This window comes from Schistocerca piceifrons, chromosome X, assembly GCF_021461385.2.
Source record: "Schistocerca piceifrons isolate TAMUIC-IGC-003096 chromosome X, iqSchPice1.1, whole genome shotgun sequence".
Lineage (NCBI taxonomy): Eukaryota > Metazoa > Arthropoda > Insecta > Orthoptera > Acrididae > Schistocerca > Schistocerca piceifrons.
The window spans coordinates 806,262,619-806,334,707 of NC_060149.1; the positions used below are offsets into that span (position 1 = coordinate 806,262,619).

The following is a 72,089-nucleotide window of genomic DNA, read 5'->3' on the forward strand; positions in this document are numbered from 1 at the left end:
CTTTATTGAAATAAAAACTATTAATGTAATTTGCTTGAACTGTCGTATAGCATTCCGAGAACGCAGCGTCATTTAGGCACCCTATACGAGACGAGTGGGCAGGACCACACACGACTTTACTATACCTGTGTACTTGTACTTTTCAGTATGGGTAAAGGGTAGAAATGGCTCCAACTGTGGTTCAAAATTTAACGCAAAACTTTCAGTTTGACTCCACTTCCGATGGCTAACGTGTCTACTTCACCGTTTATTAATTCAAGTAGTTTCTTACTTGGTTTCACGAGATAACGTGGACTCTATTGTAGAACTTCTCATCTTAACGAAATTAGAGTTGGTCTATTGGAATCAAATGCGGGATCTCGGCATCAGCAGCCACGGAGACTGACCACTTCTCCACAGCGGCAGGGAGCATGGTGCGTCAAATTTGAGAACTGATTTCACAGAATTACTACTGTCATTACTATAAAACACTTTTAATATCCTTTGCAGAGAGAGGGGAGTGTGTATGTATGTGAGTTGTGTGTGTGTATGAGAGAGAGAGAGAGAGAGAGAGAGAGAGAGAGAGAGGGGCATGCTCATGAATATTTACAACAACCACATTTACAGTTATTACTTCACAAGTTTGCTGAGTGTTTGGTGTCTGATGACAATTTTAGTACACAGTTTATATTTATTTCGTATCCAGTGATGCAGTCTGCTGTAATAATTTTTCTGTACCATTGCCCCTTACATCCCAGATCTACTTGATAACATCCGAATGCCTCTGGAAGTCCTCGTTTCGTTTTGTAGATCTCTTAGCACGTCGAAAGAACTCAAGGTGATACCTTCAATTTACGCTGATTGAGTCAATTATTTATTTTACCCGTGGTTTCACTGAATTTCCTTCCCATATTTGTCTTCAGTTACATTACGTCTGCTGGCCGGAGTGGCCGTGCGGTTCTAGGCGCTACAGTCTGGAACCGAGCGACCGCTACGGTCGCAGGTTCGAATCCTGCCTCGGGCATGGATGTGTGTGATGTCCTTAGGTTAGTTAGGTTTAATTAGTTCTAAGTTCTAGGCGACTGATGACCTCAGAAGTTACCAGAGCCATTTGAACCATTTTTACATTACGTCTGGAGAGTCATTACGGGGTCGTCTTGATACACAACGACAATTTCTGCAGCCTTGTTATCTTGCTGTAGTTCTACAACTGGTTATGCAGTGTCCTTGCCTAGGACCTCTTACTTTATTTCTTGTTCATTTTATATTATTATGTTTGTTATTATGCATGAGTCGCAGATATTCCTATCTCGAAACTATCATACCAGTAACTCAGGCAAGCACGGAAGGATTACGTGTGCTGTCAGACGCGTCAGCTCTATCAGTTATAACAATTCAACACGTCGCTCACGAAAACAATTACCTGATTATTTACGTCGTGTACTGATTTTCGTTCTGTGAAACCATATTGCTTTTGTTACCATTACTAAAACCTCCCTACGAATCATTAATCAGCAGTAAAAGATAGGCTGTTTTACTTTAACGAAACCATAGGCTGATCCGACTTCAGTCCTACTGAGTCTCACCATCTCCTCTCTCAGCTACTGGGTTGTTATAATTAAAGTGCAGCTACTCAGAGAGCCCCAGTGTGGGCTACAACTGTCGTATGGCAACGAAACTTGGTAGGCGTTCTAAAGCGTTAATGCGAAACTGATTTACGCTGGAAAAAAATTAATTCCAATTTTTGCCACTAGGTGTAAATCTGGCACTATGAATGCAAGAATGGTATATAGGAATAATTCCATGTGTAATGCATTAGGATTGGGACATGGGGAAAAAGGTCAAAGAAGTGAGAAAGGCAAAATTCTATTTTTAACCGCCGTTTACACAATTTGTTCAGTGTGACTGGTCGGAAACGTCGACGAGATGCTGTACAGTACCAGATTTGCAGTTGGTGGGCAAAATCGGAACTAATTTTTTTCCAGTGTATATCGGTTCTGCATTAAGTTTCTTTACCGTACAATAACTACGGCCCACACTCGACCTCAGTGAGTAGCTGTACCTTAAGTTCAACCACCCAGTATAACAGCGTCCGTGTCCTTTTATACGGGCAGAACTGTGCCCTTAATGACGGTTCAGAGCGGTCCTGAACCAACTGTACCGTGAATTTATATCTCAGGCCTCAGCCATTTTTAATGAGTCCCAGAGAGTATGACACGAGATCGAACGACACCGCGTGGTGTGCACTGAAGTAACTTTGACACTGGCTTCAGAATCCTTATACCTGTAACATTTTGCAAGAATACACATCAGTGGTTCTAAGAAGCCACTTCCCTTGTACATTTCTCACACTAAAACAAGTTGGGCAGTAGAAAAGAATCGAGCTTGTACACCGGAGGAACAGATCTGAAGTGACTGTAACACATGGTTTCGCTAAACCGCTCGAGATTGTGACGAGTTGGTTACCTCAATAAAGACATGAGTAATTCTTTCTCGTAGTCTCGTCCTGGCAAACTGGTGCACTATCATAAAGGATCGTTGCTGCTCTGCAATTCACACTGGGGAGCCGCAGAGTTCCTGCCCTCTCAGAAGCTCGCTATTGTCCCTGTTGTTGAAAACTAAAGAACAAAAATTAATGACAGTACCCTGAACAATTTGCATACGAGAAGGCTAAGACTTGTATTTTCGTTTTGTGTTTAACTCGTTACAGTAATCGTTCGATGTTCCAAATACGTTATTAATTTTTCCCATCGGCGCCAAATGTATTTCCTCATGAAATAAACCCTTAAAATTTCCTTCGCAGCCTCAAGATTTCTTTTCACTAAGTTATCTTAATCCAGTTATTAATTTAGTGGCAGATTTAAGTATCATGGCACCAAAGAGACGACTAGACTTTACTAACATATGTAAAAAAAATTCATTTCTCCCTATTGAGTATCATACTACGTCCGTCTTATTCTCCTGTTGGATCTATCTTCGGATAGGTACAACAAAAGGCAAATGGAAAATAAAATGGATGGATAACGTAATGTGAAACAAGATACACTCTAGAGTATAAAACACTTACATTTATTAAAATACAGGCAAACATGAATTTATATATAAAAACAGGTATATCACGACATGCTTAAAAATATTTTGAACATGTTTTCTTGATGGCACACAAATTTCATGCTAATATGAGTAAAATTAACACATCTGTCAGCCTTTTGTTGATATTGAACTAAATGCAGAACATTCATTTTAATGCGTTCGTATCTCAGGATAAGTCGCGAAGATGAGATTTTTAGTAGACCTTTGGATTCATAATGTTCTCTGTTTGAGTAATATATACTTTACACAGCTGTTTAGCTCATAAAAATGATAGTTTTTAACACTTTTGTTGCTGACACTTGCGACAATTATGGCTCAGTTAAACAAGCTTTTGGGTGTTCCACTCCTATTGTCCTGCGTTTATGGGCCTTGCGTTCTTGGGCTTTGGTGGATCAGTGACGTATGTCAGTTCGTTAAGATAGTACCTGAAAAACAAGAAAAACATTCATTCAAATAACTACCTTACTCATTAATTAAATTATAATCTACAGAATAAAGCTGATACAGCGCATGAATTAATTCGGTGAAATGTGACGGAAGTCCAACAACTAAGTTATGAGATGTGAACATAACACTTTCATTATAAGCACGATCAAAGTGTGAACGTCTGTTTAAAAAACTTTGGCTAAAATGCAAGAAAGGCGAATCGAATTAACTGGGAGAAACCTTAAAAAGGAACACAGCATATGAAAAGGAAAGCCTAAAAAACCCTGTGGTATAGTTAGCTAAGCCACTGGACATAGGTACTAGAGGAACGGTGCTCAAATGTTCGTTCGTCCATTCTGATTCGGATACACATTGTTTCCTGAAATAACTTGACGCGAATGTCACGATGGTTATTCCTTCCCCATAAATCTATCACTAAGAGCCTATTTTGATCTCATGATCTCGACGGCATCGTGTTTTCATAGTAACGGAATTACGAATTAAAACGGGTACTCTATCTCACAAAGCAATGTGTTTAATGTACGTGCAATGTCTGGACGTAAAGCAAGTAGTCGTCTTCAGTAAAAAGGAAAATAAAATTCACTGTTTCCGTTGTAACTGCCAAAGTTTGTGTCGTATTAGTGTTTCGCAACATCAGCGGGACGTATTCGTGAATTCTTTATTTAATTTTACTAGTTGTATAGTAAAGTTACTATCTTCTAAAAATTAATTTCATTGAAAGTTATCCACGGCGTATGGGTCTACATTTTAAGACAGTTTTCCTGTTTTAATTAGGCCTTCAAGCACATGTATTAATCATATTAAAGTGTTTTTCTTTTTTGCTTCGGTTTTATCGAGCTCTTATAACGAAGTCGTTAGAGAGAGATTCTGACAGACCATAGGTAATCCATAGTTACGTTATTAGGAAATATACGCAGCAACATGGGCGTACCCAGCGAGGGGCAGCTGCCCCCCCCCCCCCCCCCAGAAGATATTCGCAGTTTTTCACTAGTTTACTGTTTTATTTAATAAGAAATGCTGCATGTTTTCTCAGATTGTACAAGTGCATTCTTGTATGTAAAATGTTTATTAAAAGCAGTTTTTCACTGGTTTACTGTTTTATTGAATAAGAAGTGCTGTATGTTGTCTCGAGTCCTTGTTTTCTGAGACTAGTATGACCTGTCCCCCCACCCCCCACCCTAGTTCAGATCCTCGGTACGCCCTTGCGCAGCAATGTTTTCCCTCGGCGCTGGATGTGGCATGGAACACATAAAAGACAGTATTTGTTTGGAATCATTCCTCCTATATAGTGTGAAACAAAATTACGAATATCCTTCCAAACAACAAAGTCTGCGATCCTTCGCCGTCCTTGCTGGTTGGGCGCTTGTGAGTTAAGGTAATAGACAGCGAGGCAATCAGTCCCTTAGTTGACAGACAGCTCATTAAGAGTTAGTGATATCAGCCAAAAATTAGATCGAATTATGAAAGTACGAATATGTAGGTGTGGTAAAATCGAGGTCTTCAAGGAAATATTGATGCAAGAGCTGTGAAATAACATAACGAGAAGCAAAAGTGTAAGGATCGGGCCGGTACGAAGGTCAGAACAGAGGAGTGGTCTCCCAGGGCTCATCTGTGGCGAACATAAGCCCACCAGAATCTGACTCTTATCCCTCCCTGACAACCCAATTAAAGGTGCAGACAGTTACAGAATAAAGGATTCCTTTGAGTCGGAAGTAATAGTGAAAATGAGAAGGCTATAAACATGATGGACATCAGTTGGACCGACGATAATAAAATAAGATGACAAAAATGATCAGGTCAGTAGGTGGGTGGGGTCGCGAGAGTTCCCCAGGGCTCTGCAAGCAACGGGGCCGTATCTCCCACAGCCGTCCCACACCTGATCCGTTATAGTAAAAGTGTTAAAAAGGGAAGCAGCACCCACTATTCATCGGAGTGCTGTCCCTAAATCGGAAAGCAGGGTGCAGCAGAAAAGTAATTAAAACACAGTTACAGAGATAAGGAACAAGGCAGCTAGCAAAGAAGGTAGGGTCGAAGGTCCTCAGACCCAGCATGTGGCAGTAGAGGCCACAACGCCAGCCACCCTGCCCAAGCTCCGAAAGTATTTTAAAATGTCATATCTGAAAATAAAAAGCACTTTCACGGAGTAAAAGGGGAACCAGTTCAACTGCCCGTGAGACGTCCGGCAATATTAGTCCGCAATCACAACGTGAAATAAAGCTATTGGTTAATCTGGTATGACCGATGCCGAGGCGACATAGGACGGCTGATTCCTTCTGGGAACAACGAGGGGAGGAGCGCCATGCAGTAGTAGTCTCCTTGATAGCGCGGAATTTACTAGGAGGGGTAGTATTCCAACAGATAGGCCGTGCTGTTTGTTAGCTGCCGCCATGCAATAGTGTTACACAGTAGCTGCAGGAGCACTAGTTATTCTTCGTGCTTCGCTGTCCCATTTAACATTTATCGTTGAAGTGAATATCGCACTAGACTAGCGTTGAACCGCTCAACCAATGAGCACATGCGATTACACGTTATAAAATGTTTGTCAAGGTACATAAACTGACACTTTCTACGATGCTGAGCGTCACATGAAACACTTGATGAGAAGTATTGTTTGATTTGAATCCATCTACACACCGTACAAACTAAATTTCAAATATCGACCGAAACACAAGAGGAAATGCGACGACGCTCAGACGAGACATCCGGTATACAAGAATGTATTATATCGCTAGAAAATCACTGGATATTCTTTAAGTTCTAGTTGGCCATTTCAGCTATTTAAAAGTAAAAATAGTGATGCAATGATTAGTTCCTATAGTGTTACAGAACGGACAGAAGGTCTTGATGAACGAACCTTAGAAGTCAATCACGTCGCATGTGTACCCACACGCTTGAGAGGAAGATCATAAAAACTATAAGGAGCAGTCAAATGAAAACGAGACAGATGGAAAAAGTAAGCAAATTGTTTATTATTTCAAAAGTAATCACCATAAATGTAAGCACGTATGACCCAATGTGATACAAGATGGTCGATGCAGAATGAAATTTTCACTCTGCAGCGGAGTGTGGGCTGATATGAAACTTCCTGGCAGATTAAAACTGTGTACCAGATCAAGACTCGAACTCGAGACCTTTGTCTTTCGCTGGCAAGTGCTCTACCATCTGAGCTACCCATCCACGACTCACACACCCTCCTCACAGTTTCACTTCTGCCAGTACCTCGTCTCCTACCTTCCAAACTTTACAGAAGCTCTCCTGCGAACATTGCAGAACTAGCACTCCTGAAAGAAAGGATATTGCGGAGACATGGCTTAGCCACAGCCTGGGGGTTCGCAGAAGAGATTCTGTAAAGTTTTGAAGGTAGGAGACGAGATACTGGCAGAAGTGAAGCTGTGAGGAGGGTGCGTGAGTCGTGCTTGGGTAGCTCAGATGGTAGAACACTTGCCAATTTTAGGCAAAGGTCTAGAGTTCGAGTCTCGGTATGGCATACAGTTTTAATCTGCCAGGAAGTTTCAAGACGGTCAGTGCTTTCTTGGAAAATTTTTTGCACTTGCCTAGAGAACCACGACTGTACCAAGGCGTGCACCCACGAAGTAAATCGAAGGTCACGAATGTCTTTCTTCAATGCTCCAAAAATTTTGAAATCGCATGGAGAGAAATTGAGGATGTGCGAGCGGTTCCCACCAAAAGTTATGCAGTGTTGAAAAGGTTGTTTGGAATACGCTGCAGTAGTTTTGCTGGGAAGCCCTTACACATCCTTCATACAGTCCAGTCTCTCCCCGTGTGATTTCCATATTTTTGGCGTCCCGAAGAAAGCACTCGTGGGTGTCGACTTCTTCGGATGAAGGGGTTCACGTCTGGGTACAATCATTGTTCCATAGGAAAACGCAAAAAAATTCCACGATGGCACTGACCATCTTTTCCTGCAGTGTGATAAGTATATTAACAATTATGGCGAATACTTTTGAAATAATAAACACTGTACGAAATTTTCCCCATCTGTGTCGTTTTCATTGAACCGCCCTTACACAAGACAGATAATTAGGTAAATGATTTCAGATTATGTGCATTAAAACGAGAATAATTACAACCAATAATCAGCTAGAGGAAACATGGGCCACCTGAGTACTGGTGAAGAGAAACGAGGCACTAAACACACATGTGGAGACATGTCAGGACAACAAATGGAAGGTCAATTAAATGAAGTGAACTGTTATATTATTTCGATTATATTTGGTATATCACGTTCATTTACTGAAACAACACATTTTTAAAACTTATGTCCACCTGTAATTAAATGTAATTTTGTTATAGAATTCCTAGGCTATAAAGAGATTATTTTTCTCTATTGAATAAACTCAAAGAACTGAAATATATTTACAATTTTTACTCAGTTTTAGTTGTGTTTCAAAGAGGCAGTAGAGAAAACTTTTCTGATAGTTCTGAAACTGAATCGCAAAGAACAACAAGTACACTGTATATATTCGTCATTGATGGTAGGGAGAGAGAAAGGCAGAAATGCGACGTGTGCTGCTCACCAGTCCTGTGACTTCTGGCAATCGAAGTTGTACTCCCAGTCGCAGACACGGTACTCCTGGTTGAAGGAAGTGTCGTTGGCGCAGAGGTAGGGGATGCGTCTGCCGTCCTCATCACACATGTGGAAGATCTGGCAGTGATGCTCCATGTCGGCATAGAAGCCCACGGCGCGGTCCGAGCAGTCAAACGTGAATGTCACGTTCGGAAACTCTTCCCACCTCTTAGCCTGCAATGAGGAGAAAACGAAGTCAGATAGCACCGTGCGTCACTTTGTCACTTCCCCTGTCTCTACCCGTCCAAGAAGCTCAGTGTGCTCTTTTTTTTTCATGAAACGGTATCAAGATATAGTCTTGATTCAGCCTGAGGTAGAGTGCTCAACCGAATACTGAAACTGAGGTCAGAAAAAAAAGTATAAAGCTTGGGCGGAGAGCAAGTACCGGAAACGTTATCACCAGTCGGAATAGTCTTACGCAAAAAGTTGTCTACAGAGCAGCATGCAAATCAGTAGTTATTTTACATTGCACTGATGATAAGTGTATTTTGAGCGCAACGTACCATATTGTAAGATATTAAAGACGGAGAGGATACTCACAGAAAAGTTTATCGAGCTAGAAATCAGTGCCATCAGTCTCTATGACAGGTAGTTGATGAAGTAAAAGAAGTAAGGATAATTTGTCTCAGAGATAAAAGTTAGCGAATATTTTAGAGACGACCACTGTAGTGGAAAACAAGCGAACTCCTTCAAGTAAAATTAAGGGCCGTGGCATTTAACATCGTATTGGTACTAAAGAATGTTGTTCAAATGGCTCTGAGCACTATGGGACTTAACATCTGAGGTCATCAGTTCCCTAGAAAATGGTTCAAATGGCTCTGAGCACTATGGGACTTAACATCTATGGTCATCAGTCCCCTAGAACTTAGAACTACTTAAACCTAACTAACCTAAGGACAGCACACAACACCCAGCCATCACGAGGCAGAGAAAATCCCTGACCCCGCCGGGAATCGAACCCGGGAACCCGGGCGTGGGAAGCGAGAACGCTACCGCACGACCACGAGATGCGGGCAGTTCCCTAGAACTTAGAACTACTTGAACCGAACTAACTTAAGGACATCACACACATCCATGCCCGAGGCAGGACCGTAGCGGTCGTGCGGTTTCAGACTGAAGCGCCTAGAACCGCTCGGTCACACCGGCCGGCAAAGAAAGTTGTGAGAAGCATGCTTGATGTACCACAAATTATCTTATTTCGAAACACAGTTGTAAAGGATGTAAAACGAGGCTCTGGTTTTATAAAACATGTTTGGAAAACTCGTTGTTTAAATTGCTGCGAATCGTTGGCTCTATATGCAGGATACACCTCGTAAGGGTCGTCAGACGCATTTTTTGTGGTGTTTTTGTAATGTGTAGCTGGAGTCAGCCCGAACAAAAACTGCTCATAACGTCTTTCATGCGTCGACCAGTGTCAAACGAAAGCGACAATTCGTTTCCGGTTTTAAAAAAAGTACAAAAAAATTTTACAGTGGAACTTTTACATGCCCATTCGGTAGAGCGTTCCCACATTTGTCTAGTGTGAAATTAGGTTTATCGACATGTACACACATCAAAAAAAGTTTTGCGTCATCCCGGTTCCCAGAACTCCTGAAGATAGACGTTGACTGTGGATATTGTATCACAGACACTGTCCCTTTGACTGTTCAGAGATGTCACTAAACCCACCCAAGGATGTAAACAACCATGCACCATGCGGCTTTAGACGGAGTCAGACAGCCGATCAGATCGAGTCATTCCACCAAGGAGGAGGTACACGGCTCGTGTTGTCTGTAGTTCAACCATGCCTAGTCGGTCAATACCGCGGTTCGATCGCGTCCGCTTTGTTACTTTGTGCCAGGAAGGGCTCTCAACAAGGGAAGTGTCCAGGCATCTTGGAGTGAACCAAAGCGATGTTGTTCGGACATGGAGGAGATGTAGAGAGACAGGAACTGTCGATGACACGCCTCACTCAGGCCGCCCAATGGCTACCACTGCAGTGGATGACCGCTACCTACGTATATTGGTAAGGAGGAGTCCTGACAGCAACGCACCATGTTGAATAACGCTTTTCGTGCAGCCACAGAACGTCGTGTTACGACTCAAACTGTGCGCAGTAGGCTGCATGATGCGCAACTTCACGCCCGACGTTCATGGCGATGTCCATCTTTGCAACCACGACACCATGCAGCGCGGTACGGACGGGCCCAACAACATGCCGAATGGACCACTCAGAGGAAGAGTAGAATATTGCAAAGTCATCCACAAACAAAGAGCATTTGACAGGGCTCTTGACTGCGTAGAAAATGCCATTGTTAGCGATGGCAAACAATGTGACACTGAGAACACAGACTTGGGGGACCCCATTCTCTTGAACATAGCAGTCAGACAAGGCATCGCCTACGAGACATCGAAAACGCCGGTCCTCGAGAAAGGATTGGACAAGAAGGGGCAGGCGTCCACGTAGTCCCCACTCATGAAGTTGGCGAGGGATGTTGTACCTCCAAGTAGTGTCATACGCTTTTTCGAGATCAAAATACACACAAAACAAATGGTTCCGGCATAAGAAGAATCCATGTATCGCTGTCTACAGTAGAATTAAGTTGTCAAGGATGGAACGGTAGCGCATGAAACCGCACTGGGAGCGGCTCAGATGACCTCGGGATTCGAGTAGCCAGACGAGGCAGCGGTTGACCATACGTCCATGAGTCTTAACCATACAACTGGTAAGGGCTACACTCCGGTAACTGTTAGGGGTGCTACGGTCGTTGCCTGGTTTCCAGAATGGAATTAATATTGCCTCAAGCATGAAGGGATGCAGGTGGTTCGCAGTTGTCAGCATGTCTTCGATTACAAGCACAGCTTTCTGGGCAGTGCAGGAGAATGTCTCTCATAGCATAATACTGCCCCCACAAGCATGCGTCCTCGGCGCGCTGCACGTCTCGAGCCGCCGTTCACCTCGTTGTCGGCTTTTGTAGAGGTGGCGATCGATCTAGTGTAGCAGAAATGAGATTCATTCGAAGAGCCATCAAGTTTCCATTGATCGGCTGTGATATCCGATGGTCTCGTGTCCTCTGCCATCGTAACTCACGATGTCGTCGAGACACTTGTGCATGCACTGGCATTGTGCTCTGTCGGAAGAGATGCCACAGATAGATCACATATCCTATTTTACAGAAACATACGTGTCTCCGAACCCCACGTTCTATGAAGAGTCGTGGACATCCAACAATTTAGCGCCTAATGGAAGTTCCACTGTCCATCGCATTTTCCGAGATACTCGTTCAAAGGCTATGAATACTAATAATCTGTCCTTTGTCAGACTCGCTTATCTCAATGGATTTCCCCATTTGCGTCCCATATCTTCGCTAGGCTGATCCCCCGTCCGTTACTGCTCCGCTTACATACTTTTGTTACCGCGTTACTTGCCCACAACTCCACCAGACGATGAGCAGTGATCGCAGTGTTTTGGCTTATCAGTGTATCTGCTGAACTGTATGTCGCACAGTGATATAATTTTGCTGTTACATCTCCTTCTCCTCCCTATTTCTGCCCATCTCCATTTCTTGCCTACAAAATGTGTCACGAATACATTTAGTAGTAAAGAAGTAATAAATTAAAACGTCATGCTACATGCGGAAGTTTTAGTGCATGAACAGAAAAACGTAGTCAGCGATAAACTCTTTTCCTTTCATCATTTTTTGGGTGTTGTCAGCGAGAAAAATTTTCGTAAAGGTTTGAAGTTACAGGTCAAGTTTTTCTGCAAGCCCGTAAGTGCCTTCATTTTTAAATATTTTCTGTTTAAAGTAAGGGTATCCACGCGTCGTGAGTAACGCTGTGTTTTGACCTGCAACCATTTGATAGGTGGATGGTTCTTACGCCCACAGAGATTCTTTCCAGACAATAAGTCATATGTGTACCAAGTTTAGTTGAAATCGGTGCAGAGGTTTAAGAGACGGTGTGGAATCATATTTAATCAAAAGTATCCGGACACCTGGCTGAAAATGACTTACAAGTTCATGGCGCCCTCCAATGGTAATGCTGGAATTCAGTTTGGTGTTGGCCCAACCTTAGCCTTGATGACAGCTTCCACTCTCGCAGGCATACGGTCAGCAAGGTGCTGGAAGGTTTCTTGGGGAATGGCAGCCCATTCTTCACGGAGTGCTGCACTGAGGAGAAGTACCGATGTCGGTCGGTGAGGCCTGGCACGCAGTCGGCGTTCCAAAACATCCAAAAAGTGCTCTATAGGATTCCCGTCAGGACTCTTTGCAAGCCATTCCGTTACAGGGATGTTATTGTCGTGTAACCACACCGCCACAGGCCGTGCATTATGAACAGGGGGTCGATCGTGTTGAAAGATGCAATCGCCATCCCTGAAGTGCTCTTCAACAGTGGGAAGCAAGAAGGTGCTTAAAGTATCAATGTAGGCCTGTGCTGTGATAGTGCCACACAAAACAACAAGGGTCGCAAGCTCCAAGGCCCTCCACGAAAAACACGACCACACCATAACACCACCGCCTCCTAATTTTACTGTTGGCACTACACGCGCTGGTAGATGACGTTCACCTGGCATTCGCCATTCCCAAACCCTGCCATCGATCGCCACATTGTGCACCGTGCGTGATTCGTCACTCCACACAACGGTTTTCCACTGTTCTATCGTCCAATGTTTACGCTCCTTAAAACAAGCGAGGCGTCGTTTGGTATTTACCGTCGTGATGTGTGACTTATGAGCAGCCGCTCGACCATGAAATCCTAGCTTTCATACCTCCCGCCTAACTGTCATAGTACTTGCAGTGGATCGTGATGCAGTTTGGAATTCCTGTGTGGTGGTCTGGATAGATGTCTGCCTATTACACAGTGCGACCCTCTCCAACCTTTGTCAGTCAACAGACGAGTTCGGCCTGTATGATTTTGTGTTGTACGTGTCTCTTCACATTTTCACTTCACTATCACATCGGAAACAGTGGACCTAGGGATGTTTAAGAGTGTGGACGTATGACGTAAGTGACACCCAATCACCTGACCACGTTCGAAGTTCGTAAGTTCCGCGGAAGAGCCCCATTCTGCTCTCTCACGATGTCTAATAACTACTGAGGTCGCCGATATGGAGTACCTAGCAGCAGGTGGCAGCACAATGCACCTAATAAGAAAAAAATATGTTTTTGGGGGTGTCCGGATACTTTTGATCATATAGTGTACATACATACATACTAGTACGTAAAGACGTTCGTCCACTTTTGTAATATGTATGGATTACGCAGTGTTGAATACATTTACCGCAGCTAGAGTAACATAACTGTAAGAGAACCCCTTGAAACTAACTATTAGTATTACGTTTTTTGAGTGTATGTGTGTCCGAAATGTTGGAAGCAGGAAATTAGGTCGCATACGCAGTAATATTTTTAATTTATCGTAACATTGGAAAATTTATGTGGAACGATGTCAGGGGCAGGGAACTGTGACACTCCGTAACGCCACGATGACCAAAAAAAAAAAAAAAAAGAATATGGCTCTAATGTTTCTGTCCTATTATTTCCGGACACTACAAACACAGGATCTCTCAAACGTTGTATGGGAGTAACAGCAGTTAGGAATCAGATGTTCTGTTATACAGATCGGGGATTGGTAATATTTATAGGAACACTGAAATCAAAGAAATTATTAAAATTACTTCCACAACTCAGTCACACGATACTGAATGATGCTGCTCCAACACATCCCATGAGAGAGCCTTCGATCAAAGTCTTAGTAAATGAAGGAAAGGATCAGCGACGTATGAAGTCTAGGTAGATCCTGAATCTGTACTCGGATGGCGTAATTGTTTAAAGCGAGTGATTGTGACAAACTGCAGATAATTATAGTATGGCACAAATTTTCGAACTTCCATATAAAAGAATTTAATGGACTGGTTTCCCATTGTTATTGTATTTCGTGTAATGTCTCTTCCGATTGGAAAGACGACGTTGAGTACATACTGTTAACCGAATCTACCGCTTCAGATATCATAGATTTTACTCGCATAAGCCTTTGGATTATTAATAGACGGAACAGCATCATTATCGGCATCCTAACTCTGTCAAAGTCATAACCAACCGTATAATTAGATAGCAAGAGTTGACCACAACGCAGGAGTGCCACATTGTACTCTTATAGAAGATCCAAGTGCATGTAGTATGCTGTCTCCTGTCTTCCTATCTATTATGAAACGTAAAGTGTTTATCTGTACTATCTGGCTGACTGATGATTTCTTTTGTAGTGTCGGATCCTATTTATTGACCGAGCGAGGTGGCGCAGTGGTTAGACACTGGACTCGCATTCGGGAGGACGACGGTTCAATCCCGCGTCCGGCCATCCTGATTTAGATTTTCCGTGATTTCCCTAAATCACTCCAGGCAAATGCTGGGATGGTTCCTCTGAAAGAGCACGGCCGACTTCCTTCCCCATCCTTCCCTAACCTGATGAGACCGATGACCACGCTGTCTGGTCTCCTTCCCCAAAACAACCAACCAACCAATCCTATTTATTATGTTGCCGATGAAAGGACGGGAGACACACAGCCTACTTTCGTCGGATAGCACGTAGGGAATTGCATAACTTAGTGTCCCTATAGTACAGACTGATAACCACCAATAGCGTCGCCGGCCGAAGTGGCTGAGCGGTTCTAGGCGCTTCAGTCTGGAACCGAGCGACCGCTACGGTCGCAGGTTCGAATCCTGCCTCGGGCATGGATGTGTGTGATGTCCTTAGGTTCGTTAGGTTTAAGTAGTTCTAAGTTCTAGGGGACTGATGACCTCAGAAGTTAAGTCCCATAGTGCTCAGAGCCAATTTTGAACCAATAGTGTCACATTTCCTACTCAGTGAAGCGCTTGCAATTTAACACAAAACAATGGCGCCGAATCTGATGACAAAGAGCCACCTCTCTTTACCTTCACGGCCAAATAGTGATGAAAATTGTGCGTCTGCTGGGCGAAAGAGCCACAGAGATTCACTGGATCTCTGACAAAAGTTACAAAGATATTGAGCTAAGTAATGTAGTAACAATGCACAGTGCCTCTGGTAAGGTACACAAGAAACGGAAAGCATTACATGCCCATGCCCAGTAACTCTTATTTCTTTCATAACCAGAAGCATACGGAATTATAACCACAATAGTTAGTTGGCAATAATTACAGCAAAGTATCCCTCTTTCACCCAGTAGACGAAGTACACCTATTATTATTTGTTCCACAGAATGGAAATAGCAGGTCTCTAACGATATTTTACTATTCACACGACTGTCTTCTCAGACGCTCGACCTGTCCTGGTAGTTTCTAAGTGGAATTTGAAAGTTCTATGTAAACGCAGACATTCTAGTTCATTCAGATCTAAAGAGGTGGTGCAGTGATTAGCACAATGGAATGGCATTCAGAACGACTTACGGTTCAGATCCCCATTAGGCAATCCAAACTTAAGTTTTCCGTAATTCCCTTAAACCGCTTAAGGCAAATCCCGGGATGATTCTTTTGAAAGAACATGACCGATTTCGTTCCCCATTCTTCACAAATCCGAGCTTGTGCTTCGTATCTAATGACCTCGTTGTCGATGGGACATTAAACACTAACCTTCCAACCTTCCTTTTTCTTCATACTGATTCCTATGAGTTTCACATTTGCGTTTTCTGAAGCCATCTACATTATAAATACGCGTTTATGTGTAAACGCTGAGAATAACTGTTTTAATTTCCAATATTCATTTTTTGTCATTACAAAAACAATGAAATAGCTTTGCTGTAACTTACCCGGTGCAGAGGTCGAAGGGAGGCCGGCTTGCAATGCACGTAAGCCAGCGCTGCAACAAAAATGACGATGTTTAGTTATCGACTTCGTTAACTGACCTGGTATTTGTTCTGAGAGCACAAACATCACAGCACAGGGAATTTATGGCTATCGACTATTCGACGATTTATTTCTCTTTGATACTGATTTCCTCTTTTTATCCCTCAAAGCAGAGAATTTTATTTTGTGTAGAAATTAACGCGTTCTTTTAAACTCGAGTCAGTATCACACGTAAGTGTTACGAACAACTTGCCACGTTGTTTCCTTCCAAATGTACGTTCCGCAAAGAAATAATAACGACTGCAACCTTCATTCATTCTCTATGTCAGTGAGGCTACAATTTCACGAAGATGCCATCAGAAGAGGACATAAAACATGAGGATAAACATAGCGCTGAAATAGATACCTATGTCTACAACAGAATTCGAATGCATAATATTATCGCTACTGTGAAATCCCTTAGAGAGCTCTGTTAACATTCTTCAGGCCTCATCTGATAGGTAGTGCTACATACATCGGAAGCTATAGTTGTCATGTTTTATTTTTTCTCTCCATACCCGTCATCGGTGTCGAATTCGCTAACTCACGCTTGTGCGATGATGTTCGCCTCGGAGGTAAGTTGGTTCGAATCCCGGTGGTGAAAGTTTTCAGTATCAGTACTTGAATAGGAAGTAGATGAGAGCTGGTGGCGTAACGTTCCCGATCATCAACCTTGGAGTCAATGTCCTGGATTAAATTCCAAACCCCTCCGCAGTGTCTCATTCAGTGAGGACACTGTTGATGTTGGTTCATCCGTCGAATGGGGACGTTAAACTCTGCTGCCCACTTGGTCTTATTCGAGAGGACTAGGCTACGTGTAGGCGCCGAGGATTAACCCACTCCCTTCTCTCATCATCATCATCATCATCATCATCATCATCATACATGCACAAATAACACTACACTATACACGCATACATTACACTCACCTATGCTCCACAAGTGCACATACGACATAGCTTTCACATATGGCAAGAAAAGGGGCTGATGTGCGTGAACATTACGCAGCGTTGTACCGAAAGAGGGGAAAAGAATACAATAGAAGATAAACAGGTACGTTTGAGAGATGGAATAGGGAAGCAACAAAGTATCACACTGGTAAAAATACAGAGCCTCATAGAAATCCCTGGATAACACCGAAGATATTAAATCTAACTGAGGAAAGGAGAAAATATAAATATACAGAAAGTGAAGTAGGCGAAAGGGAATACAAAACTTTAAAAACGAGATTGACAGAAAGTGAAAAATGGTTAAGCAAGCATGGCTCGAGAGCAAATGCAAGGCTGTAGAGGCGTGCATACTTGGTAAAGATAGATGCTACCTGCAGGAAAATTAAAGACCCATTTGGGGAAAAGAGAAGCAGCTAGATGAATATCGAGAGCTCATATGACAAAGTCAATACTAAGCAAATAAGGGCAGGTTGAAACGTGTAAGGAATATACAGAGGCTCTACCAGGTGCTTTTGCGAAAGGAGCCTAAACAGTAAGAAAAGATCCCTGAGAGGATAATGAGAAAGAAAGGTCATACGGACATATGGCCGAAAATGCGTTCCAGGGGAGGTACACCCATTTGAAGGTGCAGATAAGAGATCTTTGATAGTGTATATTTTAATGATTGAAAGCACACATGAGAACACACCAGACTAGTAGGAATGTTCTCTTTCTACAACTGTTTTGGCACCACGCTCAAGAGGACAGTGAGCTGAAGCACCATCATGAAATAACCACTTTACCCTTCGTACCACCAAAGGCACATCTTCCAGCAAGGGAGGCATGTTCACCCGCAGGAAGCGCAGATAACTGCTGTGAGGCATTGTGGAAGCGTAACTGGTCCCACGAGGCGGTCGCCAATAATCCCCGCCCAGACACTGAGGTAAACCGATGCTGATGGTCCGCTGCCGCCATACCATAGGGATACGCCGTAGCCCAGACGTGAGTACTGTGAAAGTTGACGATGCTGTCCCTCGTAAAGGTAGCCTCATCTGTGAAAAGGATGGATGACAGAAATCCCAGCACCCTGGTAGACTGTGCGACGAACCAGCGAAAGAGAACGTCACCGCAGATGCAAATCCGGAGGTACCGCAGATGCAAATCCGGAGGTAATAAGTGCTGCAGGTATTGTAAGTGATCCGGATCGCGGCAGTCCTCGTGGAGAATGGACCACGGCGGTCGTCTGGCTTATATCATACTGGCTGGCTTCTTGCCTGTTGCTGATATCGGAATCACTGTCAAAGATATTTTATTTCCGCCTTCAAGCGGGTGTACCTCTCTTGAAACGCCTTTCCGGATAGATGTTCGTATGAACTTTTTTGCTCTGCATCCTCTCAGGCTTCGTTTCCTGCACCTTGACTCCGTTCATGAAAATCACCCTGAATATAAGGAAAACGAAGTTGAGGAAAATTTTATGAAAAGAGAATTCGAAGTAGATGAAGATGAGATGGAAGATATGATACTGCGAGAAGAAGTTTACAGAGCTTTACAGAGTCTGAAAGACTCAGTGGAAACAAGCCCCCTAGAGTAGACAACATTCCCTCAGAAATATTGAGATCTTTGGGAGACACAGCCATGACTAAATTATTCCATATATTGTGCACGATATACAAGACAGGCGAAATACCCTCACATATGAAGAAGAATGAGATAATTCCAATTTCAAAACAGGCGGTTGCTGATAAGTGTGAATAATACTGGGCTACCAGTTTAATAAATCTTGGCTGCACAGTAGTGACAGGAATTATTTACGATGAATGGAAAAACTGGTAGAAGCCGGCCTCAGGGAGGATCAGTTTCGGCTCCAGAGAAATGGAAGAACACGAGATGCAACTCTGACTCTACGGCTTACTTTACTTTCTTTTTAATTTTTCACGTCTAGTTACGTAGGACCAAATTGAGGAGCAAATCTCCATGGTCATGGAACGTGTCAGTACATGGAATAGTAATAACAGATAAAATAAACTGTTTAGGAAACCTAAAAAGACGTCAAGCTGTAAGTTTATGTAAACGCGACCAACAATGTAACACAGGAACCAGCTTAATTTTTCAAGGAACTCCTCGACAGAACAGAAGCAGTAACTCATGAGGAAACTCTTCAGTTTAGATTGGAAAGTGCGTGGATTACTGCTAAGATTTTTGAATTCTTGTGGTAGCTAATTGAAAATGGATGCAGTAGAATACAGCACGCATTTCTGTACAAGAGTCAAGGAAGTGTGATTCAAATGCAAATTGGATTACTGCCTAGTATTAACTGAGTGAAAGCTGCTAATTCTTCGGAATAAGCTTATACTGTTAACAAGAAACGACAGTAAAAATGTATATGTATCGAGAGGCCAATGTCAGAATACCCAGACTAATGAACATGAATCGACGAGAGGTTCACGACCTTACACCACTTATTGTCCGAACCGCCCGTTTCTGAGCCAAAAATACCCTTTGAGAATGGGAAGAGTTACACCAAAATATAATACCATAGGTCAAAAGCGAATAGAAATAAGCAAAGTAGACTACTTTCGTGTCGAACAATGACTTACCTTAGACACTTTTCTAATAGCAAAAATGGCATCATTAAGTCTTTGAAAGAGATCCTGAACATGGGTTATCCACTACAATTTACGATCTACCTGAACGCCTAGAAATTGGTACTGTTCAGTCTCATAATCATATGCCAATTGTGTGTAATTAAACCGTCAGGTTTTGCTGAATTATGAGTTAGAAACTGTGTCTTACTGCGATTTAGTGTTAATTCATTTTCTACAATTTTTGAACACCTACAACGTGCTGACATGAGGAAACATTCCAACCGATTTCTCATACACAAACAGCAGTTGACCGGCGTTGCCTGGTGAGACGTTGTTGTGATGCCTCGTATAATGAGGAGAAATGCGTACCATCACGTTTCCGACTTTGATAAACGTCGGATTGTAGCCTATCGCGATTGCGGTTTATCGTATCTCGACATTGCTGCTCGCGTTGGTGAGATACAATGACTGTTACCAGAATATGGAATCGGTGGGTTCAGGAGGGTCATACGGAACGCCGTGCTGGATCCCAACGGCCTCGTATCACAAGCAGTCGAGATGACAGGCGTCTTATCCGCATGGCTGTAACGGATCATGTAGCCACGTCTCGATCCCTGAGTCAACAGATGGGGACGTTTGCAAGACAACAACCATCTGCACGAACAGTTCGACGACGTTTGCAGCAGCATGGACTATCAGCTCGGAGACCATGGCTGCAGTTACCCTTGACGGTGCATCACAGACAGGAGCGCCTGCGATGGTATACTGAACGACGAACCTGGGTGCACGAATGGCAAAACGTCATTTTTTCGAATGAATCCAGGTTCTGTTTACCACATCTTGATGATCGCATCCGTGTTTGGCGGCATCACGGTGAACGCACATTGGAAGCGTGTATTCGTCATCGCCATACTGGCGTATCACCCGGCGTGATGGGATGTGATGCCATTGGTTACATGTCTCGGTCGCCTGTTGTTCGCATTGACGTCACTTTGAACAGTGGACGTTACATTTTAGATGTGTTACGACCAGTGGCTCTACCCTTCATTCGATCCCTGCGAAACCCTACATTTCAGCAGGATAATGCACGACTGCATGTTTCAAGTCCTGTACGGGCCTTTCTGAATACAGAAAATGTTCGACTGCTGCCCTGGCCAGAACATTCTCCAGATATCTCACCAATTGAAAACGTCTGCTCAATGGTGGCCAAGCAACTGGCTCGTCACAATACGCCAGCCACTACTCTTGATGCCGGCCGGGATGGCCGAGCGGTTCTAGGCGCTACAGTCTGGAACCGCGCGACCGCTATGGTCGCAGGTTCGAATCCTGCCTCGGGCATGGATGTGTGTGATGTCCTTAGGTTAGTTAGATTTAAGTAGTTCTAAGTTGTAGGGGACTGATGACCTCAGATGTTAAGCCCCATAGTGCTCAGATCCATTTGAACCAATTTTGATAGAAACCGAGTACGCCCTTGTCCATTGTCCGAGAGTGTGTAAATCAATACACCAACACTTTCTGTCCATCGCCAAGTGTGATACGTTCGAGTCACCAAAAATCAATATACGACGACACACCGGCTCCATGCTATTGGATTATCGGACTTCCCCTTTACCCTGACTGTCGCCTCCTGGACACCGAAGAACATCGCTTAACGTGTGTGTCGTCGTCGGGTGTTTGGCGACTGAGACAGAAGATCTTAGCTTGTCAACTCCGCGTCACACCTGACGTGATTGAACCTTGGGCCCTCGTCTTTCCAGATGTCCGGATGACTTTTACTTTCCCTCTGCAAAATACTGTGCGTTCTAGGGAATTGCCATCGAATATGTCTTCGGCGAAGGAAGGAAAGTGGACTTTGATTACTGGTGGTACCTGCAAAACGCTCACAACGCCTTCGAACGCACATCGAGGTACCGTACGCTCTCCGTAAGTTATTTACGTAGAGTTTTCGTTATCTCCCTCTTTAGCTGGAGAGTGCCAGGCTCAGTCTGACGTTCAGAGCAACGTCACAGAAAGTCCTGAATAGTAAGCAGTGAGAAGGAAAAGAGATTGCCTGGTTCATGGAAGGCTGCATTACCGAGCGAGGTGGCGCAGTGGTTGTCACACTGGACTTGCGTTCCGGAGAACGACAGTTCGAACCCACATCCGGTCATCGCTTCAGGAAAAAGTTGGTATGATTCCCTGGAAAGGGCACTGCCGGTTTCCTTCCCCATCCTTCCCTAATACGATGGGACTGATGACATCGCTGTTTGGTCCCTTCGTCCCAGCCAACCAATCACAGCTGCATTCATAGAGGCATTAGCAAAGCTGAATGAGTCTCTTGTAAATATTTTTACACGGCATTGTTGGAGATAGAAAACGCCGATGGTAGTGGACAAGAAATATCCAGCTGCACCATTTCTTGAAGAAAGATTCTTTTAGCTGAAGTTGCACAAGCAATCTACAACTTTTTTCCTATTGAATAACATTTTTATAGCATTGTGTTCTATAGGATTTTCGTTTGTACATGTTCACTGATTATAATCATGTAAAAATATCATGGTGGTGGATGAAATTTTCACTGTCAGTATTTGGCCGACAAGGGGAAGAGAGGTGGTGGCATGAACTTCCAGTCTTTTCGCCAATGTCTTGGATCAGATTCCAAAACCTCTCTGCAGCGTCTCATGAAATGAGGGCATATGACATCGTTGATGGAGATCTGTCCGTCGGGTGGGGACAAACTCGGTGGTCCCCTGGTGCTATTCTAGAGGAGTAGGCTATGCGATGGCACTGCTTTTCATCTGCTCACTTCCCTTCACATATAACAACACATACTGACACTGCACTGTGCAAGCACTAACCACGTCATCCAGACGACACAAATACGCACTTGACACTTCATAACGCGTCGGAGGAAGGCAATGGCAATGGCAACCTCCTATACATCGTTGCCAATAGTGGCATTGCAGGATTCCTGCATTTGCTTCCCTATGCTCATTCCCTGAGTACAGGACCACTCTCATACGTTATCACACACGCCGTACGCCAGCATGCGTCACTTGTACAATGCCACCACGAAGTGGCCCAACAGAGTCTACTTTGCGCGTCATTGTTCTCTCTTTCTTTCAGCGTTTGTGCCATCTTTGGCAGGATTATTTATATATTTTACTCAATTTTATTACCCTATACCGTTCCAGTCGCTAAAAACGTCAGTCACCCCATGAGAAGAAATTCGTGAGTGCCATCTGTTCACGACTAGTGTAAACTTTATTTTTGTTTGTTGATACTTACTTAGTTCGTGTTTTGTGTACCTGAGTCCAAGACGGACCTGTGTAAAGCATTACCCTGTGCGTAAACGAAATGCAGATGTATTTCAAGCAAACGAATCAATAAAATGGCGAACATTTGTCACATCAATAGGTGTTTATTATATATACATAGATTCTTACTTTTTTTTCCAAATGTAGGTTCCAGAAAGAAATAATAATGAATCCACTGGAGAGCTATTTTCTACATCAAAACTTAATTTGCAAGATCTGGAACAAAGGTGAGTGGAATCACCAGCATATAGTCTCAGGAATTTTTAAAGATATTTCAGTAACGTCTTGAGGCATATGACTTCGCCCTAACTTTACAAATTCGGTTTAAACATTAGCGAAACATAGGAAATCAAATGATAAAAATAACGTGATTCTTGAGTTTCTCCCGGCGTATTTGATAATCAAAATATCCACGGGTGTACTACCGGTCTACAGTGTCCAACGGGCACAATATTACGGCGATCATACATGTCGCCATCATCAGGTGAACTGACGGACTGAGCTCCTGTGAACGTGCCGGTACGGAGATCCGCACGCTATGGCTGCTCCGCCTGTATGATCGCCGAAATATTGTGCCCGTTGGACACTGTAGATCGGCAGCAGACCCGTGGATATTTTGATGATAAAAATAACATTCTAGAAGACATTCGACAGTAAAAATTGCTTCCAGTAATCAATTGGGAAACTGGTTGGCCACGATCCAGGTTGCTGTTAATACTTTTATGTGACACTAACTTAAGTTTAAAAGAGCGCATACCTTTCATTTTCTCAAATGTCTGGCAGCTTCATAAATACACTACTGGCCATTAAAATTGCTACACCACGAAGATGACATGCTACAGAAGCGAAATTTAATCGACGGAAAGAAGATGCTGTGATATGCAAATGATTAGCTTTTCAGAGCATTCACACAAGGTGGTCGCCGGTGGCCACACCTACAACGTGCTGACACGAGAAAACTTTCCAACCGATTTCTCATACACAAACACCAGTTGACCGGCGTTGCCTGGTGAAACGTTGTTGTGATGCCTCGTGTAAGGAGGAGAAATGCGTACCATCAAGTTTCCAACTTCGATAAAGGCTGAATTGTAGCGTATCGCGATTGCGGTTTATCGTATCGCGACAGTTCTGCTCGCGTTGGTCGAGACCCAATGACCGTTAGCAGAATACGGAATCGGTGGGTTCAGGATGGTAATACGAATCCCGTGCTGGATCCCAACGGCCTCGTATCACTAGCAGTCGAAATGACAGGCATCTTATCCGCATGGCTGTAACGGATCGTGCAGCCACGTCTCGATCCATGAGTCAACAGATGGGGATGTTTGCAAGACAGCAACCATCTGCACGAACAGTTCGACGACGTTTGCAGCAGCATGGACAATCAGGTCGGAGACCATGGCTTCGGCTTCATTTTTTCGGATGAATCCAGGTTCTGTTTACAGCATCATGATGGTCGCATCCGTGTTTGGCGACATCGCGGTGAACGCACATTGGAAGCGTGTATTCGTCATCGCCATACTGGCGTATCACCCGGCGTGATGGTATGGGGTGCCATTGGTTACTCGTCTCGGTCACCTCTTGTTCGCATTGACGGCACTTTGAACAGTGGACGTTACATTTTAGATGTGTTACGACCTGTGGCTCTACCCTTCATTCGATCCCTGCGAAACCGTACATTTCAGCAGGATAATGCGACTGGCTCGTCACAATACGCCAGTCACTACTCTTGATGAACTGTGGTACCGTGTTGAAGCTGCACGGGCAGCTGTACCTGTACACGCCATCCCAGCTCTGTTTGACTCATTGCCCAGACGTATCAAAGCCGTTATTACGGCCAGAGGTGGTTGGCTCTGAGCACTATGGGACTTAACATCTATGGTCATCAGTCCCGTAGAACTTAGAACTACTAAAACCTAACTAACCTAAGGACAGCACACAACAGGATCTATGTACCCAAATTGCTTGAAAATGTAATCACATGTCAGTTCTAGTATAATATATTTGCCCAATGAATACTCGTTTATCATCTGCATTTCTTCTTGGTGTAGCAATTTTAATGGCCAGTAGTGTATATTTCATGCTCTACGTAATGAGAGTAACATAGGAAAATTAAGTAGTTGAAATGTGATTTTTGTAACTTACCGACAAACAGCACGGCGAGAAACACGTGTCTAAGCATGGTAACCTGAAACACATTCCAAATGTTAGTTACGTTTTAAGTAAGACAAATACTTAGTTGGTGCATAAGTTCCTAGCCAGACATACATAACAGAGAATTTAGTCATCAATATTATATTATCCTTCACTGTATTCCTCAACATGGAGAGTCACTAATGTCAAAACGATCCTCCTTACAAGGGGAAAAACGTTTTCCTGCCGTGCTCTGTCCAATGACATTATACCCATACACGGTGCAAGTATTTATGGCCGCCTCGGCTGCTGTCACGCCTCTATTGAACTCGAACAGAAGATTATGCCGGAAATGTTCCAGTTTCTTCACTTGGCACTCCATTTATAGCGTCCAAAGCTCCACTTACTATCTCAACATGAGAAAATGACAATATGTCAACTCAAATGGCAACAGTGATCTAGAAATAAAAAATGACCATTGATAAATTAACCCATACCAACCGAAATACAAACACGAAAAGTAAAAGCGCTAGGAACTTATGCACCAACATAATAGATACTTGTGGATCAGACTAACCAGTAAACTGTACTAATGAGCAATTATCATGTTAAGAAACAAAGTGGATAAAGTTAGAAATAAGATGAGCAACACCGTTGAAATGTTCATCTCACTTCCTGCATTGGCAGAATGATGTTGAAAATGCCACACCCTGCTGTACCACGAGTGAGCCGAAAAGCTCAGTTTCAACAAATGAATGTGACTTCATCCAGAAGCATGCAAGATAATTAGTGGATAGGAAGCTATCTTTTTTATGTTTGCAGGTTTAACTACATCTTTTTTTATATTTTCGGCAAAATTATGGGCTGTTCTTAATGTAAGCGTTTAAAATTTTCTTGCACAGCACTGCACATAGTTATCCCTTCGCTTATTGTCATTTCTTCTTAAGTAATACATACAGCGCGTCCGAGGTGGTATGGTCAGTATTTAGGGACATGAAAAAAATGATGATTCGAAGAGTCTACTGAGCATGGGCTTCTAAATACATAGCTTAACAGCTATGAATACTTCTTCATCTTCGATACTGTGAAAAAAATCTCTCCTGCTTTCCATACTTTGAGAGGTGATAGTACGGACCAAAGCAAGAAAAAATATCCAGTAAACACGTACCCTAAAGGGCATACCTTAAGGGCTGCGAGCACTTGCTCATTTCCCTACTGTGAAAAACATCTCTTCTATAGAACAATTGCTCACAGCTCTTAAGGTGTGGGGTTTAGAGCATATGTTTAGCAGACTTTTTTTTCATCGAATGTTCGTTTCTGTCATACCCCTGGATACTGACCACTGCTCCTGGAATATCCTGCATAGCGTAATAATTCCGTGTGACAGTGCGTCTGGTATATCTGTAGGTGTCTAAAATCTTCAGCGTCTTTAAGAGTGGAAAACAGAAACCGTCTATAGCTTCTGCTGAGACTGAGAGAAAGGTTTGCAGGATAGAAACGGTTAATCTGCTTTTATTTTTTCTCTACTCCGAGAGCATGTCCCCAGAGAGTCACTGCTTCGCTAACAATGAAAAGTCTGCCTATATGCAGATCTTTAACAGCAGTTCGTGACTTTCAGTTCTCTCGTTATCCGTCAGCAAAGGATTGACACACTTGCTCTCTTGCTGAGTTTGGGAAACGAAACTAAACAACTGTAGTTCAGTGTTCAACGCGGTTTGTCAGAGCTTTGTTGAGTTGTCCGCTCTGTTCTCATTTTGGGGCTAGTAAGAAGACGCTCATGTATTTGTTCTACGCCATATTATAGGCTGACTACAAAAAAAATACTTAAATAAAAATTTTCTTCCAGGAGAACACGTTGATCGTAAACTGTAAAGGCACGCTATTATCTGGACGAAAGAGCCGAAATTTTCGAAATGATAATGGAAATACAATACCCTGTAACTAATGCACTACTAACTATCCGTCTGATTTGATACCATAATCGACTTAGACGTCATATCAACCTTTTTTCATTTCAGAAGTTTTTTTCCGTAAATTGCTGATTACCTTATAAGCTGCCGCTTCGATCCACTGGTTTTAAAGGTCCCGGGTAACCCCTCTTGACATCTGAGATGCCTGTCTCTGCGTTTGAAATATTATACCACGTACAAAGCCCTCTTATCCCTTCCCTTTGAGGGATATAGTTGTATTATCATCTGAGCTGATAACTTCTGATTTTATTCGACAAGCAGCTTTCAAAATTTTTGTTTTCTTGCTGTAGTCTTTGCAATAATTCACTGTTACATGAATATGGAGATTTATGAGTTTTATATATTAATTATTATATTAATGTGCTGAAAACTTATGCTTTCTTTTTCGTCCACGATGGTGTACAAGGAACCATGACATGCAGACAACGCTGAAGCACCTTACTGAAGGGTGGTCAGAAACGGTCTGAAAAGCATGTAAGGGCGTTGCAGCGTAGGTTGTGCTGAGAAATAATTGTTACGAAAAAAACTGATACATGAGCCTATTCCGAGTCAGTTGGCATTGTAGCCAATCAAGCCGTTTCGCACGGATTAATGTGGCCCATAAGATACAATTAATGTCAGTTGTTCTCATAGTGTAGATGACAGCACGCGAGACTATGCAACTGTCCCATGTCCAATTTTTGTATCACTCTCGTGTTCCGTTTTATGAAACTAAACAAAGAACACGTTTGGCAACACTGTCCCTGACGAGCAGCTTGAATTTGCGTGCACAACTGCCTGATTGGCTAATTTAAGTTCTAATTAACTTGGAAACGACGCAACGATCGAATTTTTCTCTTAACAGTTATTTCTTAGAACAATCTACCCTGAAACGCCCTTACAAGCTTTTCTGATTGTTTCTGACCATCCTTTATAGTCTACAGTAGAAATTATTTAACCAAGCACTACTATAGTTGTCTGCTACGTTATGTTAGTTCAAGTATTGCTTGGGAATAAAAAATGTCATGGTATTCGACAAACCAAATTCTAAAGTGGGTTGAAAAATAAAATAATCTGAGATGGACTGGATGGTATCATCCATTACTAAACTTAATTATCGTGTCCCCATTGCCCTGTAAATGTACTAGTTATTTTCAAAGAGGAAAATTATGGATCAGAATCTGGGTTTTGTTAGGGGTAAGAACAAATCGTTAGGTGAAGAATGATCTCATTTCTATAGATGCGTTTTCTGATAAAATGGATACGTGCAATCTAGAAACAAATGCACTGGGAACCATACACTACATCTACACACAGCTGAATTCTGTTTGAAGCTATTTTTTGCTCGACAAATGAACAAGTGGGCAACACATCTGCAAGTTGGGCACATATACCACAATGTATGTGATATACTGTATACGATGGTCGCACGTACTTAAATGCAAATGGCTCTGAGCAGTATGGAACTTAACATCTGAGGTCATCAGTCCCCTAGAATTTAGGCAGGACTCGAACCTGAAACCGTAGCAGTCGCGCGGTTCTGGACTGAAGCGCCTAGAACCGCTCGGCCAACTTAAATGCATCTATGTATGTATATTATTACAAATAATCTGTAGTATTACGCGCCCGTCTCAAGCAGAATGCCTCTACATTTTTCTATTTTTTTGTGAATTAACGTAGTTAAGCGAAAAATAAGAACTAAAGTAGACGAGTAGGCAAGATGTCTACGGATTATACCGCATTAGGATTGAACCTTCCTCCGTCGATCATACCCTAATGATTGCAGTAAAACAATTAACTCACGGGAGCTTCAGTTCAACCCTCTCTAGCAGCGGTGGCGTCTTCTTCGTGAAGAAATCCCCACACCTGCGGTGCACTCTTTTAGTTTACGCCTTTACGTGGCCTAGTACGGAAGGGGGCAACTTCCTATCTCATAAAAAACTTGCAGTAACAAAGGAAAGCCAATTGCAATATCACCTTTTGAAGAATATGACGGGTAACTATCACAATATAACTGAAACGAGAAGCATTTATTAAAAAGCTAACCGTCTGGACGAAGAACATAGATCTTCAAGGGGATGAAGAAATTGAAGTAATGTGTAGCTCCATGCTTCACGTTGGCCTACCGTCAATTCTACGCCTTGCTTGTGAGTTTCGCTATTGAGGTTTTACTCGTATTTTTTTTTTCATTCACTGGCGAATTTCTACACCACCGAGGCCACAGATTTGTAAAAAATAATGGTATCGCCATTTGCACAGAATCTCGAACCTATCTTCCATCCCCTTCCTCACTACCCATTAATCACCTTAAATGTCCGCCTGCTTAGCTGCGTGGTAACGCGCTTGCCTCCCATGCAGCGCGCCCGGGTTCGATTCGCAGCAGGTTTGGAGATTTTCCCCGCTCGTGGACTAGGTGTTGTGTTGTCCTTATTATCATCATTTCAACCTCATCACCAGCACGCAAGTCGCCCAATGTGGCGTCGACTGAAATAAGACTTGCACTCGGCGGCCGAACTTCCACGGTTGGGGCCTCCTGGCCAACAATGCCACACGCTCGTTTCATTTTTTCACCTTAAAATATCTTACGAAATATTGGTGAAAAAGGGACATATGTCTTGAAACTTTTAAATCAAAGTCAGGGCTAACTCTGCGGGCATTCCTCAGACTTACTAATCAACAGAACAAACTACAGGCACGTAGCAACGCTCCAGTAGTGTGGGTTCTTAGCTGAAGTGCAAAAAGGAATCTGATTCGGAACATGAAATCACGGACAGGTGCGACGGATTGCTATTAACGTCGTGAATTTACTGATGATAAGAAGAGGGGGAAGAGTGACAGCACTTGCTAAATGTTGACATTCAGGGCTGGACTTCGAGGTTATCAAAGAAACTATGAAGAATTATTCTTTCTAAAAGGGAAGGGAAGATTGGAGAACAACGTCCCGTCGATGTTGACAGTAGAGACGCCATTTGCATTGAGCTAGGGACGCACAGAGAAGAAATTCATCGGTTTTGTTTGTGAATGAAATCGACCCGCAATTTCCTTAAAGTGATTTAGGGAAACCATTGATGGCAGCACGGTTAACGCAACCCAGGTCCTGCGCATGCGAATTCAGTGTCTTGAACTCAGTACCACCTACTTCGGTTTATCCTTTAAAGGAGATTCAGATTTTAAAATGTACGAGCGGTAAGACACAGTTGCAAAGTGAGTGAACCGCATTAAATTTTTATGAAAAGTGATATTTTGGAATCCAAATGCCTGTTGGTATATTTATAGGAAACATGAATTTACACACAAATTACACACCGAATAAATGTCATTAAGCTGATAGTGTGCAAGGATTATTTTTGAACAAAATAGCCGATCAATCCTTTATTGCTGCTAGACGTTTAGTGCATGACGTATGTATGTCTCACGAATTCTCGGGCGTGGAAACGACAGTTTAGGTTGTCAAGTAATACCTTTGTAAGGCTTGACGGTCTAAAGAAGTGAACAGTGAAGAATTTCCACTCTGGAGTCAGTCAACGATTTGCTAACCCGAAGACTGCAATGTTTCTGACAAAACATTGGAAGAAAACAATGACCCGGCCCCATACGGGAAAACTGATGTAACACACCTTTGTATGAAATTACGGAACAGAAACATAAAATGAAGCAACAGACGCTTCACTTATTTAAAACTAGCTGAAAAGCGAGTCAGTTTTACAATATGTCGGGTTAAGAGATCACTCGAGGGTCCAGGTCAGAACAAACGTGGAAACCACACCCAGAGATCTGAGACCGAACGTCAGAGCTACAACGGCACGCTAAAAAGTTCTTGGACCTGAATTGAAAGACTGTGCTTTTCAGGCCCGTAATGCACTTCTTTTCTGATGGAGACCCTTTCAGGTCAACGCATCTTGTCCAGAAATTTTCCACTGAGTGTACTGCATCCCTCAAGTGCTATCCCGAGAAGTCTACAAAATACCAACCTACGGATGTCACTATTTTCACTGCACTAGAAACGTTTTCCAGCCACAAAAATCTTCTGTGTGTATGGGTGGAAATCTGACGTAAGCAGTCTGATGACTACGGTGCATGCTACAACGATTCTGATTCCACATCACTCGTCCGTTACCAAATTTTTTTTGTTTCTTTTCGAGTACTACTCCTTCCTCGTGTGTTTCTCTTCACAGCTGATCGACCGAGTTTACGTATTCGTAAGATACTGGACTCGCATTCGGGAGAACGGCGGTTCAAAACCCGTCCGGCCATCCAGATTTAAGTTTTTCGTGGTTTTCCTAAATCGGTTAAGGTGAATGCTGGGATGATTCCTTTGGAATGGCACGACCGATGTCATTGCCGATCTGAGATGGTGTTTCGTCTCTAAGGCACTCGTTGTCGACGGGCCTTTAAACCCTAATGTTCCGTCCTTCTTTGCTCTCCTCTCATTTGGTGCACACGAACTGCTACTTATTATTTGCCCGTTACAAGGAAATACACAAGTAAAGTCACAATTTTGTCTTACAGAACACTGTCCATAATCTTTTCGATAGACAAAATAGATATCTCGTATTTTAGTGCTGTCGCACCAGAGTATACCCACTGCTTTGAATGCTGGTTTGTTCCCTGCGTGAAATTTCTCATCCACAGTAATAAAATGACGAAAAAACAATTAGGTACCTATTAATATGTACTGCTAAGAAATTTATTTTCGCAATCATTTTCAGGAACATTCAAAAAATGGGGCACAGATCTTTAACTTTGGGTTTAATTTCTCCCGTAAAATAAACCTCAGTCAATTTTCCGACTCGCTCAAAGAGTTCCGTATTTCATAAATTAATCACCAGTTGTCTTATTCCATATGTTAGAAAAAAATAGGGTAAATATCTCTTCTGAGATGAAGGCATCACAGACTAAGCTCAAACTCGGATTGAGAAAGTATGCGGCAGCAAATTGTTTACGTCCTCTTGAAAGGAACTACTGTGGAGTTTTCTTTTCAGCGGTTTAGTGAAACCACGAAAAACTTAAATCTGGATGATTTGGTGGCGAACTGAGTTCCAGCCCTCTCGAAAGGGGCTGCAGTGTCTCAACCATTGCACCCCTTCGCCCGGTAATGGCAATGCCATAGTGTAACCCATACTGTGTACTTCGACGCTGTTTTCGAATGTAATTGTAGCTTAGGAAAGCCATTGATATAAATGTTATTTAGGTAAGATTAGAGAAATGTGAATTTTGCCGCACAATGTATAACTGAAGAAAGTGAGTGAGCAGACAGCATATAAAATTTCGAAACCTTTGGACCAACTACCGTTTGCAATAGTCAGCCCAGAACAAATATCATTATGACGTCGCAGTATTTCTGATTATCCATTGGAACGAAACAAGCGCAACGCGACTACCTTAAGAAATCTTGTAGACAAAACTGTTCTTGATATCACTCTTACGCTTGATTGATATAATTGCTTGGCACATAAAATCGTAACAATATAAAAATTTCCTTAACGTCGAACTCCTTTCTGAGCCACTCTGAGATATTTTCATCTTGACCTGAGTATATGCACCTGGGGATACTCCGACGTGAAGTTCCACTTGCGGCGGTGTAGGCACGTGCGTGGGATGTGGCGTCAGCGTGACGAGCGAACTGGCGCTCTGGAGTGGAGGCGTTGGCCAGTGTGTAAGCGCGCGGCTCGATGGTAAGTTAAAGTGTGTCGAGCCGGCAGGCGCATGGCGCATCCGCCTGGGTCAGCCGCATTCCTCATGCTGGACCAAAGGTCGGCACGCTTTCACCCACACTTACGTAAAAGCGCCGCACGCCTTTATGTAAAGGACCGCCGTAAGTTATGGCAGACGCTTTCTACGGGGTTCCTCGTATGACGAATCGCAAACACCGGTCGGCCTGCAACATCGCACGTCGTCAGGAATTTGTCGCCTGTGTAATTTGGCTCAATTATATTGTCGCCGTCTTCCACGAGCCGCTTTCGCAATGAACAGGTTCGACAGCGAAGAGAGTTATTAGCCAGCTGTACACAATGACAGAATGAAGACTGTAAATCTTCCCCACGCGCGCAACTGTTTTCGAACTGCCGTAACAGCGAAACCTGTTCTGTGCTTTCTGCCATAAGCTTGCGGGCAGACTTCACTCTAGAGGAAACCAAAATACTCCATATTTTTAATAAATGTGTGTTTTAATTGAGCCAGATACTACGATCCAATTAAAAAATTCCTTGTAGCTCAGTTCTGTTAAAACTTTATCAGGAGATGAAATTCAAATCGTTGTACAAGTAACACACACAAACCGAATGGATTCATTCTTACTGCGCTCACCAATCCGGTACCATGCGATACAGGGTCATATCCCCATTTCACTTGAATTTTCAGTGGTTTACCTGAATGCAGGGTAATTATAAGATGCTAGCCTCTGTGGCCTCTGGGCGACGTTGCCACTGTGGAAATTGGAAGTCGCAAATTCCAGTCGCTATTTCGGTATGCTTATGGACTTTCAATGTGTCGCATCTATATTAGTCTCTTAACACTAGTTATTCAGACAATTGTAGACAATGGCCGGCCGGTGTGGCAGAGCCGTTCTAGGCGCTTCAGTCTGGAACCGCGCGACCACTAAGGTCGTAGGTTCGAATCCTACCGCGGGCATGGATGTGTGTGATGTCCTTAGGTTAGTTAGGTTCAAGTAGTTCTAAGTTCTAGGGGACTGATGACCTTAGATGTTAAGTCCCATAGTGCTCAGAGCCATTTGAACCTTTTTTTGTAGACAATGCATTGTGACATGCGTACTTGTTGATACATATATAGAATTAATGCACCTGCAAAAACAAGTTGATCTAGCGGAGTGCCTGTTTCTTCTTCTTTTGCGTGTGCCTTTGCCCCTCATCGGCCTATGTTCGGCATTGTTATTTATGGTTTTGGCATGGTTAGTTTAAGGGGTGTCCGGATGCCTTTCCTGCAGCCAGCAAGCTTCCTCCAGGACCCAAACTGTCTGCGCTTAGTGTTATCCGTGTGAAAGTGACCGAAAGTTTTCAAAAAGTTTGCGCATCGTGTAACTGAGGCAGGGGTTGGATGCCAGCCTGGTATTCAGCTAGTGAGATGTGGGAAACCGCCCAAAACCCACACCCAGGTTGGCCGTCGGAGCAACCATAAGCGGCACCTTACACGAACGACTATGTGGGCGGCTAACGGAATTGCTGCTTAATCGAGCCAATTAAAAATGTTGGTAATTCCGTTCACGAGGTTACTGCCGGTTTCCTTCCCCGTTCTTATCCAACTGAGCTAGTGTTCGTCGTTACCAGGGGGATGTTCAACTGTAACCTTCCGTCTTCCTTATCATCCTTAGGTATCAGGTGTTTCCCAAATATTCCATTTAACATGGCCTATCCTGATTCTTCCCAAAGGATTCGAGATATCTCAACTGTGTTTCCAGCAAATGACACGACACAATGAGTGAAGTAGTTTAACTTATGACAGCAAAATCTTCTAAGTTGTTAGACTGTTGGAATACTCTACGCTTCGACCCTCTGATTCTTGAGGATTCTTATAGTGTCCCTGGGTTCCTAAGAACGACCCAACAGAAGGGTCGTAACGTACAGTATTGTAGAAGACTGACGAGGAATATCACGCGGTAAGAGAACCTGCAGACTTATATATTTCACTGTGTTGTTAATTTTTCTTATCTACTAAGATTTGCGTATATGCATAATTAAAGTAACAATGTAATTTTCTAAACGGCTTTCTATAATCCTAAGAAAACAAAATGCATGACTATAACAAACTCCAACGGTTGTAGTAAACGTTTCCTAAAAGTAGTTGAGATATTATGCTAAATACGAGGCTGGCATATTTCACCGAGTACAGTGGCTCTGTGTTTATAGTATTCTAAAGACGGTGCGTTCAAATCTCCATCCACCCGTCTAGATTAAAGTTTCCTCCGGTTTCCCTAAATCATTAAATGAGAATGCTAGATATCTAGCGATTTCCTTTTACATCCTCAAAAAAAAAAAAAAAAAAAAAAGAAACTTGATTCATGTGGCTCTGAGCACTATGGGACTTAACTTCGGAGGTCATCAGTCCCCCAGAACTTAGAACTACGTAAACCTAACTAACCTAAGGACATCACACACACACACACCCGAGGCAGGATTCGAACCTGCGACCGTTGCAGTCGCGAGGTTCCAGACTGTAGCTCCTAGAACCGCTCGGCCACTCCGGCCGGCTTTTACATCCTCGTCCAGTTCGAGTTTGTGCCCATCATATAAAACCGAGCGAGGTGATGAGGCTGTGAAGATATTGGACTTGCATTTGGGAGAACGGCGGTTCAAATCCCCGTCTAGCCATCCAGATTTAGGTTAACGAGAATACCGGGATGTTGCCCTCTACATGGCACTGTCAATTCCCTTTCCCATTCTTCCCTAGTGAGGGTTTGTGCTCCATCTTTAAATATCTGGTCTTCGACGGGTCGTTAAACTCTAGTCTTCCGTTTCCCCCCCTCAGCTTCTTATGATTTAATCGCCGACTAGACGTTAAACACTTAACCGCCGTTTCCAAAATCTGTTTATGCAGCTCAGTTCTGACTTCTTTCCCTGATCAAGGATGGGAGAACAGATCTGAAATTGCAATGTGCCGACTAATTTTGGCACAGTTTTGCTAGTACTGACAAAAGGGCATCGTTTCTGTAAAAAATAATACTTTTAACATCTCAGTAGACAAAAAATTGCGGGCACTCCTCACACGGTAAAACATATTACCCTCTGTCTACGATCCTTATTGTAAAGTGTATAAATATATCTTCACGACTACAAATGAACTTCCTCTCATGACGCTTCCAAAGCACCATTAAAAGTCAAATGAGTGTCTGAGACAATGGAACAATCTCACACTGCAGTCCAGCGCCAGGTATTAGTGCCAGGTCTTAGCAGCCGTGTTTTCCGTTACCTTCCTACGACTTTTTACAAAGTGACCTTGTGGATAACATCGGAAGTTCACTGAGGCTTTGTGCGGATGATGCTATAGTATATCGAGAGGTTGTAACAATGGAAAATTGTACTGAAATGCAGGAGGATCTGCAACGAATTGACGCCTGGTGCAGGGAATAGCAATTGAATCTCAATGTAGACAAGCGTAATAAGCTGCGAATACATAGAAAGAAAGATCCTTTATCATTTAGCTATAATATAGCAGGTCAGCATCTGACAGCAGTTAATTCCAGAAATTATCTGGGAGTAGGCATTAGGAGTGATTTAAAATGGAATGATCATATAAAGTTGATCGTCGGTAAAGCAGATGCCAGACTGAGATTCATTGGAAGAATCCTAAGGAAGTAGGTTATAGTACACTTGTTCGCCCACTGCTTGAATATTGTTCACCGATGTGGGATCCGCGCCAGATAGGGTTGATAGAAGAGATAGAGAAGATCCAACGGAGAGCAGCGCGCTTCGTTACAGGATCATTTAGTAATCGCGAAAGCGTTACGGAGATGATAGATAAACTCCAGTGGAAGACTCTACAGGAGAGACGCTCAGTAGCTCGGTACGGGCTTTTGTTGAAGTTCCGAGAACATGCCTTCACCGAGGAGTCAAGCAGTATATTGCTCCCTCCTGCGTATATCTCGCGAAGAGACCATGAGGATAAAATCAGAGAGATTAGAGTCCACACAGGGGCATACCGACAATCCTCCTTCCACGAACAATACGAGACTGGAATAGAAGGGAGAACCAATAGAGGCACTCAAAGTACCATTCGCCACACACCGTCAGGTGGCTTGCGGAGTATGGATGTAGATGAAGATTCTCTGTGACGTGGATGTCTGTCATGAGGATTTGTACAGTGCAGCTTTTGGTTAAAGCTGTTATGGAGAGGCAGGGAATAAAAGGAGAAAGGGGATAAAACTCTATGCCAACATGCAGCTTACTCCTCCCATTTAGCAAGAAGAGCGTAGCCGAACTTAATGATATCATCATAGAGACGGATCATCATCAACAGTGACATATGTCTTCTTCGCACGAGAGAGTGCGGAGAGCTTCGAGACTGAACCATAAACATTGCTGCAAGGTCCGTTGGTTAGGGATTTCCTCTCCATCTCTTCTCCACTCGCCAGTAAAATAATGGTAACGGAAATGTCTGCCACTGCCACTATTAGACAGCTTCCAGCTTGGCGAACGAAGCCGCAGCTTTGTGCGTTATCGATCTTGGGTACGGGGGCAGATGCTACCAACTTAACAAAATAGAAATCCAGCAGACCAGATTGGCTCCGCACTGTACTCAAAAAAATCTGTAGACGAGATACGAATTTATTGTCGTTCTGGATACAGAGCTTGTGATACTGCGGGAAAAGGTTACGTTACTTCTTCAACAAATCGTAAATGAAAGAGATTCTTCATATGTGATATTACAAAAAGTCGAAAAGAAATCATTGATGAAAAGTGGTTTTCATGGAGTCGCTGTTTTACGGATGACGTTTATAGTTACTCATGAACTGGTTGTAATCTGTACCTCTGAAGCCGCTGACTTGTTATTCAGTTTTCATAGCATGGAATGTTTTCAAAAAATGGCACACAACTGTTTTTGGCTGGATGGAAAGGTCAAGTTACGTAAAGCTGTCGTATCCTCCACTCTGCTCAACATGAGAAACTGACGGACGGGAGATATTTGCGCAGCACTTGACAGTGCGTGGATGTCGTGCCGAGGAAATGAGAGAAAGTCAGCTGCCGCTGCTAACGAGCAGGACCAATATCTGATCAGCGGGGATGCAAATGAAGAAGCCCGCGCCACAAGTCCACTGAGTGCCAGCTAGGAGCTCTGCGTAGGCTCCGACGGTGGATTACGAGGAAACTACGTGGCAACAAGCGAGAAATAGTGATAGACTGGTTTCTTTTAGCTAAAGCGTGAGTTACTAACGGGCGCTGAATTAATTTTCGAAGCGGTTCACGAGTGGTGTTTCAGTACGCTCCTCAATTATATTTCAGTTCCGTTGTACAACGTGGTGCTGTATATCTACATCTACATCCACATACGTACTCCGCAATCCACCATACGGTGCGTGGCGGAGGGTACCTCGTACCACAACTAGCATCTTCTCTCCCTGTTCCACTCCCAAACAGAACGATGGAAGAATGACTGCCTATATGCCTCTGTACGAGTCTTAATCTCTCTTATCTTATCTTTGTGGTCTTAAAGTTGGCGGCAGTAAAATTGTACTGCAGTCAGACTCACATGCTGTTTCTCTAAATTTCCTCAGTAGCGATTCACGAAAAGAAAGCCTGCTTTCCTCTAGAGACTCCCAGCCGAGTTCCTGAAGCATTTCCGTAACACTCGCGTGATGATCAAACCTACCAGTAACAAATCTAGCAGCCCGCCTCAGAATTGCTTCTATGTCCTCCCTCAATCCGACCTGATAGGAATCCCAGACGCTCGAGCAGTACTCAAGAATAGGCCGTATTAGTGTTTTATAAGCGGTCTCCTTTACATATGAACCACATCTTCCCAAAATTCTACCAATGAACCGAAGACGACTATCCGCCTTCCCCACAACTGCCATTACATGTTTGTCCCACTTCATATCGCTCTGCAATGTTACGCTCAAATATTTAATCGACGTGACTGTGTCAAGCGCTACACTACTAATGGAGTATTCAGACATCGCAGGATTCTTTTTCCTATTCATCTGCATTAGTTTACATTTGTCTATATTTAGAGTTAGCTGCCATCCTTTACACCAATCACAAATCCTGTCCAAGTCATCTTTTACAGTCCTACAGTCACTAAACGACGACACCTTCCCGTACACCACAGCATCATTAGCAAACAGCCGCACATTGCTATCCACCCTATCCAAAAGACCATTTATGTAGATAGGAAACAACAGCGGACCTACCACATTTCCCTGGGGCACTCCAGATGATACCCTCACCTCCGATGAACACTCACCATCGAGGACAACGTACCGGGTTCTGTTACTTAAGAAGTCTTCGAGCCACTCACATACTTGGGAACCAATCCCATATGCTCGTACCTTAGTTAGGAGTCTACAGTGCGGCACCGACTCAAACGCTTTCCGAAAGTCAAGGAATATGGCATCCGTCTGATACCCTTCATCCATGGTTCGCAAGATATCATGTGAAAAAAGGGCGAGTTGCGTTTCGCAGGAGCGATGCTTTCTAAAGCCGTGCTGATCCATGGACAGCAACTTCTCTGTCTCAAGGTATACAAGGTGTGTCTAGAAAGACCAGTGGATGGACTGAAATCTAACTGACAATATCAGTTAAAAATGGATGCATGTAGGTGGAGGAAAACTTAGGCGAGTGCTGTGTACCACAGAACACACTTCACTGGAGCGGTTTTGTCTGCTTGGTCAGTCGAACATACAGTGTGTCAGGACTAATGACGTAGTACAGTAGATCAAAGGAAAGCTTCATTACATACAGCAACAAACAGTGACGAGGCGCATGAGACGTGATCCACGTGTACGAGTGTAAGGAGCAGGAGTCATGAGCGTAATATGTCGTTACGACTACGTCACACTGTTGATTGTGAGTCGCGTTCAGGTTGAGCGTCAAAGAGCATAACAACAGGCAGCCTCGATTAATTACGACAGTTGATGCCACAAAATCGGTAACAGTCTCTGAGACTGATTAGGAGGAATGGAGAATTTACACGGACAGCGTTAGAGACGTCCTTAACAAATTGCAGAACGCCGCACATTTCACCTAAGAATCGTGATGAGAAGATAAAAGGAATTATGGCTCGTACACGGCAGTTTTCCTCTCGGCCATTTGCAAATGGAATTGGAAAGGAAATGACAAGTAGTGCTACGTGGTACCCTCCGCCATACACCATACAGTGGCTTGCGGAATATGTACGTAGATAGAGATGAAGGTTTGGGTATCATGGGTAGTATAAAAATAAAAAAGCCATAATTTGCTTATTTTAATTCCATGTCACACGGGATCGTTGTTTTGGTATCTCTGAAAAATGGTTCAAATGGCTCTGAGCACTATGGGACTTAACTTCTGAGGTCATCAGTCCCCTAGAACTTAGAACTACTTAAACCTAATTAACCTAAGGACATCACACACATCCATGCCCGAGGCAGGATTCGAAACTGCAACCGTAGCAGTCGCGCGGTTCCGGACTGAACCGCTCGGCCACCGCGGCCGGCGGTATCTCTGAAGCCAAGCTAAATTCTTCTGTGTACAAATGTAATATGAATTATTTGTGATGTGATCTCAAGAACACTCTGCAGTGACCTGTTCAAGGAGCTGGGGATGCTAACTACTGCTCCCCAATGTATCTGTTCCTTACTGAATTTTTTCATGAATATCTCTCATTGAGACCAACAGGTCAGTTCAGGGAATCAGCCCTAGAAATAAGAGTAATATTCAACAAGATTTAAAATCACATAATTTGGTCCTTAAACGTGTCCATTATTCAGGCATACATATTTTCAATAACCTGCAAGCAGCTATAAAAAGTTTAGCTACTAAGGAGTCTAAACTATTTACTGATGTGCAACTCCCACATCATTGTTGAATTTCTTAGTAGAACTAGTTGATATATACACTATTAACAACTTCAAATAATACAAGAGTTATGTAAAATTTGATTCCCGCATATTTTAGTGCAATAACGTGATCATTGTAAGTAAGTGTAATAAACTGTTTTATGTTATAAGGGACCAAACAGCCGAGGTCATCGGTCTCTAGACTTACACACTACTTAACCTAACTTAAACTAATTTATGCTAGGAACAATACACACACCCATGCCGGAGGGAGGACTCGAACCACCGGCGGGAGGGACCGGGTGCCTCTAACCGCTGTTATATGATTCGTGGCTACAATATCCTAAGAATTGTCTTATGCACGCCAGTGTATATACATGACATGTTTGTAACTAGTTTTGGTCTTAGCCCTAATAGGAAAATATTTTTCAGAGTTTTTACTTATTCCAAATCCGCCAGAACCATTTCACCTAGGATCTGTGCTAGCACCATTAGCCTATCGCTTATGTTTTGTAACTGTGTGTAATGTATTCTTGTTTTATGAAATGTTTTCCATCCTGGAGGATCTCCTTATTGTAGACTTACAGAACCAAAGTATATTTAACCTAATCTATGCTGCATCAAAAATGTTCAAATGTGTGTGAAATCTTATGGGACTTAACTTCTAAGGTCAGCAGTCCCTAAGCTTACACACTACTTAACTCAAATTATCCTAAGGACAAACACATACACCCATGCCCGAGGGAGGACTCGAACCTCTACCGGGACCAGCCGCACAGTCCATGACTGCAGCGCCCTAGACCGTTCGGCTAATCCCGCGCGGCTATGCTGCATCAAATGACTAACGAGAAAAATGCTGAACACTTGCCAACGATATTAACATATTTCACAGAGATCACATGTTCTTCTAACCATCATCACATGCTGTAAGAGGCGGTGCCGTCATGCACAGTATGGTAGAAACCCATGACATGCTTCGCACTATGCCTTTCACGTTCCGATGGCCATCCAAAGACCTGTAAGTCGGTGTTTCGACATATGCCAATAGGTGTCTTCACAGACAGTTTCCAGCAGATTTATGAACGTCCCTATTACGGCCGATGTTGCGTCCCGTCATCGTCTAGATTATCCGGAGGGAGTATAGCCTCACATTAAACAAAGAAGGCACGGCAAAAGATTAACATCTCTTCGACACTGGCTTCATTAACGGTAATTCAGCTGAAGGGAAGGAATCATCTGCAGAAGGAAAGATACCTGTAAACGTCTCCAATTAATGAAATATACTCCGGAGAACCATACCTCGACACTAGTCCAGCGTCTCAACCAGTGCGCCGCATCTCTCGATCAGAGTCAGCGAGACTCTTTAGCGGCTGTGGCTTTGCTGAGGAATGGTTCGAAAATTCACTCGGAGCGATTCTGGGATACCTGCTACCTAGATGGTCCCAAGGGGAATCGAAGCGCTATGCAGTTCTGAAACAGATGTCTTATATTAGACATCGTAGGGTCCCTAAATCGCTTGAGGAGATCGTCACAATGATTCCATCAGCGAGATCACAGACGACCCACTGTCTAACAAACTTATCGGTAATAACTTTGGCGCCGACGGGATGTCAAACTAACTAAAAATTAAAATTATCCCAGTTACGAGTCTAGCATTCTACCACTGTGTGGTCCCGCACGGTTGGGAAGTAACGATGGATTGATGCCAATAACGAAGATAAAGTTCTGGGTTGCATTCCGTATAATATTAAGTTCTTGAATATTGAAGAACTTATATGTAATGCATATTCCAAAGCCCGAAATGGTTTTGTAAAGACAGACAGTCTATGTCTTTGGAGGTGTGCGTCTGTAATTAATGGCAAGGAGCTCATGTGGTCGATAGTCGGTTCTTCAACGTACAGGATGTGAGAGAAAGAAATTTAGAATCTCTTTCTACAACCATTATGAAGAAAAATGTATGAAATGGACTCGCTTGCTGTCTGTAGCTGAAAATGGTAACGCAGCGGTCATGTATTGCAGTCTTGTATTCGGAAGGAGTAAGCTTCAGATCCGTCGCACTACTGTAATTTAGGTTGTCTATGATCGTCTTAAATCGCTAGAGACCAATTCCACGATCGTTCCTTCCGTATTCATATCTACGTCAATCTTTTGAGAATCACTTTACAGTGAATGTAGTAGAGCACTTTTTAATTTACTGTGTATTAGGTTTCTCCTTTTTCCATTCATTTATGGAGTTGGAGACAATGAGTGCTATTATCATTCCAGTTTTTCCTTCAAGCTCTCTACAAGTGCAATAGGTATGATACTGAAGAATACTCTTAGATTCCACTTTGGAAACTAGATTCTGGAATTTTATATGTGGATTTGCGAGAGATATTAGGCGTCTTTTTTCGAATGTGTCCTCAATTGAGCATCTCGTTTTATTTCTTACTACGGTCGCAGATTCGAATCCTGCCTCGAGCATGGATGTGTGTGATGTCCGTAAGTTAGTTAGGTTTAAGTAGTTCTAAGTTCTAGGGAACTGATGACCACAGATGTTAAGTCCCATAGTGCTCAGAGCCATTTTTTATTTCTTATACGGCAAACAAGCCTGTGACTATTAACGCTGCCGTTCGGTGTATAAACTTGACATCCCCTATTTGTTCACCTTTGCATTCCACACACTTCACGAGTATACCAGTATAGACTGTACAAGTGATTGTCAAGTCTATTCCAGAGACATATTTCAAGTTCCGTTTAACCTATTAGTAGATCCCGTTTTGCACGTGACACTCTTCACTTATCATAGCATCCAATAGCGAAAGATATTCTACAACATAAAGATCTGAGAAGGGTAAGATACACTCCTGGAAATGGAAAAAAGAACACATTGACACCGGTGTGTCAGACCCACCATACTTGCTCCGGACACTGCGAGAGGGCTGTACAAGCAATGATCACACGCACGGCACAGCGGACACACCAGGAACCGCGGTGTTGGCCGTCGAATGGCGCTAGCTGCGCAGCATTTGTGCACCGCCGCCGTCAGTGTCAGCCAGTTTGCCGTGGCATACGGAGCTCCATCGCAGTCTTTAACACTGGTAGCATGCCGCGACAGCGTGGACGTGAACCGTATGTGCAGTTGACGGACTTTGAGCGAGGGCGTATAGTGGGCATGCGGGAGGCCAGGTGGACGTACCGCCGAATTGCTCAACACGTGGGGCGTGAGGTCTCCACAGTACATCGATGTTGTCGCCAGTGGTCGGCGGAAGGTGCACGTGCCCGTCGACCTGGGACCGGACCGCAGCGACGCACGGATGCACGCCAAGACCGTAGGATCCTACGCAGTGCCGTAGGGGACCGCACCGCCACTTCCCAGCAAATTAGGGACACTGTTGCTCCTGGGGTATCGGGGAGGACCATTCGCAACCGTCTCCATGAAGCTGGGCTACGGTCCCGCACACCGTTAGGCCGTCTTCCGCTCACGCCCCAATATCGTGCAGCCCGCCTCCAGTGGTGTCGCGACAGGCGTGAATGGAGGGACGAATGGAGACGTGTCGTCTTCAGCGATGAGAGTCGCTTCTGCCTTGGTGCCAATGATGGTCGTATGCGTGTTTGGCGCCGTGCAGGTGAGCGCCACAATCAGGACTGCATACGACCGAGGCACACAGGGCCAACACCCGGCATCATGGTGTGGGGAGCGATCTCCTACACTGGCCGTACACCACTGGTGATCGTCGAGGGGACACTGAATAGTGCACGGTACATCCAAACGATCATCGACCCATCGTTCTACCATTCCTAGACCGGCAAGGGAACTTGCTGTTCCAACAGGACAATGCACGTCCGCATGTATCCCGTGCCACCCAACGTGCTCTAGAAGGTGTAAGTCAACTACCCTGGCCAGCAAGATCTCCGGATCTGTCCCCCATTGAGCATGTTTGGGACTGGATGAAGCGTCGTCTCACGCGGTCTGCACGTCCAGCACGAACGCTGGTCCAACTGAGGCGCCAGGTGGAAATGGCATGGCAAGCCGTTCCACAGGACTACATCCAGCATCTCTACGATCGTCTCCATGGGAGAATAGCAGCCTGCATTGCTGCGAAAGGTGGATATACACTGTACTAGTGCCGACATTGTGCATGCTCTGTTGCCTGTGTCTATGTGCCTGTGGTTCTGTCAGTGTGATCATGTGATGTATCTGACTCCAGGAATGTGTCAATAAAGTTTCCCCTTCCTGGGACAATGAATTCACGGTGTTCTTATTTCAATTTCCAGGAGTGTATTACAGAGTAGTTTCGAATTTATGAATATAGTCTACTTCATAAGATATTTTTTCCCGCAATATCTTAAATCACCAAATAGAGGGTGACAATTATTGAACCACATGAAAAAAAAACCTAAATTAGCTACAAACTACGGCGTGCACACACTTTATTCAACATGTAAACGTCACTATAGATATTTGGATTTAGGTTATGACATGTTCGATATGCCTGCCATCATTGGCGATATTGTGGCGCAGATGAATAGCGAAATTCTTCATGATCCGCTGAAGTGTCGGAACGCAGATAATGTCGATGATCTCCTGAATGGCTGTTTTCAGCTCACAATGGTTTTGGGATTATTGCTCTAGATTCTGTCTTTAATATAGCCCCACAAAAAGGATCGCATGTGTTCAGATTCGGAGAGTACGGCGGCCAATCGAGGCCTATGTTAGTGGCCTCTGGGTACCCCAGAGCCAGAATGCTGTCCCCAAAGTGCTCCTACAGGATATAAACCCCTATCCTGCTTCGATGGGGTCGAGCGTCATCTTGCATGAATTACATCTTGTCAAAATCAGGGTAACATTGGATAATGGGGATAAATCATCTTCTAAACCCTTCACGTACCGTTCGGTACTCACTGTGCCATCAAGGAATATCGCACCGATTATTCCGTGACTGGAGATTGCACACCATACAGTCATCCGTATAGGGTGAAGAGACTTCCGATCGCGAAGTGCGTACTCTAAGTCCCCCAAATGCCCCGATTTTGCTTGTTGACGAACCCATCCAAAAGAAAGTGAACCTCGTCGCTAAACCAAACCGTGCATGCACATACTGACTCCCATCATGCCCCAGGGCCCACCGTGCATTTTGAACGTCCTAACGCAAACCGTTCAGAAGATATGACGATTTTATTTCATATAATTCAATAATTGTGACCCTGTAGATTATATTCATTATTTTCGGAATGAAAACAAGTATCCACTTAAGACGCCACAACAGTACTGTAATATGTTGGGTAATAAACAATAAAATTGTATCTGGCAAAAAGTTGTTCTTCAAATAATTATGAGTATAGTTCGCTTCATTTCTCGGTCATTGTCGGATGACTTGCAGTGCTCATCCTTTATACACTGCTGGCCATTAAAATTGCTACACCAAGAAGAAATGCAGATGATAAACAGGTATTCACTGGACAAATATATTATACTAGAACTGACATTTTCACGCAGTTTGGGTGCATAGATCCTGAGAAATCAGTACCCAGACCTCTGTCCGTAATAACGGCCTTGATACGCCTGGGCGTTGAGTCAAACAGAGCTTGGATGGCGTGTACAGGTACAGCTGCCCATGCCTCCTCAACACGGTACCATAGTTCATCAAGAGTAGTGACTGACGTATTGTGACGAGCCAGTTGCTCGGCCACCATTGACCAGACGTTTTCAATTGGTGAGAGATCTGGAGAATGTGCTGGCCAGGGCAGCAGTCGAACATTTTCTGTATCCAGAAAGGCCCGTACAGGACTTGCAACATGCGGTCGTGCATTATCCTGCTGAAATGTAGGGTTTCGCAGGGATCGAATGAACGGTAGAGCCACGGGTCGTAACACATCTGAAATAAAACATCCACTGTTCAAAGTGCTGTCAGTGCGAACAAGAGGTGACCGGGACGTGTAGCCAATGGCACCCCATACCATCACGACAGGTGATACGCCAGTATGGCGATGACGAATACACGCTTCCAATGTGCGTTCACCGCGATGTCGCCAAACACGGATGCGACCATCATGAAGCTGTAAACAGAACCTGGATTCATCCGAAAAAATGACGTTTTGCCATTCGTGCACCCAGGTTCGTCGTTGAGTACACCATCGCAGGCGCTCCTGTCTGTGATGCAGCGTCAAGGGTAATCGCAGCCACGATCTCCGAGCTGATAGTCCACGCTGCTGCAAACGTCGTCGAACTGTTCATGAAGATGGTTGTTGCCTTGAAAACGTCCCCATCTGTTGACTCAGGGATCGAGACGTTGCTACACGATCCGTTACAGGCATGCGGATAAGATACCTGTCATCTCGACTGCTAGTGATACGAGGCCGTTGGGATCCAGCACGGCGTTCCGTATTACACTCCTGAATCCACCGATTCCATATTCTGCTAACAGTCATTGGATCTAGACCAACGCGAGTAGCAATGTCGCGATGCAATAAACCGTAATCGCGATAGGCTACAATCTGACCTTTAACAAAGTCGGAAACGTGATGGTACGCATTTCTCTTCCTTACACGAGGCATCACAACAACGTTTCACCAGGCAACGCCGGTCAACTGCAGTTTGTGTATGAGAAATCTGTTGGAAACTTTCCTCATGTCAGCACGTTGCAGGTGTCGCCACCGGCGCCAGCCTTGTGTGAATGCTCTGAAAAGCTAATCATTTGCATATCACAGCATCTTCTTCCTGTCGGTTAAATTTCGCGTCTGTAGCACTTCATCTTCGCGGTGTAGCAATTTTAATGGCCAGTAGTGTAGTTTGCTTCATTTCTCGGTCATTGTCGGATCACTTACAGTACTCATCCTTCGTATGAGTGCCAATTCTGAATGGTTTTCCAATATTTCCAGGAAACGTGAATTGCAGTTCCTGTGGGAGCCAGTGTGGCAGAAACGTTTATTCTTCTTTGCTAATGGCTTTCTAAGACTGTGTCAGAGCGAAGTAGCGCTAATAAACGAGGCCCGTAGAGGGCTGGGAGCTTCACGACTGGCAGACGGCAGCTGGAAGATATATCTGAGCCGCTACCGCGTCGCCTTTCACAGTAGTTGGCGGGTATAACTCTCCTGGCCCTTTGTGGGAGCGGGCGCTCCGCTACGCCAGCTAAACGACCAGCAGCCTTCTCCGTAAATTATGTTTACGCGTCCTTTCGCTAAATATCTGCGGTAACGTGGAGGACCTGGAGAACGAGTTTCTTCGGTAGGTCGTGTTTGTTTCTAGGGAGGCTGAATAAGGTCAAAGAAAGCATGTTTCTTTTGAAGCAGGACATTATTCCACCAGGTGCCGTTTAAAATTATTATTTAGTCTCTCGTTTCTCAAATGGATCTGAAAAATATAACAACACACCATAAAAAGAGACCTACAGCTTGAAAGTCATGTATCTCATTGGATGTAGCCTTAAACAAACGTAGTAGTTACCTATAATAACAGATGTGGATGCTTCGTAGTCGTTTCGTTAAAAAGAAGCCTGGTGGAATAGTGAATAATATCCTTCTTCAGATTTGTTGTGGCTGTGGTGTCCATCCAAAAAAAAAGGCCAAAGTATGTTTCATCTAAGAGCTACCTTTGTAGACCTTTTTACAGATAGCGAAATAGCTCCAGGCAGTATAAAGAATGTACTCAGATATAAATTCAATATAGGTTTTCGAATGATACCGTAGGAATGATCTAGTAAAGTATAGAAATAATTTAAAACAGTCTCCCATGAACAACAAATGATGGCACCAAGTGCATCTGAAAGATTACTGGCAGTGAGTTTCGAGTTCTAATAAAGAGAATATTCCAGCGAGCTGCTTCGTTAGATTTTAGGTTATTCAGAATAAACGTGGTTGATATTGCAAATGATTTAGCAAACAGCAAATGTCATCTGTGGGAGAGGGGACATTACTGTTGACAGCACAAGCAGAAATTATACAGAAAACGCGAGGATTTTAGAAGTCTGTATACGTACTGTCCGAGACCCGGTTATCTTTATAAACTTCAGCTATTAATACACAGGTGCTTCAAAAGTAAGTTACACATGTCGACCAACGGTACGAACATTGAGCAAACAGAGTGGCGCATTGACAGAAGAGAGTAGCTTTCCGAGATTCCTTCAGACGGTGTTGCTTCGGTACAGGTGCTTTACAGTGTGCCACGGAAATGGCGCGGCAGCTAGAAATTTACTCCAAAGTTGCTGTAAGCGGGACGGTAAGATTTTCGTAGAGAAAACGTCTAATATGCGCATACATTCACCGTGGAATCCCAGCACTATATGGACCAATACCGAAGTCACGTCCAGCCGCAGTGGAAGGGTACCAATAATTTGACCAAGACCGCACAAACGTGGGTGATAGCGAGCAGAAAATCCAGATTATAAACTGTACGATTTCCAACTTCACTGCAAGCTGAAAGAACATCCAGGTGGAATGAGATTTTGCAACGACGAGAACGTTTACTCGAATGGCTATGTGAGCAAGGAGCGGGATTCTATCGTCGAGGGCTGAACGAATGGTAGAACATTCCGACCGTTGTTTACAGAACCTTGGTGACTGTGTTGTGAAACAGTGTCACGCATCTGTGTCACATGAAAGAATAGTGCAGCATTCAATAAAAGTTTCTTGGCCTGCCATGATATTGTGTGTGCCGGCCGAAGTGGCCGTGTGGTTCTAGGCGCTGCAGTCTGGAACCGCGAGACCGCTACGGTCGCAGGTTCGAATCCTGCCTTGGGCATGGATGTGTGTGATGTCCTTAGGTTAGTTAGGTTTAACTAGTTCTAAGTTCTATGGGACTAATGACCTCAGAAGTTGAGTCCCATAGTGCTCAGAGCCATTTGAACCATTTGATATTGTGCAACTAACTTTTCGAAATCCGCTCGTAACAGAGAAATAACTTGAAGGTGGTTCGATGAACCCTTTCACTTAACTATGAGTTGCAAGAAAGTCATGTGGTTGTAGATGTAAGAACTAAAGTTCTTTGGGGATACGATCAGCAAAGCAGAGCACCAGTGGGTTTATTTTATTTATTGCAAAAGGGAAATTATGTGAGAAATAAGAAGATGTACATGATCAGTGGCTGTCCTACACAGGAGTGCAAGGCGTGCTCCGAAGCGGGTGCTGGTTCCAAGGGGGCGCTGAATCTGACGGCACGATTCATCATTAAGCCCTCGCACCCCAGCGACAGAGAGGATAGTGCCGCCTCAGGATATGGCTACTGTCTGAACCTCACTGTAACTTTTACAAAATTCTTCTGTGAAGTTTGGAAGATAGGAGACGAGGTACTGGTAGAATTGAAGCCGTGAGGACGGGTCGTGAGTCGTGCTCGGATAGCTCAGATGGTAGAACACTTCCCGCGAAAGGCAAAGGTCCCGAGTTCGAGTCTCGGTCAGTCACACAGTTTTAATCTGCCAGGAAGTTTCATATCAGGGCACACTCCGCTGCAGAGTGAAAACCTCATAGCGGTTCTAGGCGCGCAGTCCGGAACCGCGCGACTGCTACGGTCGCAGGTTCGAATCCTGCCTCGGGCAGGGATGTGTGTGATGTCCTTAGGTTAGTTAGGTTTAAGTAGTTCTAAGTTCTAGGGGACTGATGACCACAGTAGTTAAGTCCCATAGTGCTCAGATCCATTTGAACAATTTTTTTGAAAACCTCATTCTGGAAACATTCTCAAGGCTGTGGCTAAGCCATGTCTCCGCAATATCCATTCTTCCAGGAGTGATAGTTCTGCAAGATTCGTAGAAGAGCTTCTGTGAAGTTTAGAAGGTAGGAGACGAGGTACTGGCAGAATTGAAGCTGTGAGGACGGGTCGTGAGTCGTGCTTGGATAGCTCAAATGGCAGAGTATTTGCCCGCGAAAGGCAACGGTCCCGAGTTCGAGTCTCGGTCCGGCACACAGTTTAAATTTGCCAGGAAGTTTTTTACAAAATAGTTATATTAGTTCCTCATTTAATTGTTTTCTGAGCTCTCAGATTTCAGCTAAAAATTCGAGTTTTCTCAGAATTCCAACTGCAATTAATTAAGCTTGCAAAGGAAACGGGCTGAACAACCCAAGGCAGGTAGCTAAACTAACTGTTACAAGTGGAGCTAAAACACCTGCTTTATAAAATCTCACAATAACATTAATGATCGTTTCCATATTTACGTGTATTTATTATTCAGCACATATCTCCTTTTAAATGACCTGATGACGATGGAAGAATAGAAACCAGACAGATTCTGTTTAAGAGAACAGCAATATAACTGCGTTTTCTTCAAAGCAGCATCCTCAGTCTACTTAACTGTCATGCAAGCACGGTCGTGGATATCGAGCTCCAAAGAAGTCACCGGATGATTTACAAGAAGGTCAAGAGTAAACGCACGGTCGACACCCACGGAGCACTGTTCAGCCAGAGAATAGAGTGGTAGATTTAACAGTTTGTTTCTAAGGAAACGTCCCAAAATTCAACTGAAGTAGTTTTCTCCAATGATGCCCCACTTGGTTTTTAGCCCTGATCCATTGGAATGAAAATTGTGTGTTCTAAAATTTGCTTCAGTCCGATCGCTCTTGTTATTAACAGCATGCTATTAAAAACAATTATCTTCAGTTGTAATCTTAATCTCTTCTTGAAGTGCATATAAGAATTTAAGTAATTTGTTTTCCAAAAAGCAGCATATTCTTCACAGTTCAATATAGGCAATCACCTGGAGGAAGTATTAAACTTATTGGTATTAATAAGTATTATCATTACGATGTAGTTACAGTCTCCACATAAAACAATCACTATTTTTAGGCTCTAAGAGACACTGTTATGATTCTAACTCTTACATAAAAATAGAATTGTTTCTAAAAGGTTTCTTCAGAAAAGCCATGACGTATTCTCGTTTGTACTCTCTTTAGTTCAACCACTTTTGGGAAAAAGGAAGACAATTGCCAGATAATAAGAGTCGAGGATACCTTCCCCACTCCGATTCCCTTACCCCGCCTTCAACGTGGTCATAGCGTGGTGGTTGTATATGTCATTCGGTTACAGTCCTCGGTCTGGTGAATCTAAAAATTTTCATCGTTATCAATCTTTGCCTTACTTCCATCAGAAACCTTTCGCACAAAAATAGTCTTTTAATTAACAGTTTAGGCCTACTTCTTTAAGAAATCGTTCTAGAAATCTAAAAATCCTGCGTTCGAATCTCGCTCGAATCCCAGTTTATTTTTTCTGATGTATTACGTGAAAAGCATTGTGAGCATCAATCCACACTATTGTTCCATTCCACAAGAAATTTTAGGTTCGTAAGTAAGTGATAAAGTGAGTTATTTCTCAGGCTCCAAGAAGAGTACAGATCACCTCAAAAGAGATAGGTCTAGCAGTGTGATACTCAAAGCAATCTTCTACTTGGTGACAGTTTCTTTCTTCAAGTTGTTGGAGAGTGGTATGTCGTTGACCAAAACAAATCGTAAATCGTCCAGTCAGTCGAAGAATGTCATGGGTGACTGATAGTGAAGTATGATCCTCCTCAACTAAAACCAGGGACCGATGACCGTAGCAGTCTGGTCCCTTTAATCCCACAAACCAACCAACCTCAACTAAAATCATGAAAATTCAACTTCAACAGGCAGAGAATTGGGCAGGCAGTAATGCAAAAAGAAGGATCATTGGAACAAAATACAGCCGATGTTAACGCTAATAAAACGACGTGCAAACATTCATCGAATTTTTGTATATAGAAATTTCTGAATTTTAAATAATACCTTTAGGTAAATCTATGATGAAGACTGAACACCGAAACTTACTTGTATATATATATATATATATATATATATATATATATATATGTCCAGCCTACCTTCTTCAAAAAATGCATACGTGGAATGCATAACTTACTCTTTTCAAAAAATGAAATATGCGTCATCCAAGTCCCAGCATACGGGAGATAACTTTCATTTTATCTGAAACTTATTACGAAGCTTAAATCCTTACATTTATAGTTCATCTAAACTAGAACCCATTACATACCTGCGTGCGCAGCGACCGATGAGAATTTCAGTATTAACAAAAGAACGGCAGTCAGTTGCAAACGTCAAATTTTGCGACCGATTGCTGCCATTTTCCTAACATTTATAGTTTTGCTTAAACATCGCTTATCAGTTGCTTCGATTCATGGTGCGAATAATATCCACAAATATTCACTAAACTCTCAATAATCAGCTTCTCTGAAGACCTCAACTGTACCTGCATAAGATAATATCCAGTTACGAGGATGCTATGAAGCCCCAAATAAAATATCTGGAAAGCAGTAGGTATTCACCACACATTGTGTTATTACTTATAAAGAGGTTATTCGATTTACGGAATCGTTCTTTGCTAGACTTCGTGCTGGTAGCTCCAATGTCTAAATATCTGTGACATTTCTATGTTGGCTGCCATGCGGCGCGTGGATCTTGCTGGATATTGCAGCTCATGCATATGGAAAGAAAACCCAGGAGGTCATCCGCATAAATGTCAGTAACAATTCTCTTTCCCTCGGAAATACCGCTGTATCGCCATGTATGTTTATTTTAAAAGCTCTTGAAACAAGATAGAGGCCATGACATTATGTATTTGTCATATCTCTTATGTATTTAAGCACTTTCTCCAGAAATATTAGAAATATCTCGCATTTAATTCTTTTAAATTGCGAAGAGTGGACGAAGTGCTAATGCAGTCCGTAGTTTGCTTGAAGTTGTTGAAGATATATATACTTCTGCATTGCTGTCATCCTATGATGAAACTGTTCTTTTTAGCGGTGAGTATTAACACTTATAGAAAAATATTCCTGCAACTTAAACACTGTTGGTTGCTGAAGTAAGTAATGAATTACAGACTTAAGCATAGAAGACGGATACCATAAACGATTTTTTTTCTCTTAACTGTGGCGTAAAGTTAATATTATGAAACGTGTTTCACTGGCTACTTGCTTTAAAAAACATTAAGCTGTCAGACCTCAGGAGAATACAGTGAACTTTTAGTTTATCTCCTGCATTAATACGAGTTACTTTTTGGTGCTCAATATCCGGAATAAATTCCGGGCCAATTTTCCAAATAACATTGAAATATTTTGAAAATTATAATGCTCGAATAAACTGTTGAAATACGATCTTATTTTGCAATGCTGACAAAAATAATTTATCACTTTAGTGCTTTCAAATAAAACGAGGTTTACTTTAGACATCCCTTCAAAAATATTGATAATTTAAAAAAAAAAAGAAAACGTATGGAATACTGGAATTTAAGGTATCTGAGGTACTGTTGTGAAGCAATGGTAGTCAACCTTTTTTACTCACCGTCCACGTTTCTATCTCTGTTAGTAATAACATTTTCTAACCGCCCATCGGTTCCACAGTACTGGTGATTTGTAAAGTAGGGAAGTAACTGTACTTTTAAAAAATTATAAGGCAGAGCTGCAGCAAGTTAACGGATATAGTAATAAATAAGTACCAAATACTTTCATCAAAATTTCATGAAAACCTAAGAGAAATACTTTTAAAACTCGTGCGATCTACCACCGCCCATGAAAGCTATAACGCCCGATAGTGGGGGAAGGGACCAGGCTGACTGTTACTGTTGTAAGGTATTTGATAAAATTTCTCGTTAATATTACGCATATTGTTCTGTCATTGGGCGAAAAGGCGTGTGTTTTTAAGTTGCATAAACGAAAATTTCCTGTGTCCCTTGCATTTGCATTTGCAAATTTATCTTAAGCTTTAGGTTGCGACGACGCTATGTACAACAAGGGGCGTAACATGCAAATGAAGGGTTCAACAGAAATCAAAGTTGCTTATTTGACACATAAAATACCACAAATCTAACTACTAATCGTAATCTTGTTCCAGTAGCTTTTATATGTGTGGTACAAAAGAAAGAGTCATTCACGGTTACTTCCACCATTATTAAGCTCAATTAAAAAGCAAGGCCTTCGAAATAGTTGTACGCCTGCACACAGAATTTCTCCTGTCATGCAATGCAATATGTGCGTCACAAAAAGCACATTCAGGTATCGTATACTCAAATGGAAACTACATAAAAATTTGAGAATGGAACTATCTCCAATGCAAATATTTTCGTTTCTAAAATAAGCTTGATACTGATACTTTTGAAGACTGCTGTTGTTATAAACTTCATAGCAACATAAAACTTTGTGCTGGAAAGAGACAAGAACCATGAATCTTCCATGTCGCGTGCAATGTTTTTACCAGCTTAGCTGTCTAGTTACGACTCGAAAGCAACTAGGACGTCTCTGTTCAAAAAATGGCTCTGAGCACTATGGGACTTAACATCTGAGCTCACCAGTCCCCTAGAACTTAGAACTACTTAAACCGAACTAACCTAAGGACATCACACTCATCCATGCCCGAGGCAGGATTAGAACCTGCGACAGTAGCGGTCGCGCGGTTCTAGACTGAAGCCCCTAGAACCGCTCGGCCACACCGGCCGGCGACGTCTCTGTAGTTTCTCAAACTTTATATTTCTCGAAAACATATGCGGTGTAAATAAAAGGAAAATCTGTGACCGTCCAGATGAAAAGGAAGTACTATTATTACGAAATATATCTGTGTCACTAAAGCCTGGCTAATTTAATGGATGAAAACCACTAATGCACACCAAAATGGAAATCAATATTAGTAGTTTATAAACGTAATACTGTTTCTCTGTACTGTAATTTAACAAAAATAGGATGAAGGGATAAAGTTATATGTGGAAGAACTCACAGAGCGTAAGAATGGCTACCGAAATTGAGATTAATGTTAGAAAACTAGAGTAGATGATTCTATGCTATTGTTGACTGAAATTAAATTAATTTTCTGTGATTCTAAAGATTTCTCTCTGCTACTGACAGAAGACACATTACTAGGTATCCATCTCAGTTACGAGAATTTCATTTGCTGTAGCATATTGCGACGAGTGACATAATCAAGTTCATCAGGCTCTGCTGACATCTTAAACGTTTCTTTACTGTCAAGATAGTAAGAATGTTGAAGATCAGTGTTACCAACACATGAGGAGGAGCAGATCAGTCGTTGAAATGTTGATCAGGAAAATGGGATCATCGACGCTTTGCGACACACGGAAATATATCTTGGACAGGAAGTTAAGTGTATTAGTTAATGTGAAGTCAGAAGACCACAGCAGCGACCTGCTACTGTAGCTTAATGTATAGCTCGTTAGCGTCGGTCCCACACACCGACCAGGCTGAGTCTGGCTTTTAGGCGTCTTCCCACACTCATTTAGGAAAATGTTGGCCTGGTCTCCAGTCTCTGCTCCGGAAAATCCGATACACCAACAGGTGAATGCAAAAATACACAGAACAAAGTTTACACGATGTCCAGATGGCGCACATGACTTGTTTCTCTTAGGTTACCTAATGGCTGTGATGACTCTAAGGGCAACCGGCCACGAAGTTAAATAAAATAAATTTACCGAAATGAAAACTCTGGACTGCATACGACGGGATAAACGCTAGTAGAGAGAGAGTAGATTAAAATGCAGTTAACAGTTATATGCCCTAGTGTCACTAGAAATCTACTCTCTGAGTTTCGATTTATTGGCCAACTCAAAACATAGACTAGGCATTCATTCACATCTGCATCAACATGATTATCCTGCAATTCACTATTAAGTGCCTGGCAGAGACTTCATCGAACCACCTTCAAACTATTTCTCTACCTTCCCACTCTGGAACAGCGTGCGGGAAAAACGGACACTTAAATCTTTCCGTGCGAACTCTGATTTCTCTTATTTTATTTTGACCATCAATCCTTCCTATGTAGGTAGGCACCAAAAAATATTTTCGCATTGTGAGGACAAAATTGGTGACTGAAATTTCATGAGTAGATCCTGTCGCAACGAGACTCGCCTTTGCTTTAACGATGGCCACCCCAATTCGCCTAGCATATCCGTGACACTCTCTCCCTTCTTTCGCGATAGTACAAAACGAGCTGGCCTTCTTTGAACTTTTCCGATTCCTCTCCTATCTGAAGCGGTTGTTACAAGTTGCCTGAATTTGTTGGCATTGGTTGTGTGAAATATGGTCTTTTACGGAGGTTGTCATAGTGGGGGAGATACAACGGACGTCAGAAGACTGTTTCGGCGCCGGCCGGAGTGGCCGTGCGGTTCTAGGCGCTACAGTCTGGAACCGCGCGACCGCTACGGTCGCAGGTTCGAATCCTGCCTCGGGCATGGATGTGTGTGATGTCCTTAGGTTAGTTAGGTTTAACTAGTTCTAAGTTCTAGGGGACCGATGACCTCAGAAGTTAAGTCCCATAGTGCTCAGAGCCATTTGAACCATTTGAGCTGTTTCGGCACGAGCGGTTGGGAGAACCGGTAGTACACAACCTGGGACCGATGACTTCAGAAGTTAAGTCCCATAGTGCTCAGAGCCATTTGAACCATTTGAGCTGTTTCGGCACGAGCAGTTGGGAGAACCGGTAGTACACAACCTGCTAAAGGCGGAGGTTGTAGTTCGGGTGCAGGACACCGTTTTAGACTGTCGTCATGTTATCTTTCTTTCTTTATTTATTTTTATTCGTCTGCTTTCGGGACTTGCCCATACGGCCGTCACAGTAGTGGAATGTTAATTATGACGACACGGACGTAAGGACAACACAACACCCAGCAACCGAGCCAAGCAACCCGGCCAAGAATCGAACCCGGGCCCCTTCGGTTAGCAATCTGCCACGCTGTCCGCGCAGCAACCGAGGCGGACACCACAATGGTTCATTACAGATATCACCCCCCTGTGAGTTGAAGACCCCAGCGTTCCCGTAGCTGGAATAGTCGGAGAACTGGAGAGACGCGTGCGTGCGTGAGCCGCGCTTGCGTACCTGGAGTGCGGCAGTCCGGTCTCGGGTCTGGAGCAGCTGCGACGGCGGCGGAGGCGGAGGCTGCGTGTGGCTGCGCTTCTGCCTGTTATATAGCATCCCCCCCTCGACCGGCGCTGCCCCCCCAGCTCGTCTGTGGAGCAGCGCGCGGGCTGGATGGGCACACGCGTCATTATCTTACGACACACGCCATTGTTACCTCTGCTCGTCGGCCATTATATAAGGCCGCGCCATTGTTGCCACCGGCGGAGAGGCGTCAAGACGCCGGGCGTCCACCCCACCTCGGCGCCGGGCGTCCTTAACACCCATCCTTCACTTACATAAACGTCGGGGATTCCAGTGCGCCGTACGTACCAGATGCGTCGAGACACGGTTGAGAGGTGCAGCCTCTCGTGCACTGAATAAGACCTTACGACAGGAACCGACTCTCTCGGTGACTGAGAGCGCTCAGCTGCGGTAGTCATCTAATTATTTCAAGAAATACAGCAATCGATCGTGTTTTTGTAGCTTTAATTACGCCAAGCCCCTTATTGAGTTTTCGCCCGTTTTCAATAATACATTTACGTATTCATCAACGCAGTGTTTTTGTTGACTGCTTTTTGAGAGTTGCCGGCCAGAGTGGCCGTGCGGTTCTAGGCGCTGCAGTCTGGAGCCGGGCAACCGCTACGGTCGCGGGTTCAAATCCTGCCTCGGGCATGGATGTGTGTGATGTCCTTAGGTTAGTTAGGTTTAATTAGTTCTAAGTTCTAGGCGACTGATGACCTGAGTAGTTAAGTCGCATAGTGCTCAGAGCCATTTCTTTTTTTTTTTTTTTTTTTTTTTTTTTTGAGAGTAACAACTTTCCTGTGCATAACGATAACTATACATGGTGTTTCTATAAGTGTGTGCAGAAATGTATCAGGACGTATAGAGGGTGTTACAAAAAGGTACGGCCAAACTTTCAGGAAACATTCCTCACACACAAATAAAGAAAAGATGTTAGGTGGACATGTGTCCGGAAACGCTTAATTTCCATGTTAGAGCTCATTTTAGTTTGTTCTTCCACCTACGCTCAATGGAACACGTTATCATGATTTCATACGGGATACTCTACCTGTGCTGCTAGAACATGTGCCTTTACAAGTACGACACAACATGTGGTTCATGCACGATGGAGCTCCTGCACATTTCAGTCGAAGTGTTCGTACACTTCTCGACAACAGATTCGGTGACCGATGGATTGGTAGAGGCGGACCAATTCCATGGCCTCCACGCTCTCCTGACCTCAACCCTCTTGACTTAGATTTATGGGGGCATTTGAAAGCTCTTGTCTACGCAACCCTGGTACTAAATGTAAAGACTCTTCGTGCTCGTATTGTGGTCGGCTGTGATACAATATGCCATTCTCCAGGGCTGCATCAGCGCATCAGGGATTCCATGCGACGGAGGGTGGATGCATGTATCCTCGCTAACGGAGGACATTTTGAACATTTCCTGTAACAAAGTGTTTGAAGTCGCGCTGGTACGTACTGTTGCTGTGTGTTTCCATTGCATGATTAATGTGATTTGAAGATAAGTAATAAAATGAGCTCTAACATGGAAAGTAAGCGTTTCCCGACACATGTCCACATAACATCTTTTCATTCTTTGTGTGTGAGGAATGTTTTCTGAAAGTTTGGCCATACCTTTTTGTAACGCCCTGTAGAATGCTCCACTGAACAATTTGAGGTAGGGAACCTGAGGCTGGAAAAGCCGGCTTAAGGAGATATGGAAGTAAACTTGCCTACCGCTTTGTCTAGCATTACTATTTTCCAGCTTATTTACAACTAGCATGCGTACAAGTTTACACTTACTGTGCTGTTTATTTACATATACTGTCTTCACTTCCTGTAAGGAGACAAGGAGGGTGACCCTGATTATTAGGAAATCTACCTGACCGTCTGAGTGGCCACCTGTAGTCGAGGTTCGTGCAAAGAGTTCTACCCGAGTTGATAAATAACGTACCTTGGATACAACATGACGGTGCACCGTCTCAATGTCTCAATCCAGTATTGATGTTCACAGTCATCTCAGTGCTGTATTTCCTGGTCGCTGGACTGGAAGGGGAGGTCCTATTATATGGCATGAGAGGTCACTTGACCTGAATCCCCTTGATTATTTCCTACGGGGATATCTTAAGTCACTTGCGTATGAGTCCTCAGGAGATGGAAGTAGCTGCCAGAATTGTGGCTGCTTGTGATGAGATTAGAAACACACCAGGGATATTTGTCAGGGTGCGTCGGAAACTTTTCCACCGATGTCATGCTGGCACTGAGACTGACGGTCTTCAGTTTAAGCACTTTTTGTAATATACAGTACAAATGGTATGTTCATTGTGCCAGTGGTGGCATTTGCAGTTAACTGTATTTAATGTAAATAAGAAAGTACACAGTAATATGATTTTATTCCTACTTTCTCCTCAAGCTGGCTTCTCTGACCCCACCTCAAATTGTTCAGTGGAGCATCCTCTATGTCCTGTTAACTTTTTACACGCTCTGACGGAAACACCCTGTATAACAACGGCCATTGGCGAACGTCCTAGTCGTTGACCGTTCTTGTGAACTTACTGGATACACAACCGATTGTTAGCAATTCTTTCATCGGTCTATTCTTGTAAATGTTTGCGACACTCAGAAGTACGATCGCTTAGTAACCTGGTCAACCACCGCTGAAAATGTGTTGTTCACTTGCAATGTGCAATTGTAAGCCAGAAGACAAGAACTCCCTCCCAGCGAAACGTAGCTGTTAATTAGTATGCTGATACATTTAACTTACGTTTAAAAATATTTATTTTTCAGGAATTATTTTTTGATGCATACCACGTATACGACTACATAGTTTGAAAAATCGGTGCTGAAGTTAAAACGCCGGGCCGAGTGGCCGCGCGGTTAGAGACGCCATGTCACGGATTGCGCGGCCCCTCCCGCCGGAGGTTCGAGTCCTCCCTCGGGCATGGGTGTGTGTGTTGTTCTTAGCATAAGTTAGTATACGTTAGCTGAAGTAGTGTGTAAGTCTAGGGACCGATGACCTCAGCAGTTTGGCCACTTAGGAATTCACACACATTTGAACATTTTTTGAAGTTAAATCGCGAATTATGCTGTAAACCGTTATTGCACTTTCTCGGTTGCGCAATTCCCGCTAGGTTCCCGGAAGCAGACTAACTTTTAAGCCTCGTAATGAAGTTTTTAACGTCAAAAGTAAACATCACATAGGTGGCACACAGGTGCGCGGTTTGGCGATATTATTTCTACCGTGCAAATCAGTTGTTCCTCGCCAGCTATGTATGTGCTATCATACCTAACTTTATTAGTTTCTGCATCCCAGGAATACAATAGTAAACAAAACTTATCAGTAACGTATGGTATTAAAATGTGCTCAAGATATGTTTTGTAAATTGATTTCTTCAGTTTTCTAGATTTGGAGCAAGTGATGTAACGATTTTTTTTAACGTTTCGGTTAAACGATTGTTCTCATCTCTATCCAGAGAAGGTAATTAATCATTAGTTTCTTATGTGGACAGGAAAACCGTAGCTAACAATTTTCCAGGCGTTCTGATGGAATTTTGCGCCATGTGCGAATGCTTTATTTTATGTAGACTTCTAACGACGACATGGCTTAGTTTTTCTCCCTAATGCAATAACGTACATCGAATACTAGTCTTTGCTGCAGTCTTACTCTGAAATGTTTTCATACAATTTGGCTTAATTCTTTACTAATCCAGATCGTTTGAGAAACTTATTTGGCTTTTCAATTGATTTACCTTATTATCCCCCCTCTGCCTGCCAATTTCTATTTAGAAAAAATCCAAATGAAAAAAAAACAACGGTAGGCTGCAAAATGGTTCAAATGGCTCTGAGCACTATGGGACTTAACATCTGAGGTCATCAGTCCCCTAGAACTTAGAACTACTTAAACCTAACTAACGTAAGGACATAACACACATCCATGCCCGAGGCAGGATTTGAACCTGCGACCGTAGCGGTCGCGCGGTTCCAGACTGAAGCGCCTAGAACCTCTCGGTCACACAAGCCGGCCGGTAGACTGCATCTGACAAGCAAACACAGGTTCTCTGCTTCCCAGCCAAATGCTTTGCACGCTATGCCACCGGTGCTCTCGTTTAACATTGTTTACCTTATGGGTACAAAGCGTCAGTCGATAAAATTTCTTTCCTAGATTTCTCGGAAAATATGCGTTTGCGGACCCCGTGTAAGTTGGTGGTAAATGCTCGATTTTCAATTATTTATCGACCCCTTAAATTCTGAGTCGATAGTGAGACATGAACTTTAGGGGTAGTTTTCTCAAGAACGGGAGGCTGTTAGGCCAAAATGTCTTACGAAGGGATCCTTCCTACTCGCCATCACCAATCGCGTAAACATTTATAGTATATTCAGAGCTTGGTGGAAATCAAAGTGACAGAAATGGGAGCTCCAGATGGCGAAGCGCTTAGAAGAAAACAGCATTTTTGGTGGAGGTCAGGCGAGGAATGAGTCGTTTATGTTAACATAGTTTCCAGCTGGAGCTGCGGAAAGAGTACTGAGTGGTAATCTACAGACCTTGGATTCGAGTCCGTGTGGAGAAACTTTTCCTTTAAGTTTCTATTTTTACTCTACTTACTTAAACAAAAGTAAAACTCATTATATTGTACAGGGTAGGGCAAACAAAAGTGGCCAGGAGAATAGAGTTTTAGGATACAAAGAAACGAAGCAAAGGAAACGATAGATAGGATAGATTGCATGCAACCGGTGGTGGCGTGTTTGTCGCTGTTAGTAGTAGTTTATCCCGTAGTGAAGTAGAAGTGGATAGTTCCTGTGAATTATTATGGGTGGAGGTTACACTCAACAACCGAGCTAGGTTAATAATTGGCTCCTTTTACCGACCTCCCGACTCAATAGCATTAGTGGCAGAACAACTGAGAGAAAATCTGGAATACATTTCACATAAATTTCCTCAGCATGTTATAGTCTTAGGTGGAGATTTTAATTTACCAGATATAGAATGGGACACTCAGATGTTTAGGACGGGTGGTAGGGACAGAGCATCGAGTGACATTATACTGAGTGCACTGTCCGAAAATTACCTCGAGCAATTAAACAGAGAACCGACTCGTGGAAATAACATCTTGGACCTACTGATAACAAACAGACCCGAACTTTTCGACTCTGTAAGGGCAGAACAGGGAATCAGTGATCATAGGGCCGTTGCAGCATTCCTGAATATGGAAGTAAATAGGAATATAAAAAAAGGGAGGAAGGTTTATCTGATTAGCAAGGGTAATAGAAGGCAGATTTCAGACTACCTAACAGATAAAAACGAAAATTTCTGTTCCGACACTGACAATGTTGAGTGTTTATGCAAAAAGTTCAAGGCACTCGTAAAATGGGTGAAGCGTTCAGTGAATTCGAAAGTAAAATTCTATGTACCGACTTGACAGAAAATTCTAGGAAGTTCTGGTCTTACGTTGAATCAGTAAGTGGATCGAAACAGCATATCCAGACACCCTGGGATGATAATGGCATTGAAACAGAGGATGACACGAGTAAAGCTGTAATACTAAACACCTTTTTCCAAACTGCAGTCAATTCTGGAAACCCAGAATCTATTCTGTAGGAATCAACATGGATTCCGGAAACAGCGATCGTGAGAGACCCAACTCGCTTTATTTGTTCATGAGACCCAGAAAATATTAGATACAGGCTCCCAGGTAGATGCCATTTTCCTTGATTTCCGGAAGGCGTTCGATACAGTTCCTGTAGCCTGATAAACAAAGTAAGAGCCTACGGAATATCAGACCAGCTGTGTGGCTGGATTGAAGAGTTTTTAGCAAACAGAACACAGCATGTTGTTTTCAATGGACAGACGTCTACAGACGTTAAAGTAACCTCTGGCATGCCACAGGGGAGTGTTATGGGACCATTGCTTTTCACAATATATGTAAATGACCTAGTAGATAGTGTCGGAAGTTCCACGCGGCTTTTCGCGGATGATGCTGTAGTATACAGAGAAGTTGCAGCATTAGAAAATTGCAGCGAAATGTGGGTAGATCTGCAGCGGATAGGCATTTGGTGCAGGGAGTGGCAACTGACCCTTAACATAGACAAATGTAATGTATTGCAAATACATAGAAAGAAGGATCCTTTATTGTATGATTATATGATAGCGGAACAAACACTGGTAGCAGTTACTTCTGTAAAATATCTGGGAGTATGCGTGCGGAACGATTTAAAGTGGAATGATCATATTAAATTAATTGTTGATAAGGCGGTGCCAGGTTGAGATTCATTGGGAGAGTCCTTAGAAAATGTAGTCCATCAAGAAAGGAAGTGGCTTACAAAACACTTGTTCGACCTATACTTGAGTATTGCTCATCAGTGTGGGATCCGTACCAGGTCGGGTTCACAGAGGAGATTGAGAAGATCCAAAGAAGAACGGCACGTTTCGTCACAGGGTTATTTGGTAAGCGTGATAGCGTTACGGAGATGTTTAGCAAACTCAAGTGGCAGACTCTGCAAGAGAGGCGCTCTGCATCGCGGTGTAGCTTGCTGTCCAGGTTTCGAGAGGGTGCGCTTCTGGATGAGGTATCGAATATATTGCTTTCCCCTACTTATACCTCCCGAGGAGATCACGAATGTAAAATTAGAGAGATTGGAGCGCGCACGGAGGCTTTCCGGCAGTCGTTCTTCCCGCAAACCATACGCGACTGGAACAGGAAAGGGGGGTAATGACAGTGGCACGTAAAGTGTCCTCCGCCACACACCATTGGGTGGCTTGCGGAGTATAAATGTAGATGTAGATGTAGATGTAGGAAAGGAAATACAGTACTAACCTGACTGTAGCACATGTTGAAAGTGATTACCATTCATCCCTTGGCACCTTTGAGCCCTGGTCAGCAAGTTGCTGAAGGCTGATCGAAGCATGCATAAAATATTAAAAATGGAGGGAAGGTCAAAATCCCAACTGGATTAAGAGATGGACGCTATGACTGTAAACGTGCAGGAAACCGAGGCAATGCAAAGTAATGCCTCGAATACATTAGAAACAATCTAGGACTGGTGAGAGGGCATTGGTGACTAACGTTGAGTAACAGCTCGCGTAGACACTATGTGGAACTATAGAATAGCAACGGTAACCATAAACAGTGTCGAGTTGGATGCTAAAATTAAATTCTGAAAGGATTACTATACGCCGGGGAAAGATAATTAGAGATTCTCTTCATGCACGAAGTTGTTACTCAGATCACCTACCTCGTAGCCCATGATGCAGTTCTAAATATAGCGACCGGACGTGGCGTAGCTATTTTCTATGAGCAAGCAATTTTAGCTTCGGTTGGATGAATCTCAATGGTCTTACACGAAATATATTAGTGACCTATGGGAAATAATGGGCGAACACAGAGAAGCACATTTTTCCGAATCGAAATAGCCAACTTGTTTATCAGACCTTCCTCTTCGGCAACTGAATGAGATTTTAACTATGGGTTAAATAAACAGGATCAAAGTCTCAGTTATAACGGTGATGTGAAGTTCTTCAACTAAAAGACTTGCACTATGCCGGAATTTCCGCCTATAACTTTACGTAACTAACCCTGTTACTAGCAGACACAACCGCGAACCGATAAGAAAAGAAACGGCGAAAAAAAATCTAAACAGTTCAAAGAATTATGATTTTTAACGTGAGCGAACGCAGCGGACCACTCTCTCAACACGGAAGTTCAGGTTCCGGGAAATTGCAATGAGCATCCAAACGGCAACTATTTGCGTAAATTGTTATTGACATAGTTTTTAAATACCTTTCTGTTATGTATTATTATTATTATATTAAGGTCAATAGTGGTGACTTTTAATACGTATTTCCTCCTACGATGATGTCAACAAAGTAACGGAAAAATAGAATTGCGTATCGTATATTGTCCAGTAACAAATATCATAAATACCATAAATTGATCGATATTAATATGAAATTATTTTGTCTGAACACGTATGTTGGAGGTAGCGCTCTAGAATTGTTTCTATAACAGAAATAATTTAATTTTCTTACTCGCATCCTTTTACAGTAGCCAAGAATCACTACTACCAATAGACACATCAGACCGCTCTTTAACATAAGTCACAGACCTTAAAAAAATGTACGCACTTCCCTGTTGAGCTTTTAGTAAAATCACAGTAAAGGACGAGGAGGAGGAGATTAGTGTTTAACGTCCCGTCGACAACGAGGTCATTAGAGACGGAGCGCAAGCTCGAGTGAGGGAAGGATGGGGAAGGAAATCGGCCGTACCCTTTCAAAGGAACCATCACGCCATTTGCCTGAAGCGATTTAGGGAAATCACGGAAAACCTAAATCAGGATGCCCGGAGACGGGATTGAACCGTCGTCCTCCCGAATCCGAGTCCAGTGTGCTAACCACTGCGCCACCTCGCTCGGTCACAATAAAGGTTAATATAGTTTGCTGCCTTCTTATTTACGCATACTACCATCAGCAGAAATCCATAATATGTTTCAAGTGTATGAATTTTGACAGATACAGTCAGCGACCTATTTGGTTTCTACAGCAACGCACGTCAATAATACAAACAGCGTCTTTATCTTCATGTTACGAACAACGTTTGTAAACTTTCAACTTAAAAACTAAAAATTAACCAACCCTTCGTATTTTCTGTAGATAACTCACTCTTACAACCCTTTAAACACTTAGTATAGCCCTAATTAATTATGATTTTATCAATTCAATGAGCCTGATGTGAAAATTAAATACTTTGGATTACCTATCTTGCTTTCATTTGTCACTCAAGAATCTCTGACGTATCTTTTCTATTTGTTAACATTCCATAGTTTAAGATTTCGCTTGTTTCTATCATAATAAGTGATTCCTCTCAAATAGCAACTATTTAGTAGCTTCGGACTGCATAAGAACGCAGGAACTATGTTTTGACTTCTAAACAAAAAACAATTTATTTCCTTCTCTTTACTAACTACGTACAGGACTCTTGGATTTTTCTCCGTCCTAATACTTCCGGATTTACATATACCAATAGCGAATCTACAACTCGACAGATTCTGTGAACATAACAGTTTCATTTGTAAAGTTATCGCCGGCCGGAGGTGGCCGATCGGTTCTAGGTGCTTCATTCTGGAACCGCGTGACCGCTACGGTCGCAGGTTCGAATCCTGCCTCGGGCATGGATGTGTGTGCTGTCATTAGGTTAGTTAGGTTTAAGTAGTTCTAAGTTCTAGGGGACTGATGACCTTAGAAGTTAAGTCCCATAGTGCTCAGAGCCATTTGAACCATTTTTTTTGTAAAGTTATCAGCCATTTACTTTCCCCGACTACAGCGTCTTTCTTGGAAGGGACGTGTGATAGATCAATGACTCATATTTAAAAGATACTATCTGGCTCAAGAAGTCGAATATACTTGGAATAAATGTATCAGACGGTTATCAACGTATACAGATAGCAGGATAAGTAGGACTCCGTTGACAAAGTCAGGCCTCCAGAAATGTAGAAAGAACTTCTCCAAAGAGAAATCTTAATGTAGGCAAAACACGTTAGAGTTTTACCTCCCAGTACCGCGCGACCTATACGGTGATACAGTGATTATAGTCGCTGATATACCGAGTATTAAGTGAATGAAAGTCAAAACAGTCGCTCTGGCGCGGCAGTCCTCGGAAGGGAACCGAGATAGAGCACGCATTCCAGGTGATAGCGCCAAAGAATCCACTTCAATATACAGCACTTTTAGCGAAACCAAAAGGGATAAGCAGAAACTAATTACAATCAAGAACCATATAGCGAAGCATATATTAATCAGAGCTACACACAGAATCGGAAACCAGTGACAATGTATCATGTTAGAACTTAACAGAACAACAGTTTCCTCACTTACCATTATAGCAAACAAAGCTACCCAAGGGACCAATCAGGGGTAAAGAACGGTTTGGACTTGAAAGGGAGGTCTGGAGGACTACAATAGAAACGAAAAAAGTGCCGCAGTTGTAAAAAAGTGGGATCCGATGTGTGAGGACAGTGATTCTAGTCCCCGCCCGGCCATACACATTTAGGTTTAACGTGATTACTCTAAACCCCTTATGGAAAAACTTTCAGAAAAGACGTAGTCCACGTCCTTCCTAAATTAAATCTTTTGCCATTTCTCTGATAACCTCATGATGGAAGGGTCGATAGAACCTAATATTCCTCCCTTCTTTCCGTTCTTGACACAAGTAAAATAATCAATATTTTAATAGCTACTCGTTACCAGCCACACGTTCGTCGGATATCTTTCCGTTTCTTAACAGTCGTATTTTCTCTAAGAGCATGGGGCTTCTATTATTTAAAATGTGTATTGAAGGAAATCATACGTTTGTTGACTCAAATTGGAACGTGGACTCTCGGAAGTTTGAGAATAAGAAACTTAGCATAACATCATCTACCGAGGCAGCCATATATGTTTTTTACCAGGTCATTTACACATGTAATGATCATCAAGCTTATCACACTCTACAAAGCTTTCCCGAACGCAAAGTTTGCTTCTGACAATGTCTCCTCCTCTTTCAGAAGAATGTATTAAATTGTGTTTTCTAAGAAAACTTCTGTCTAATCGCACACTACTTGATGTATTTCGTTTGCACGCATTTTACTTACCAGTATGAGGTTCGGAACTGTGTGATTATGTCGAAAGTTAAGAAGCACGGCATGAATATCGGCTCTGCTATCTACGGTTTTCTAGATCTCGAGAACAAATGATGGAAGTCTGGTTTCACGCGGTCGGTGCTTTCGAAACCTACAAGAGGTGGTTACAATACTAAGGGTCTACTTATCCCCCCGAAATGGTAAAATTACGTAATTAAATTTTTTTCTTGCACATACATGTTTGCAGCCCTGGTCGGCTTCTTTTTCGTGCACTTCTGGACTTTTCCCGCATTTCACAGGATCGACATGTTATTCTGAATTTGTTAATGTCAGTGGCAGAGGTGGGTCGATTCCCTGCCTGTAGCAACATCTCCCTCCCCCCTCCTACGGGACGAAATTTGTTTACCTGGTGTGTCTGCGTCTAGATTTATACCATGTGGTAGTGTGCGAACGTTTTGGAAACATTTATATGTGCAGTCCTGGTACATACTGAAATCTTCGCGCCAAACCTGCGAGGGGCGTTCACTAAGTAACGCATCACTTCCATTTGTTTGACCCAATGAAGGAGGCACTCCACAGAAAACGGTACGTCGATGTTGAGGACATTACTTGTGCAGAAAGACGTTGGTTCTGAAGTCGACCGGTAGAATGGTACCATGCGGACATACAGGACCTCTCAGCAAGGGTTTTTTTAACCAAAAGAGTTGGGAATAATGTGGTATATTGGAATCCTAGATAACATCCTTTCAGAAAAAAGCTGTGTTGAATTACTTGTTACACGTTCCTTGTGAATGCCGCAACCCATCTCCACTTTATCAGTGGGCTGTGCGATTTCGTCTTGGCTCTCCCAGTGGCGTGCTACCGTAATGTGGCACTAGGATTTCATTGTGCACAATAACACAGGAGTTACATGCTAAAAAACTAAAAATAATTACCCAACTTTTTTTGAAGTTGATAAAACGATATGACTACACCTCATAGCCCTGAGTAATAGTGACCTTACTTTATATGCTTCGAGTGTACAAAAGCGATGTTACTGTGCCCGCTCCGTCAACTGTTTCCTGTCATTGAGGTGACAGAGCCGCGTGTATAGGGTGGTGCCCTGTGGACCCTTCGAACGATATGGCTACTTTCCGGTTATTATCGTTCAGCATCAAATTGGAGAGTAGTTTGCTGCAGTATGGCTCGTACGAGAGTACTTTAAAAAGTAAGATAAACATTATTATGACAGGTCAAGCACCTTTCATTCAGTGTTGAACTAGACTTCAATGTGATACAGATACATGACACTATTTTTCTACATAATCTCTGCAAACAATGGTCGGAACGTTCTGCCAATCGTTAAATTCCTCGACTTTAGAAACTCACTCGTTCGGCACGGTGCCATTCGAGAGCCGCTGTGTTAACGTCATCGTCTTCGATTGCTAAGAATCGGTTCCTCGACTGCCTGGACAGTGTCGTCAGTGGTCGATGTCAACGGCTTTCGTTCCCGACCAGCATCGCCCACGTTTGTTCGATTCTGCCAATCGTTAAATTCCTCGACGTTAGAAATTCGCTCATTCGGCACGGTGCCATACGAGAGCCGCTGTGTTAACGTCATCGTCTTTGATTGCTAAGAATCGGTTCCTCGACTGCCTGGACAGTGTCGTCAGTGGCCGATGTCAATGGCTTTCGTTCCCGACCAGCATCGCCCACGTTTGTTCGGTTCTACCAATTGTTAAATTCCTCGACGTTAGAAATTCGCTCATTCGGCACGGTGCCATACGAGAGCCGCTGTGTTAACGTCATCGTCTTTGATTGCTAAGAATCGGTTCCTCGACTGCCTGGACAGTGTCGTCAGTGGTCGATGTCAATGGCTTTCGTTCCCGACCAGCATCGCCCACGTTTGTTCGGTTCTACCAATTGTTAAATTCCTCGACGTTAGAAATTCGCTCATTCGGCACGGTGCCATACGAGAGCCGCTGTGTTAACGTCATCGTCTTTGATTGCTAAGAATCGGTTCCTCGACTGCCTGGACAGTGTCGTCAGTGGTCGATGTCAACGGCTTTCGTTCCCGACCAGCATCGCCCACGTTTGTTCGATTCTGCCAATCGTTAAATTCCTCGACGTTAGAAATTCGCTCATTCGGCACGGTGCCATACGAGAGCCGCTGTGTTAACGTCATCGTCTTTGATTGCTAAGAATCGGTTCCTCGACTGCCTGGACAGTGTCGTCAGTGGCCGATGTCAACGGCTTTCGTTCCCGACCAGCATCGCCCACGTTTGTTCGGTTCTACCAATTGTTAAATTCCTCGACGTTAGAAATTCGCTCATTCGGCACGGTGCCATACGAGAGCCGCTGTGTTAACGTCATCGTCTTCGATTGCTAAGAATCGGTTCCTCGACTGCCTGGACAGTGTCATCAGTGGCCGATGTCAACGGCTTTCGTTCCCGACCAGCATCGCCCACGTTTGTTCGGTTCTACCAATCGTTAAATTCCTCGACGTTAGAAATTCGCTCATTCGGCACGGTGCAATACGAGAGCCGCTGTGTTAACGTCATCGTCTTTGATTGCTAAGAATCGGTTCCTCGACTGCCTGGACAGTGTCGTCAGTGGTCGATGTCAATGGCTTTCGTTCCCGACCAGCATCACTCATGTTTGTTCGGCCTTGGTCAAATATTTGGTACCATTGAACTGCGGCTGGATGTGACACTACATTTGATTCGTATACCGCCAGAATTTCATCACGAATATGTGTGTAAATTAGACGTTTTACCCACAAGAATCGACCGTCCCGCGGATTTCAGTACGTTTCCAGTTGCCTCGCCATTTCACTCCCTCACTGTGATGAACCTGTCATCTGTATCGCGGCAGAGTTCTGCATGAAACCCACATCATGTGCTCTTCTGACAACGCTCCGCTCTTTGTGGCGCGAGTGGTCTTAGAGTGTGACGACGTGTGTAACTTCCTTTCTGAAGTGCCATCGTACGTCCACTGGTACACTGGGTGATACACGACAGCGCTCCGTGTAAAAATATTTTGCACTTACGGCAATGGAATCTAGTGACGGCAGTTTTCCTGCACCCTAACACAGCCAGCCCAGAGTCTGCCCGACATTGGTCAGACGCCCACAATCTGGCAGCATCATTAGAGCTTCTTGTCTATCCCAAACTTAAGAGTCACGCAGACTGCCATCATCCCACTCAGGTAACACGCAGAACTGTTTTTCTCCACGGTCATAGGAGTGCTCTCTTAACAACACACAGACTATCTTCATTGTTTCTAACTGTCTATTCCATAAGTCTGTTGTTGTCACATATCACATGCCCCAACAGCTTGATAGCATGGAGTGGGTCAAGATTGCCCACTGATGCTCGATCTCCGTTGCTGTTTGTGGTTGGTATTTGACAGAAGAGCTCCTGCAGGGTGACAATCATTGAACTATACGAAAAAAGTAAATTAGTTACAAACTGCAGCGTACACACACTTTATTCAACGTGTAAACGTCACTACAGATATTCGAATTAAGGTTATGACAGTTTCGATACGCCAGCCGTCACTGGCGATGATGTGCCGCAGACGAATAGCGAAATTCTGCATGATCTCAGAAGTGTCGGAACATCGATGCTGTCGATGACCTCGTGAATGGTTGTTTTCAGCTCAACATCTGTTTTGGGCTTTTTGCTGAATACCTTGTCTTCAATATAGCCCCACAAAAAGGAGTCACATGGGTTCAGATCGGGAGAATATGGCGGCCTATAAAGGCCCATGCCAGTGGCCTCTAGCCACCTCAGAGCCAGAATGCGGTCCCCAAAGTGCTCCTCCAGGACATCGAACACTCTCCTGCTTCAGTGAGATCGAGTTCCGTCTTGCATGAACCACATCTTGTCGAACTCAGGGTCACTTTGGATAATGGGGATGAAATCATTTTCCAAAACTTTCACGTCCTTTCGGTAGTCACCCTGCCATCAAGGAATATCGCACTGATCACTCGTGACTGGACGTTGCATACCATATAGTCACCCGTTGAAGATGAAGAGACTTGTCGATCGCAAAATAGGGATCCTCAGTCCCCAAGTTGCGTCAATTTTGCTTATTGACGAGTCCATCCAAATGAAAGTGGGCTTGCGAGGAAATAAAAACAGCCGGACTGGGTGGCCGAGCGGTTCTAGGCGCTACAGTCTGGAACTGCGCGACCGCTACGGTCGCAGGTTCGAATCCTGCCTCGGGCATGGATGTGTGTGATGTCCTTAGGTTAGTTAGGTTTAAGTAGTTCTAAGTTCTAGGGGACTGCTGACCTTAGAAGTTAAGTCCCATAGTGCTTAGAGCCATTTGAACCATTTG

The 72,089-nt window shown here is 43.4% G+C and overlaps 1 protein-coding gene across 1 annotated transcript; it reads right to left on the reverse strand.

Moving 5' to 3' along the window:
- Positions 1–3,093: 3,093 nt before the first annotated feature.
- Positions 3,094–57,228, reverse strand: LOC124722715. Its single transcript, XM_047247857.1, has 5 exons — positions 57,133–57,228; positions 24,895–24,937; positions 15,867–15,916; positions 8,058–8,281; positions 3,094–3,497 (listed from the first exon to the last, which is right to left on the reverse strand). The coding sequence occupies exons 1-5, from the start codon at positions 57,226–57,228 to the stop codon at positions 3,419–3,421; spliced, it is 492 nt and encodes a 163-aa protein (XP_047103813.1). The 3' UTR covers positions 3,094–3,418.
- Positions 57,229–72,089: the final 14,861 nt, after the last annotated feature.

Bases quoted from the DNA above. Each gene is read 5' to 3' on its own strand.
- LOC124722715 (XM_047247857.1), bottom strand. From the start codon at position 57,228: ATGCTATATAACAGGCAGAAGCGCAGCCACACGCAGCCTCCGCCTCCG. The intron at 15,917-24,894 runs GTAAGTTACAAA...TTTTTGTTGCAG, and splicing joins TCTCGCCGTGCTGTTTGTCG to CGCTGGCTTACGTGCATTGC. The intron at 8,282-15,866 runs GTAAGTTACAGC...TCCTCATTGCAG, and splicing joins CCCTTCGACCTCTGCACCGG to GCTAAGAGGTGGGAAGAGTT.